The 71,150-nt window shown below is 50.0% G+C and overlaps 2 protein-coding genes across 2 annotated transcripts; both read left to right on the top strand.

Annotated features, from left to right (window-relative positions):
* The first annotated feature begins 29,859 nt into the window (after nucleotides 1-29,859).
* On the top strand, nucleotides 29,860-34,831 carry LOC147979481 (uncharacterized). Its single transcript, XM_087515231.1, has 10 exons — nucleotides 29,860-29,881; nucleotides 30,064-30,137; nucleotides 30,212-30,231; nucleotides 30,374-30,455; nucleotides 30,835-30,900; nucleotides 31,001-31,063; nucleotides 32,061-33,952; nucleotides 34,031-34,127; nucleotides 34,210-34,738; nucleotides 34,821-34,831. Exons 1-10 carry the CDS (start codon nucleotides 29,860-29,862, stop codon nucleotides 34,829-34,831), a joined length of 2,856 nt encoding a protein of 951 aa, XP_087371357.1.
* A 117-nt stretch (nucleotides 34,832-34,948) lies between these two features.
* Nucleotides 34,949-37,441, top strand: LOC125521815 (uncharacterized). Its single transcript, XM_087516750.1, has 10 exons — nucleotides 34,949-35,134; nucleotides 35,209-35,311; nucleotides 35,402-35,660; nucleotides 35,740-35,944; nucleotides 36,064-36,153; nucleotides 36,236-36,346; nucleotides 36,432-36,785; nucleotides 36,863-37,000; nucleotides 37,074-37,310; nucleotides 37,391-37,441. Exons 1-10 carry the CDS (start codon nucleotides 34,949-34,951, stop codon nucleotides 37,433-37,435), a joined length of 1,728 nt encoding a protein of 575 aa, XP_087372876.1. The 3' UTR covers nucleotides 37,436-37,441.
* Nucleotides 37,442-71,150: the final 33,709 nt, after the last annotated feature.

The following is a 71,150-nucleotide window of genomic DNA, read 5'->3' as shown; positions in this document are numbered from 1 at the left end:
TGTTCATCCTCAGTCCAAGAGGCAATCCACCACACACACTGGAGTAGGGTATTACACCACAACGCTGGCCCGAACGAGTATAAATCTTCTGCCTCATGTTCTTTGGGTTCGTCGAGCTAGGCCGTGAGATCGTAGAGTGTGCGAGCTAGAGAGGGGGAGAGATCTTTGTGCGCATGTCAGGACCCCGATTCCAAGTCACGTCGATCTAGCCGGTAACACCTCATATCACTTTGCGGCCTCACACACGGTATCCCCACGGGTGTCGCCTTACCATGGCCCGGGACCGTTTGTGCCTTTTGGCTCACGTATATGACAGTGTCTCTAGCTTTCATATGACAGAGAACCCAGGCCGACATGGCTAGTCGTGAACCCAAAGCGGCACAGACCTATGGGGACAGGCATACATGAATCACATCAAACATGTCGGTCATTAGCGTGTGAATCCGGGCTGTAGCACTGGGCTAACAGGACTCCAGGGAACCCGGGCTGTAGCAGGCTAGGCAGGACTCCGGAAGTCAGCGCGTGACATTTCCCCGAAGGGACAGACATAGGAATGAAGTGAAACACATGCCGGCCAGTCAAGTGTCCTGAGCAGTAGTGCTGGGCTAGCAGGACTCCGGTGAACCGGGCTGTAGCGGACTACTATGGCTCAAGGAGCACTAGACTACATTTCCCCATAAGAGAGGCTGCCAAGGATAAACAACTAGATTGTTAGATCCCACACATACCAAGCATTTCAATCATACACACAATATGCTCGATATGTGCAAATACAACATGGCATCACAACAAAACTCTACAACTCAAGTACTTTATTTAAAGGCTCTAGAGAGCCATACATAACATGTTCATACAGGTAGGGGTCACATCACCCGACACTCAAGTCATACAAGCATACAAGCACATGCGGAAGCAAATAGTCTGAGTACAAACACTAGAAAGAAAGAAGGCTTGTCGAAGCCTGTCTATCTACATAGGGCCCTCCATGGCCAGGATCACCACCTGGGTGGAAAGTTACTCATCGACGTCGAGGTCTACATAAAACCCATCGGAGGGGGCGGTATTGTCGTCTGAAAACAGTAATTAAAGCAAACATGAGTACAAAGGTACTCAGCAAGTCTTACAACAGAACCTACTATACAAGCTCATTCTCAAGAAGGTGGTGGAGTTATTGCAGCAAGCCAACTTTGACTCCTGGCTAAGCTATCCTACGAGAGACCACTGGTAAAACAGTTTTCGCACACGAGTCCACTAATCACCAACACAATACTCCACCAGGGATCCTCCCATGTCATCCTACGAGAGGGCCATCCTCGGTACTCACACTTATCTTGAGTCTTTTAGTAGTAACCATTAACTTGTCTATGAACTGTAAAGGCAACCAAGTAGTCCTTTATCGCGGACACGGCTATTCGAATAGTTTTATACCCTGCAGGGGTGTACTTCGTCACACATGTTTCCACCACTTAGTGTCTGCACACGACATGTGCTCGGCAGACTTCAAGCGAAAGCCGGTGTAGGTGTAGACCACGACCTGACTAACCGCACAAGTCTCTAGTCCAGGTTTATCACCTATTCGGGTTCCATCCGCAAGGAAATCCGGCCGGGGTGTCCTCAACGGCCCCAAACGATGTGTACAGGGTCTCAAGATGCCAAACGGGCGTCCGGCATACCCGAGCACAGTGTATCTACCGCATCATAGCCCACCACTAGGGTCAGCGCTACGCACGGCCGCCAACACATAACCTACAAACACCAGAAACTAGTTGCAACTCCTGGACAGAGGACGAGAGGGGTCAATAAGTCGAGCGGGGTCATATTTCAGGGCCCAACGTGTGGTAGTAGCTGAATCTTAAATCACGCATACAGAACTCAGTTCTTATGGACGGCCTCAATGAAACAAGCCACCATGTACTCCTACATGGCCTCTCATCGATACCTTTACCAAAACATGTTCAACACATCACTCACATTACCGACATAATCATTTCACTCTAGCCCATCACCCAGATGAACCAGACCTGATACAACTCTAAGCATAGCAGGCATAGCAAGGTAGGAAATACATGCATGGCTCAATCAACTCCTACACATGCTAGTGGGTTTCATCTAGTTACTGTGGCAATGATAGGTCATGCAGAGGATAAGGGTTCAACTACCGCAGCACACAGTAGTTTGAAACGTTGTTGACTTAATGTAGTAAGTGAGAGCAGAAGTAAGAACATGGGATTGTATTGATATGATCAATGGGGCTGCTTGCCTGATGGAGTGGTAGTAGGGTACTGCCCTTCAGTTGGATACTCGGAAATATCCTTGGAGGCAGAACCTACCACGAAAGACACCACAGAACACATTCAACACATGGCAATATGCAACAATATGATGCATGCTATGACATGGCAATATGAGGTATCCCGCCTAATGCAATGTGAAACAAGTTGAAATGGGTCCATTTGAATCAAAGATTCAAATGGAAGCTTTAGTTCTTATGCATTGTAAGTGTATTAGCTTGTTTCACCTAAACAACAAGGTTAAAGTGTTTTGTCATGCATGAAACCATTACAGATGGAAAGATTGAATTTTTCTGATCATTTTTCATATATAATTTGTTTGATTTGGAGCTATGGTTGATTTTTCTATGATTTTTAGAAGTTTTGGCTATTTTCTGGAATTTCCTATATAAGAATAAATCAAGAAAATAAATAACTGTGTCAGCACTGCGTCACTGTGACGTCAGCGGGTCCAAGGCGCCCGCCCAGGTCAAACCTGACTGGTGGCCCCCATCTGTCAGTGTCTCAGCTAACTAACAGAGTTAGTTAGCGTTTAGTTAGACTAAACTAGGTTAGTTAGGCCCTGGGCCCACATGTCAGTGAGAGAGAGTTAGTTAACGAGGTCATTAACCTCTAACAGAGTGATTAGCACTAATTAAAAACTAATCTTGTTTAGTTAGGAGCCGGCCCCACATGTCAGTGACTCAGGCGGGGTCAAACTGGGGTCAACTCGGGGTCAAACAGGGTCAATCTCGCTGGTGTTTAGCCGCCAGCGAGGCCAAACGCGGTGGTGCAGGTGCGGGTTTCATCTACAAGGCACCGTTCGAGGCGCCGTTGGGTTCTACGGGCAACTGGGAACGAGCCGCGGCATGTGGTGCTAGTGGTTGGGCTCGGGGTCGCCGGAGATGACGCCGGCGACGAGTTTGGCGGCGGCCGGAGCTCGGGTGAGCTCGGACTCGTCGCTAGGGGGCACGGAGAGGCACGTGGGTTAGTGCATTGGGTTCCTAGGGGTGCGGTAGGGTTAGTGGTTAAGGTGGCGTGGCCGTTGGGTGGCCGGAACCTCGTCGGCAACGAGCTCCGCGGCGGCGCGTGCGGGTGAGCTACGTGCAGTCGCTATGGGGCTCTAGAGAGAGAACGGAAAGGGTGGGGAGGTTCAGTGGCTCACGGCGGTTGTAGGGGAGCGAATGGCGAGCTCGAGGAAGAGCCGGAGCGAGCAGGGCGGCAAGGGGGATCTCCGGCGACGGCGGATAGGAACGAGCTCGGTGCAGTGTCTCCGGGGTGAGCGAGCGCTCGGGGATGGGTCGAGGCGAAGCAGTGGACGACGGCAGAGCTTTTTGGCACGGCGAGGCGACGAGTGGACGACGGTGGCCGCAGCTTTCACGACGGCGCGGACGCGGCTGCGTCGGCCACGACGTCGGGGGAGCGAGGGAGAGAGCAGGGGGGAGTGTGAGGTGTCCAGGGGGTCGGGGGCACGACGTGGAGGTCGTCCAACCTATCCAGCGGCGAAGTGGCAAGCAGGAGGTGGCGCTCGGCGGTGCACGCACGTCAGGCACGCGCCCGTGTCCCTCCTCTGCCTACTGGCAGAGGTAGGCGGTGACTGGCACGGGCCAGCACAGTGCTGGGTGGGCTGCGCCAGTTAAGTCCAGGTAACTCTCTCCCTCTCTTATTTGTTTCTGTTTTTATAAATTTTCTATTATTTCTGTAACTTTAGGGCTTTAATAAAAATGCCAGGGCATTTGCAAAAATCATAAAATTCATCATGGCTACTACTTAGAATATATCCAACAATAAACATTATAGTTTATGATTATTTGAGAATTTAAAATATTTTATAGCATTTAAATGCCCAAATGCAAATACTATATGGATTAATCCAATGACCTTAAGCTGTCCTAGAAAAATGTGCACCATTTTTGTCAAAGGTTTTAACCCAAAACAAAAAGGGTGGGCTTTTTAGAAGGGCATTTCAGGTTCATTGAAAAGTTTTTTAGTAAACCCTAGTTGTTCCAGGGGGGGTGCTGGGGGTTCTATCATCCCCATTTCATATTTTTGGGAAAATTTAAACATGATGCAATCACTCTAATGCATGAACTAGCTAGGGTGTGACAACTCACCCCCACTCAAAAGAATCTCGTCCCGAGATTTAGGATTGGTTGGGAAGAAGGTGGGGTACTTGAGTCGAAGACGATCCTCCCTTTCCCAAGTGGCTTCCTATTCGGAATGGTGTGACCATTGAACCTTGAGAAACTTGATGTTATGGAGTCGAGTGGTACGCTCGGCTTGATCAAGGATACGAACGGGATATTCCCGATATGAGAGATTATCTTGTAGATCAAGCGTTTCGTGGTCCATAGCACGGATAGGATCCGCGAAGCAACGCCTGAGTTGAGAAACATGGAAGACATCGTGAACTCTCGAAAGATGCGGATGTAGTTCCAATTGGTAGGCAACTTCTCCTCGTTTGGCAAGAATGCGAAAGGGTCCTATGTAACGAGGAGCCAATTTGCCTTTGATACCGAAACGATGGGTTCCCTTTAACGGAGTAACCCGAAGGTAAGCCTTCTCACCGACTTCATAAGTCATGAGCTTATGTTTACGATCATATTGGCTCTTTTGACGAGATTGGGCTGTTTTCAATTTATCACGAATAACGCGAACCTGCTCTTCTGCTTCCTGAATCATATCCGGGCCAAAGAGTTGTCTTTCCCCGGTTTCTGACGAGTTAAGAGGTGTTCGACATTTTCGTACGTAGAGAACTTCGAAAGGAGCTTTGCCCAAGCTAGCTTGATAACTGTTGTTATAAGCAAACTCCGTGAATGGAAGGCATTTCTCCCAATCCATTCCAAATGAGATGATAGAAGCTCGGAGCATATCTTCCAGAATTTGATTGACTCGCTCTACTTGACCACTTGATTGGGGATGGAAGGCGGTGCTAAAAGAGAGACGAGTTCCCATAGCATTTTGGAAACTTTCCCAAAATCGGGAGGTGAAGAGACTCCCACGGTCTGAGTTAATTTCCAATGGGACACCATGAAGAGACACTATTCGGGAGATGTATAATTCAGCTAGCTGGCTAGGAGTGATACTCTCACGAACAGGTAGAAAGTGGGCCACCTTGGAAAGACGGTCGATCACGACGAAGATGGCACTATTCCCTCTCTTGGTCTTGGGAAACCCAGTAATGAAATCCATACTGATTTTATCCCATTTCCACTTAGTAATAGCCAAAGGTTGAAGGGTGCCAGCAGGCCGTTGATGCTCTGCTTTAACGCAACGACAGACGTTGCAACTAGCAATGTATTGAGCAATTTCTCTCTTCATCCTAGTCCACCATAACCTCTGGCGTAGGTCTTGATACATTTTAGTACTACCGGGATGAATGGTGAGAGGGGATTCATGAGCTTCCTTAAGAATCAACTGGCGTAGATGTTGTTTCTTGGGAACCACCAAGCGGTTCTCAAAGAAAACAACACCTCGCTCATCCACGGAAAAACATTTAGCAACTCCGCTAGCAATGTTTTCCTTAATCCGGGATATGCCCTTATCACGCTTCTGGGCAGCTATTATTTGATCCGTAAGGTTAGGCTTCGACACTAGGGTGGATAGGAATCCTTGAGGAACTATGTGAAGGTTAAGCTTACGAAATTCCTCGTAGAGAAGTGGTTGATTTTGTTGTAACTTTAGGTTGTTACAATAAGATTTACGACTTAGCGCATCGGCCATGACATTGGCCTTGCCCGGGGTGTAAGTTATTCCTAAGTCGTAATCCGAGATCAACTCGACCCAATGTCTTTGCCTGAGATTCAAATCTGGTTGGGTGAAGATATATTTCAGACTTTGGTGATCGGTGAAGATCTCGCAACGATTACCGAGAAGGTAATGTCACCACGTTTTAAGTGCATGGACTACAGCTGCAAGCTCTAGATCATGTCTGGGGTAATTTTCCTCATGTGGATGTAATTGCCGTGAGGCATAGGCAATTACCTGACGATCTTGCATGAGTATGCAACCTAGTCCTTATCGCGAGGCGTCGCAATAGATAATAAAGTCCTTGGAGAAATCTGGTGGTACCAGTACGGGAGCAGATGTCAGGCGTCTTTTCAGTTCTTGAAAGCTGAACTCGCACTGTGGGGTCCACTCGAACTTTTTATCTTTCTTGAGGAGTTTAGTTAGAGGTTTAGCAACCTTGGAGAAATTCTCGACGAAGCGACGACAATAACTCGCTAAGCCAAGGAAGCTCCGAACTTGCTTGACCGTCTCAGGTGGATTCCAATCAAGGACGGCTTGAACTCACTCGGGATTGACAGCAATACCCTTACCAGAGATTACATGGCCTAGATAGGTCACTTCTGGCAACCAAAATTCACACTTGGAGAATTTGGCATAAAGACGATGCTCTCAAAGTTTCGTCAATACTAGCCTTAGATGTTCGGCATGTTCCTCCTCACTCTTGGAGTAGATGAGTATATCATCGAGGTATACCACGACGAATTTATCCAAATACTCCATGAAGACTAAGTTCATTAACCGAGAGAAGGTGGCTGGGGCATTGGTTAAACCGAAGAACATGATGTTGTACTCGTATTGGCCATAACGAGTAACAAAGGCCGTTTTGGGAATGTCCCCGTTTCTGATTTTGATTTGATGGTAACCCAACCTCAAATCCATCTTGGAAAAGACTGAGGATCCAGCGAGCTGATCATACAGATCGTTGATCCTAGGAAGCGGATACTTGTTCTTGATAGTGACCAAGTTGACAGGTTGGTAATCTACAACCATCCGATCCGTTCCATCCTTCTTCTCGACGAAGAGGATGGGGCAAGCCCAAGGGGAGGAACTAGGATGGATGAAACCCTTTTTCAAGGATTCATCGAGTTGGTTCTTAAGCTCGACTAGTTCTAAGGGTGCCATCTTATAGGGTCTTCTAGAAATTGGAACGGTTCCTGGAACAAGGTCTATCACAAACTCGACATCCCTGTCAGGTGGAACACCTGGCAGTTCTTTTGGAAAGACATCCAGAAAGTCTCGGACTACCGGAATATCTTCAAGGTCTGGAAGGGGGTTGGCATTTAGGGAGTAAAGCTGGTGCTTGGCCACTCGAGTTAAGACATTGACTGTCTTGCCCGATGGGTGAGTAAGTTGAACGGTTCTAGTGGCACAATCAATCTTAGCATAATGAGCTGACATCCACTCCATACCCAAGATGATGTTTATGTCCGAGGACTTGAGAGCAATTAAGGATGCAAGGAAGACAAGTCTATCGACAAGAATTTCATTCCCATGGCTTACTCTAGAGGTTTGCCATCTAGAGCCAGGGGTTTGAATTTCCATGGTAGTGGGCATGTCACAGAATGTCGTGTTATGCAATCGAGCATAGCTCTCAGATATGAATGAATGAGATGCTCCAGTATCGAAAAGAACAGATGCCGGATGGCAATTAACAAGGAGCGTACCAAGGACGACGTTAGGATCCTCATGAGCCTCCTCAGCTGAGACATAGTTGACATGGCCACGTGCAGTGGTGGCTGGCTTGGCGTAGAATGTCTTTCCCGCTGGCTTACCACGGCCAACGGACTTTCCAGACTGATTGGGGTTGTTGTTCTGGGGACACTCTTGACTGTAGTGACCCAGCTCTCCACACTTGAAACATGTCACAACATTGGGGCGTGGAGCAGCATTAGCAGCGGGGCCACCATAGGGCTGAGACGGTGCAAACTGCTGGTTGGGGCGAGGCACCTCAAAGGATGGCCTCGAAATGAACCTGGGTGGCAGTGCCGTGCTTGGAATCCACACCCGGCTCTTCTGAGATCCAGAGCCGGATGAAGAACCAAAATCACAAGAGTGCTTGCGTGAGGCGTCATAGTCAGACTGGCCTGTCTCAGCACTAATGGCTTTATTGACCAACTTCTGAAAGGGGGTGCACTCGTGCAGACGAAGATCGCGGCGAAGCTCAGGGCTAAGTCCCTTGCGGAACCTTGCCTGCTTCTTAGCGTCGGTGGATACCTCTTCAGGAGCATATCGTGCCAGATTCCCAAATTCACGACTATATGCATCCACAGTCAGTCTTCCTTGGGTGAAATTGCAGAACTCTTCCCTCTTACGATCTATGAGACCTTCTGGGATGTGATGCTCACGGAAAGCCTCACTGAATTCAGCGCAAGTAGTGATTTGGCCGACCGGGCGCATAGCCTCAAAGTTTTCGCACCAAAGGCTAGCAGGGCCTTTGAGGTGATAGGCAGCATAGGTAACCTTATCCGCTTCGGCTACGTTGGCAGAACGTAGCTTGTGGGTGATGCTGGGGAGCCAGTCATCTGCGTCGAGGGGCTCGACGGAATGATTAAACTTTGGTGGCTACAACTTGATAAAGTCATTGATTAACACCAAGTCATTTTGCTGATGGCATGCAGTGTTCTGCTCAATCCGCTCCAGCAAGCGGTTAGTCTCTCGCTTGTTTCTTTCCGCCTCCAGCATAACTTCGGCCAGAGAAGGCGGGTGAGGCAGATTTTCACCCCTAGCTGCACTGGCTTCCCCCTGCCCCGGGGCAGCAGGGTTGATGCGGGTGTTGACCATCCTAGGAAAAACAAGACAACGGTTTAGATAAGGATGGCACAAACTTGGCAAGGAAGTGCAGAATGTAATGGATAACATGGAATGCTAAGATGTTCATTGCACGACATGGTAATATAGAAACTGCCATATATATACCATTGGTCATACACACCGTACATAGTTTAGTACAAGCCCAGGCTAGAGTACAACTACGGTGAAAGACATTACATCTCATCGGAGGCATTCCAAACTCCTATACATTATTTTTCTACACCTCTGGAGCGTGATACACACCAAGTTGTATCCCACGGTCACGCAGGACTGTGGAGATTACAACTATTACAGTACTAGTGAAACTACTAGTAGCTCAGACGGCTCCATGGTAATCCTCATAAAAGTCACCACCAAAGCCTGGAAGTGGAACATGATCATCTAGGAACAGACGGTCCTGCGGAGCCTGCAGACCATAGGGACTCGGATGTGGCCTTGGTCCCACAGACGGTGGTAGATGGGGACCATGAGGAGGGGTGATGCCTCCTACATCACGCCACTCCATACAATCTGGCAATCCAGACCGCACAGGGTACAAGTCCCTCAGGTCCATGTATCCTGCCTGTACCGCAGGTGCAAACCGAGTCAAAGTGGCCCAGTGATCAGCAGAGAGTTGAAAAGCTCCATACGCAAGGCCCGATTTTCGCGGTCCTTATCCTCGAGCATCTCGGCAGTGGTGCGGAGTAGTGACTCCTCATGTGTAGAGTCATAGTACAAAGCCTGATAGTCCCCCTGTGCTCCAGGAAGTGATGCTGGCATGTAGCGGAAATCGTTGTTCTGAAGCAAGGCAGTCCTGGCTCGAATGATAGTCATCATTGAGTAAGCTGCATCCTGCACAGACATCTCAATAGTGACCCCAAGTCCATAGGAACAGTGAAGGGGCTCAGTGGCTCCAGGATAAGAGGGATATATCCTGACAGTACAAAGGTACTGGCTCTGGTTGAAGTCTCGGAACTGCTCCTCGACGGTATATTCCGGATACCACTGATAGCCTGACTCGACCATCACTTGAACCAACATGGCCGTGTGGCCGGGCACATCGAGGCACCGTGTGAGATGAACCTCTTGGTTCTGGGAACGGGTGGCCATCTGAAAGCACAGAATAATGCAAAGGCATTAGAATTTTCTAGGGGAAATCGGACAGCATAACGGCTGTAAATGCTTAGAAAAAGATTTGAGACATCCATAACGGTTTGCAATACCACTCAACAACATCGTATCAAGGTTCTAATTCAACTGACAACAAACTAAAAGTAGTAGAAACTGAATTGAGGCTTGTAACAACAATCCTATAAGCTACTACGGATTAGTAACACGTGAACCTGATAGAAAGAAGAGAGCCTAGTCCTTAACCCACGTTGAATGAGAAGAGAATGACTCAGATTAGAGGGCATAAGGTAAAGGAGTAAAAGAGCCTTACGTTCCCTCCCACAATCAATTCCCCTACATATAACTAAAGCATTTCTAGACTCGACATCGACCAGTTTGGCTCAACGAACCTACAGGCAGTCCGGCTCTGATGCCAACGCTGTCAGGACCCCGATTCCAAGTCACGTCGATCTAGCCGGTAACACCTCATATCACTTTGCGGCCTCACGCACGGTATCCCCACGGGTGTCGCCTTACCATGGCCTGGGACCGTTTGCGCCTTTTGGCTCACGTATATGACAGTGTCGCTAGCATCCATATGACAGAGAACACGGGCCGACATGGCTAGTCATGAACCCAAAGCGGCACAGACCTAAGGGGACAGGCATACATGAATCACATCGAACATGTCGGTCATCAGCGTGTGAATCCGGGCTGTAGCACTGGGCTAACAGGACTCCGGGGAACCCGGGCTGTAGCAGGCTACGCAGGACTCCGGAAGTCACCGCGGGACATTTCCCCGAAGGGACAGACATAGGAACGAAGTGAAACACATGCCGGCCAGTCAAGTGTCCTGAGCAGTAGTGCTGGGCTAGCAGGACTCTGGTGAACCGGGCTTTAGCGGACTACTATGGCTCAAGGAGCACTAGACTACATTTCGCCATAAGAGAGGCTGCCAAGGATAAACAACTAGATTGTCGGATCCCACACATACCAAGCATTTCAATCCTACACACAATATGCTCGATATGTGCAAATACAACATGGCATCACAACAAAACTCTACAACTCAAGTACTTTATTTAAAGGCTCGAGAGAGCCATAAATAACATGTTCATACAGGTAGGGGTCACAAGACCCGACACTCAAGTCATAAAAGCAAACAAGCACATGCGGAAGCAAATAGTCTGAGTACAGACACTAGAAAGAAAGAAGGCTTGTCGAAGCTTGTCTATCTACATAGGGCCCTCCATGGCCAGGATCACCACCTGGGTGATAAGTTACTCATCGACGTCGAGGTCTACATAAAACCCATCGGAGGGGGCGGTGTTGTCGTCTGAAAACAGTAATTAAAGCAAACATGAGTACAAAGGTACTCAGCAAGTCTTACAATAGAACCTACTATACATGCTCATTCTCAAGAAGGTGGTGGAGTTATTGCAGCAAGCCAGTTTTGACTCTTGGCTAAGCTATCCTACGAGACACCACTGGTAAAATAGTTTTCGCACACGGGTCCACTAATCACCAACACAATACTCCACCGGGGATCCTCCCTCGTCATCCTACGAGAGGGCCATCCTCGGTACTCACACTTATCTTGAGTCTTTTAGTAGTAACCATTAACTTGTCTATGAACTGTATAGGAAACCAAGTAGCCCTTTACCGCGGACACGGCTATTCGAATAGTTTTATAACCTGCAAGGGTGTACTTCGTCACACATGTTTCCACCACTTAGCATCTGCACATGACATGTGCTCGGCAGACTTCAAGCGAAAGCCGACGAGGGTGTAGACCACGACCTGACTAACCGTAAAAGTCTCTAGTCCAGGTTTATCGCCTATTCGGGTTCCATCCGAAAGGAAATCCGGCCGGGGTGTCCTCAACGGCCCCAAACGATGTGTACAGGGTCCCGAGACACCAAACGGGCATCCGACATAACCGGCCACAGTGTATCTACCGCATCATAGCCCACCCCTAGGGTCAGCGCTACGCACGGCCGCCAACACATAACCTACAAACACCAGAAACTAGTTGCAACTCCTGGACAGAGGACGAGAAGGGTCAATAAGTCGAGCGGGGTCATATTTCAGGTCCAATGTGTGGTAGTACTTGAATCTTAAATCACGCATACATAACTTAGTTCTTATGGACGGCCTCAATGAAACAACCCACCATCTACTCCTACATGGCCTCTCACCGATACCTTTACGAAAACATGTTCAACACATCCCTCACATTACCGACATAATCATTTCACTCTAGCCCATCACCCAGATGAACCAGACCTGACACAACTCTAAGCATAGCAGGCATAGCAAGGTAGGAAACACATACATGGCTCAATCAACTCCTACACATGCTAGTGGGTTTCATCTAGTTACAATGGCAATGACAGGTCATGCAGAGGATAAGGGTTCAACTACCGCAGCACACAGTAGTTTGAAACATTGTTGACTTAATGAAGTAAGTGAGAGCAGAAGCGAGAACATGGGATTGTATTGATATGATCAATGGGGCTGCTTGCCTGATGGAGTGGTAGTAGGGTACTGCCCTTCAGCTGGATACTCGGAAATATCCTCGGAGGCAGAACCTACCACGAAAGACACCACAGAACACATTCATCACATGGAAATATGCAACAATATGATGCATGCTATGACATGGCAATATGAGGTATCCCGCCTAATGCAATGTGAAACAAGTTGAAATGGGTCCATTTGAATCCAAGATTCAAATGGAAGCTTAAGTTCTTATGCATTATAAGTATATTATCTTGTTTCACCTAAACAACAAGGTTAAAGTGTTTTGTCATGCATGAAATCATTACAGATGGAAAGATTGAATTTTTTTGATCATTTTTCATATATAGTTTGTTTGATTTGGAGCTATGGTTGATTTTCTATGATTTTTAGAAGTTTTGGCTATTTTCTAGAATTTCCTATATAAGAATAAATCTAGAAAATAAATAACTGCGTTAGCACTGCGTCACTGTGACGTCAGCGGGTCAAAGGCACCAGCCCAGGTCAAACCCGACTGGTGGGCCCCATCTGTCAGTGTCTCAGCTAACTAACAGAGTTAGTTAGCGTTTAGTTAGCACTAAACTAGGTTAGTTAGGTCCTGGGCCCACATGTCAGTGAGAGAGAGTTAGTTAACGAGGTCATTAACCTCTAACAGAGTGATTAGCACTAATTAAAAACCGATCTAGTTTAGTTAGGAGCCGGTCCCACATGTCAGTGACTCTGGTGGGGTCAAACTGGGTTCAACCCGTGGTCAAACCGGGTCAATCTCGCTGGCGTTTAGCCGCCGGTGAGGCCAAACGCGGCGGTGCAGCTGCGGGTTTCATCTATAGGGCACCGTTCGAGGTGCCGTTGGGTTCTACGGGCAGCTGGGAACGAGCTGCGGCGGGTTGTGCTAGTGGTTGGGCTCGGGGTCGCCGGAGATGATGCCGGTGACGAGTTTGGCGGCGGCTGGAGCTCGGGTGAGCTCGGACTCATCGCTAGGGGGCACGGAGAGGCGCGTGGGTTAGTGCGTTGGGTTCCTGGGGGTGCGTTAGGGTTAGTGGTCAAGGCGGCGCGGCCGTTGGGTGGCCGGAACCTCGTCGGCGACGAGCTCTGCGGTGGCGCATGCGGGTGAGATACGTGTAGTCGCTACGAGGCTCGAGAGAGAGAACGGAGAGGGTGGGGAGGTTCAGTGGCTCATGGCGGTTGCAGGGGAGCGAACGGCGAGCTCAGGGAAGAGCCGGAGCGAGTAGGGCGGCGAGGGGGATCTCCGGCGACGACGGATCGGAACGAGCTCGGTGCAGTGTCTCCGGGGCGAGCGAGCGCTCGGGGATGGGTCGAGGCGAAGCAGTGGACGACGGCGGAGCTTTTTGGCACGGCGAGGCGACGAGTGGACGGCGGTGGCGGCAGCTTCATGATGGCGCGGGCGCGGTCGCGTCGGCCATGGCATCGGGGGAGCGTGGGAGAGAGCAGGGGGGACTGTGAGGTGTCCTGGGGGTCGGGGGCGCGACGTGGAGGTCGTCCAACCCGTCCAGCGGCAAAGCGGCAAGCAGGAGGTGGCGCTCGACGGTGCGCGTGTGTCGGGCACGCGCCCGTGTCCCTCCTCTGCCTACTGGCAGAGGTAGGTGATGACTGGCACGGGCCAGAAAAGTGCTGGGCCGGCCAGTGGGCTGGGTGGGCGGCGCCAGGTAAGTCCAGGTAACTCTCTCCCTCTCTTATTTGTTTCTGTCTTTATAAATTTTCTATTATTTCTGTAACTTTAGGGCTTTAATAAAAATACCAGGGCATTTCCAAAAATCATAAAAGTCATCATGGCTACTGCTTAGAATATATCCAACAGTAAACATTTTAGTTTATGATTATTTGAGCATTTAAACTATTTTATAGCATTTAAATGCCCAAACGCAAATACTATATGGATTAAGCCAATGACCTTAAGCTGTCCTAGAAAAATGTGCACCATTTTTGTCAAAGGTTTTAACCCAAAACAAAAAGTGTGGGCTTTTTAGAAGGGCATTTCAGGTTCATTGAAAAGTTTTTTTAGTAAACCCTAGTTGTTCCAGGGGGGTGTTGGGGGTTCTATCATCCCCATTTCATCTTTCTGGGAAAATTTAAACATGATGCAATCACTCTAATGCATGAACTAGCTAGGGTGTGACAGCGCACCCCAGTGTTCGAACCTCAAGGGTTTTGCCGGAACCCAAAATCCGACATTTGGCGCGCCTGGTAGGGGGGCGTCGAAGCTTTACCCCCCCCCCCCCCCCCGACGGCCTCGCCTCTCCAACTGACTCTCATGGACGCCGCCTCTTCTCCGACTGGATCGACGGGCGTCCTCCGCAGCACCGTGGGGCTCCGGGCCTTCACCCCCGCCTTGCGGCGGGTGCAGTGGCCGCACAAGTTCAAGCCGGAGATGCCGCCCCATTACGATGGTGCAGCGGATCCGGCAACCTTCTTGCTGGCATACGACGAGGCCGTCTTGGAGGCCGGGGGCGACGGTAAGGTCAGGGCTGCGTGACCTCCTGGGAAGAGCTGCGTGACCTCTTCATCGCACGCTTCGGAGGACCAGCACCCCCTGCCGTCACGGCTCTCCTCGGTGGCTTGCAGGCGCCGCCCACGGATCGTCACGCCAAGCCGTTCTTTCGCCAGATCAGTGCCGTCTCCACGCGGTAGGGGCTCCCCCAGGTTGGGCGGCGCCCAAGGCCGACCTGATCTTCAACTCGGGGGATCACCCAGTCACCACCGTCGGCTTGGGCGTACTTCCAATGCTTTGCACACCCACCATCTACGGCGTAGCCGTTACCAAGACCCTCATCGACGGCGGCACCGGCCTCAACGTGCTCTCCGTGGAGGCTTTCAGCCTCCTTCACGTACCACTCGAGCGGCTCCGTCCCAGGAAGCCTTTTTCTGGGATCGGCGGCAGCTCCTCTGACCCCCTGGGGCAGATCCGTCTCCCAGTGACTTTCGACACACGCGACAACTACCGCACCGAGCTGATCGACTTCGACATCGCCTGCTTAGGCTTGCCGTACAACACCATCCTCGGGTACCCGGCGCTGGCCCAGTTCATGGCAGCTACCCCTCCTGCCTACAACCTCATGAAGCTGCCAGGAAGTAAGGAAGTCCTCACCGTGGTCGGAGACACCAAGGAAGCCATGGCGGCCCTCAAGCTCGCCTTCAAGGCCATGACGGCAGCTTGCCCGACCGAGAAGGCAGTGTCTAGAACCAAGGGGGCTGCGCCGACCAAGAAGAAGCAGCTGTTCACTTAGGGTCAAGCTATGACGAAGTAGATACCGGTCGACAAGGATGGGGCCTCTGGCGCCACCTTTACCATAGGTGTCGACCTCGCCCCAGATCAAGAAAAATAGTTGGTGGACTTCTTGCGGGCGAATCGGGAAGTATTCGCCTGGGAACCCAAGCAGCTGGCTGGGGTCCCGAGAAGAGTGATCGAGCATCATCTGAGGGTATGCCCCAATGTGCGCCCTATGAAGAAGAGGGTAGGGCGGCAATCCACGAAGAAGTAGTCCTTCATTGTTCAGGAAACCCGCAAGCTGGAAGCAACGGGTGTCTGTCAGATTTTGGGTTCCGGCAGACCCTTGAGGTTCCAACACTGGGGTGCACGCGGAGATTTCGCCTCCTACCTACCTGCACCCCTCCGCCATGCTAGGATCTAAAACTACAGAAAGAACAACACAAGAGACACAGGGTTTATACTGGGTCGGGCCACCGTTGTGGTGTAATACCCTACTCTAGTGTGTGGTGTGGTGGATTGCCTCTTGGGCCGATGATGATGGACAATACAAGGAAGAACAGCCTCACGAGGGTCTATTCTTGGCTGGGGCGATGAACTGCTCAGAGGAGTTCAGTCACCTTTCTCTCTCTCTCTCTCTCTCTCTCTCTCTCTCTCGATCCCAGCTTGCTTCTGGGTTGGCCGATTCTCGATCCCCCTACCCTGGGGGTGGCTAGTCCTATTTATAGAGGCCCTGGTCCTCTTCCCAAATATTGAGCGGGAAGGGAGCCAACAATGGCGGGCTAATTTGAAAGGGGGACAGCAAGTATTAGCTATCCTGACAAAAGTAGTCTTCGCCTGCGAAAAGCTCTGGTGATGACGCCGTCTTGGGCTCTACGGTGACCTCCGTCTCGTAGTCCTCCTAGTCTTGGTCTCGTTGCATCGAAATGGCAACCTTTTCCTGATGCCTCGGTACTCCGCGGCTGCGCTTGCCCCCTTTGCACCAAAGAGGAAAGGAGGACGCTGCGCGGGCTGGCACCCGCCTGGCGCCCTGAGTCGTCATGGCTTGCGTCACGGGCACCTCGTGAGGTACACCGCCTTGATCTCTCTGCCTCCTTGTGAGCCAGCCTGACGAGGCCGTGCCTGAGGAAGCTCCGCGCTGTCCGCCCCGCGAGGCTTGGCCCCTCGCGAGGGTCTCGGGTTTGTGTTGGTGAAGACGGGTCGTGCTGGGCCCCCCTTTGAGCCATGCCGCAGGCCGCAGGCAGGCAAGTCTGGGGACCCCCGTTCCCAGAACACCGACAGTAGCCCCCGGGCCCAAGGCGCGCCCAGACTTGGCCGTGCAGGGAGGCAAAAGGGCAAGAGCGAAGCGCCGCGGGCCCTAACAGCCTGCGGCCTTGGGCGCCGCATGGCGGTTGACTGGACGTGGGCGCCTTAGCAACCGCGCGAGTTGATAAAGGAGTGGCATCCGCCTAGGCCCTGCTTCTTGCTTTCCCCGGTTGCTGCTCAGATCCCCTTTCTTGCGCCTCTCCTTCCTTCCTCCGAAATTTCCAGATCTGCTCTGACCGTGCGACCTAGGGAGCCATGGCGCCTCGTCAGCCCCCGGCCATAGCTTGGTACTCGTCTGCCCTGGACTCGCCGAACGTGTCGGAGGCGAAACTTGCCCGGGTGCGCCGGATGGCGACGGCGTGGGGCATCGACGGGGCGAAGGTGTTCAAGGCCGGCTCCGCCAGCCCTGAGGGTCAAAGGAGCACCTTCTATCCGCTCTTCGTAAGTGCCATTGTTGCTGACCTGGTGCCTCCCCTCTCCGAATTCTTCTTCTCTGTCCTCCGCGATTATAAGCTACAGGCTCTGAATCTCCATCCCAACTCCGTCCTTCTCCTGGCAATCTTTGCTTATTATTGTGAGGCTCATGTTGGGGTGCAGCCCTTAGTGGCCTTACTGCGCCACTACTTCTACCTCCGGACCTCTCGTGTGACTGCTTCCGCGTGTGCGAGCTTCGTCGCGTACGGCGGCACCATTGCCATCTCGAACTCTGGGAAGAGGATTGAGGGCTTCAGGAGAAAGTGGATCTTGGTGGATGCTGGGCGCATCCACCCTCGGCTGATCCTGCCCACGGAGCAGCCCACGAGATCCAGCAACTGGGGTCGAGCGGAGCTCGCGGATCCCCGTGCGAAGATGGTGTTGGAGAAGATGGAAGCGGATCTGAGGCCGACCGACATGGCGGCGGCGAAGCTGGCCGGCGCGTCGCTGCTGAGGGAGTTCCTGGAGCACCGCCTGTCTCCGCTTCGGCAGTACTCACTTCCAATGTGGAGGCCCCGTCCGAGCCCCGCGGCCTTGGCCGACGGAGACCTGGATGCGGTTCTCCAATCTCTGGTCGGGGGCAATGTGCCAAGGCTGGAGGGCGCTCCTACGCCCTTGTTCCTCCGCAACGACTGGGAGCGGGTGGTGAAGTCCATGCCCGTCTTCAACGGGGATGGGCCCGTGCCCCTGGAAGCTCCCGAGGGACCGGTGGATGTGCCCTCCGACGACTCCAGCGAGGAGGAGGGAGGGGAGCGGGGAAATGGGCCTGACTCCGAGGCGACTGACGGAGAGTCGAGGGCTCCCCTCCCCCAGCGCAGGTCCCGCGTTCTCCGCGTCTCTCCGAACGATGACGACGAGGATGACGACGAAGACGACGACGAGCAGGACGGCGGGAGCTCGCCCCCGATCCCGAAGAAGGACAGGACCGGGCTGATCTCCCGAGGGTCTCCCCCGGCCCCGGGGCGAACCATAGATGCACCTTCTGCCTCCAAGCTTCCCGAGGTTGACCCTTCCAGCCGGCTTTCAGGCTTCAAATTTGGCCGGAGGCTGCTTGAGCTCACTGGCGACGACCCGTAAGCATTCGATTCTTGTCTTTATCTCTTGCTCTGCTTCTGAGGCTTGACGTCCGCATCTTTTGGATAGGTTGGCGCCCGCAGCAAAGAAGCCGAAGGGGGCTCCCGAGGTTCCATCCATGGCGGTGCTTCTGCCTGTGAAGGAGGGTGACCACGACGCACAGGCTTCTCCTGCCCGGTCGTCCTCACGAGGTTTGGCTAAGCCGGCTAGGGCGAGCTCAACCCCCACGGCCCAAGTGGCTCCCGAGGTGCTCTTGCCTGCCGTCGCCACTTCAGCTGTCGGGGCGCGGCAGACTCCGCCTCAGGATGCCGCGGCTACGCTGCCGCCTTCTCCTCCTACTCCACCGGCCGCTGTCTCTCCGACTGCTTCTGCCGTTCTTGATCGTGCTGTTGCTGAGCTGGACCGACTGCGTCAGGATCTTCTTGGCGCAGACCCCCGCTTGGTGGCCGGGCGCTTGGAGCTGGCTTCAGGATGGGTTCACTCCGATGCCTCGATTCAGGCGGCGCTTGTCTAGGCTTCGACGACATGTGACGAGGAGAAGCAGGCCGTCCTGGAGGCGAAGGCTTCTCGTGATGCAGCCCTGGGGGAGGTGGTCGACGTGCGTGGTCACTGCAAGGCGCTGGAGGACGAGCTCCAAGGCCTGCGGGATCAGCTCGTGAAAGAGGTCCGCCTTCGCCAAGAGCAGGAAGAAGGCGTGAAGGCTCGCGAGGCGGCCGTCGAGGGCCGGGAGGCCAAGCTCAGGAAGCGCCGCGACCGCCTAGGCGCGCTGGAGCAGGAGTTGGGGGCGAGGAAGGCCAAGCTAGACGACGAGGCCCTGTTTCTTGCCGAGGACCGCGTGGCCTTCACAGAGATGGAGGCGAGGGCTCGCTCCTCACTGAGGACGCTTCACAACAGCGGCCTGGAGAGCCCACTGGCTGGCCCCGAGGACGGCCCCGCCAAGCTGCTTCCCTTCCTGGTTCATGCTCTTGAAGATGTCGCCCTCTGCCTTGGCCCCACGGCCGAGGCCGAGGCGCGTGTCCTGTCTTCTGCAGCACTGACGCGGGTCCTCACCCACATCTACCTTTGCGATCCCTGTGTCGACCTCGACGACCTGCTGGAGCCAGTGAGTGGTGAGCGTGCCGCTGCCGCTGCCGAGGCCATGAAGGGTCGCGCGGAGGCTCTACTGGGGAAGTTCCGGGCCTTCAGCACCAAGCCGGAGCAAGGCACTGCCGATCCCGCTGCTCCATGAGGCGAACCCGATCCGCGCTGCTCCACCGCCGATAAGTGACTCCGTCGCGGCTCCTGTCCTGCTTTTAGTTCCTGCACATGTATCATGCCTTAGGGAGGCGTTTAAACTTGCGTTGGGCATCGAGATAACAATGTGGACTGTAATATTTTCTTTTGAATTCCTTAAAATTTGCGCTTTTACCTTCCTACTTGCTTATGTTCTACACCGGCAGAGCTCGGCCCCGCGCGTACCTCACCCAGCAATAGTCCTGACTGAAAACCAGGATGGGACCAAGGAGTGAGGGGCTATGTGACAAGTTAGGCTCCTGAGTCGCGATGCTCAGGAGTCCCCCTTGGCGCACGAACAACAAGTAGGGAGGTATGATGTGGGTGGATCCACCATTCTACGTCTGCAGAGGCCGGCCCCGCGCGTACCTCACCCAGCAATGGTCCCGAACGGAAACCAGGACCGGGCCACGGAGTGAGGGGCTACGCAACCAGTTAGGCTCCTGAGTCACGATGCTCGGGAGTCCCCCTTGATGCATGAACAACAAGTAGGGAGGTGTGATGCGGGTGGATCTACCGTTCTACGTCTGCAGAGCCCGGCCCCGCGCGTACCTCACCCAGCAATGGTCCCGACCGGAAACTAGGACGGGGCCACGGAGTGAGGGGCTACGTGAATAGTTAGGCTCCTGAGTCGTGATGCTCAGGAGTCCCCCTTGATGCTCAAAGGCCTTCGTACCTTGGCTCCGCTCGGGGAGAGCCGCGCGACGAACCAGGCCCGGGGGGACCTGGCTGGGCGACGTGCGTCTGGGTGTGACCCAGGCGCAGCCCCCATGCCCAGCCCCCTCGCACGGCACTCCCGAGGGGAGGCGTTACGACGAGGCTAGACACTGAGCTCTGGGATACCTGAGGTTGATGCAGCCCGGGGGCCACCCTCAGTTGTTTATCACCAGCGCGGAGCATAGTGCTACCGTATGTGTATGGGCATAGCCGCTCCTCGGCAGTGTCATCAGCCAGCGCGGAGCATGGTGCTTCCACTGGTACGTGGGAGGGGGCCCCCCTCCGGGAGGAGCCCCCGGGGCGCGTACAGCCCCGCCCTGACACGTGGCTGGCACGGTAGGGCCTGGTGAGGTGTGTCTGGGCACCCGTGAGCCAGCGCAGGACTCACGGGGCCCTACCTCTAGGCGGGTTGCGCCTAGCACTAGGCCTTATCTTGTGATGTGTCCCTGCAAATTTGGTTAGATGTCGGCACTCTACGTCCCCGGGTCCCGGCCCTCGAGCTGGTCTCAGCCGTCGCTGTTATGCCAGGTTGCGATGCCATGGACAAGGCCAGAGGGTGAGGGCTGGAGAGCCAGTAAGAGCCCTGAGTCGTGATGCTCAGGTACCCCCCCTTTAACGTGCAAGTGGTCGGCATGGAGGAGAAGAGGTGCCGTGGACCGGCATCAAATAATCGAGCATGGTGGTTCTAGCGCATAACCGGAAATAAATGCAAATGGGATACGTGTCGCTGGGCCTGGCCCGAGCGGCTTGGGGATGATGCAGCCCGGGTGGCGCCCCCAACAAGGTAAGCTATCAACATGGAATAAAGGGGATACGCGCCGCAGGGACGGACCCACGCGGCCTGGGAATAATGCAGCCCTGGGGGCGCTCCCAGTCGGAAGTGAAACTTGAAAGATGTCACCTGATGACGCTGAAGACGAAGGGGTGTTGGTGTAGCAGACTCGGTGGCTGCGGAAGCCGATCCTCATGAGCCCCCAGGCCCAGGAGCCTCGGGAGGCTCCGGAGGCGCTGACGGCTCCTCGCGGGCCATCTCCACCCCTGCCAGGGCAGCGGAACGCCTGGCCTCTCGTGCCTCCGTGATGCCCCTCATGAGGCGCTGGTAGGCGTCAGCCGTGTTCGGCAAGCCGTAAGGCATGCGAACGTAGCTGTGGGGTGGGCCTTCGCAGCACCCCACTCGCGAGGGCCAGAGGCACTCCAGAGAGGCGACTCGGTTGAGCCCTAGTATGTCGATGCAGACGCGCAGCCCACCATCCTCGCCTGGATGGGGAGCCACTGCTGGCAGGCGGCGGTCGCCTTTCATGACTCTTGACTCCTGTAGCTCCTGAATGGCCTTGCTGACGAACTCCTGAGGGTCTGGATCTCCTTGCCTTGCTCCTTCTTGAGGGAAACGTGCTTCCAAACACGCCTCCATGTGGTGCCCAAGCGCCTCCCTCGTGACCGTAGCTAGGTCGGTGGCCCTCCAGGGGAGAGCCCCCGAGCCCTGCCTGAGGAGGGCGCCGGGCGCGCTTTCCTATGCGATGGAGGGAGGTTCCCCCTGGGCAGGCGCAGGCCCAGAGGGGCCTGCCCCCTGAGTGGTCGGGCCGGACGATGTCTTCTTCTTCTTGGGGGCGGTCTCGGGAGGCCTCCTGCTTCCGCGATCCGGGTCTTCCAGTGACGCGGCCTGAAAGGCTCGTTCCAGGGAACACACCGCGTCCTTCTCTTCATAGGGCACCATGATGACTACGCCGCTTCCTGGCATCTTGAGGACGTTGTAGCCGTGGTGAGTTACGGCCATGAACTTGGCCAGCGCTGGGTACCCAAGGATGGCGTTGTACGGTAGGCGAATGTGGGCGACGTCGAAGTCGATGAGCTCGGTGCGGTAGTTGTCACGTGCCCCGAAGGTGACAGGGAGGCGGACCTGCCCAATCGGGACCGTGGAGCCGTCGGTGATACCGGAGAAAGTCTTGGTTGGCTGAAGCTGGCTGTAGGGCACTTGGAGGTTGTTGAACGTCTCCACGGACAGGACGTTGAGCCCTGCCCCTCCATCGATGAGGGTCTTGGTGACCACCACGTTGCTGATGATTGGGGAACAAAGCATCGGGAGGACTCCGGCTGTAGCCGCACTCTTGAGGTGATCTGCAGAGCTGAACATGATGGCGCACGCCAACCACCTGAGGGGGCGCGTGGCTTCGAGCCTGGGGAGGACTGCATTCACTTCACGGGCGAACTGCTTGAAGATGCGCTGAGAGGCGGGGGCTTGTGCTCCGCCCAAGATGTAGGCGATTGCGCGCGGCTCCTGGAAGCCTCCAGCCTCCTTGTCCTAGTGGCGGTCCTCGTTTCTCCTTAGCTGCGACGGCAGCGGTGGGAGGCCTGCATTGCCTTGCGGGCGATCCTCGCGAGGCTGATCCCTCCAGTCTCCCTCGCGAGGCTGATCCCTCCATCCTCTCTCGCGAGGCGGGTCTTGCCAGCGATCCTCGCGAGGTTGGTCGCGCCACCCTTGGCGCGGGCCACGGTCTTCCCAGCGTCCTGCGTTTCTTCCTCCTCCTCAGCCGTAGCCCCGGTCACTGCGGTCAGGGCGACGGCCGATCCTTCCTTCTCGCATGGCTCGGGGTTCTTGACATTCGTTGGTGTTGTGAGTGTGGAGGTTGTGGTACACACAGTACCGGCTGCACTTGGAAGGTTTGGGCTGATCTCTGCCCCGCTTGGTGTCTGGTTCCACCGCGAGCACGGCACCCCCCTTGCGCTTCACATCCTTGGCCTCGAGCTTCTTCTCTTCTGGGTCTGCTGTAGGCAGCTCGAGGAGGGAGAGACGCCCTTCCTCAGCCCTGGCGCACTTGTTTGCCAAGTTGAACAGCTCCAAGGAAGTGCACAGGTCTTCATGCATCGCCAGCTCCTCCTTCATCTTGACATCGCGCACGCCGTCGGAGAAGGCCGAGATGATGGCCTCCTCAGTCACCTTGGGAATCTTGAGGTGTGCATTGTTGAAGCGCTGGATGTACTTCTGCAGGGTTTCCCCGGGCTGTTGCTTGATGTGGCGCATGTCGCTCACGGCGGGTGGCCGGTCGCGAGTGCCTTGGAAGTTGGCGATGAAGCGGGTGCGCATCTCATCCCAGGAGGAGATTGTGCCTGGCGCCAGGTTCAGGAGCCAGGTGCGGGCCCCGTCCTTGAGTGCCATGGGAAACCAGTTCGCCATGACCTTCTCGTCTCCGTTGGCAGCTTCGATGCCCTGCTCGTAGAGCTGGAGGAACTCTGCAGGGTCAGCCGTGCCGTCGTAGCGATGAGGCAAGTCTGGCTTGAACTTGCCGGGCCACGCGACGCTGCGTAGCTCGGTGGTGAAGGCGCGGCAGCCTGCTGTGGCCACGGGAGGCCTCGGGTGACGGGGAGCTTGGTCTTGCATGTCCCCACGCGCTGCAGCTAGGAGCAGTGCGGGGTCTTGATGCGCGGGAGCAGGAGCATGGTCGCGACGTGCTGGAGCAGGGAGCGCCCGGGCAGCTTCTTGCGGGCGAGAGACTTCTTGGCAGCTCTGCTCTTGCCGCGCTGGCACCTGACGGAGCGGGTTCCACCCAGGGGCACGGCGCCTTGGGGCCATGGCGTCTTCTTGAGGAGGAGGCGGCCGGGGCGCCGCCTGAGCCTCGTCGCCCGTGCGGGGTGGGGTGCGGTGCAGTGGAACGGACGGCGCAGGAGAGCCCCCTGCGGCGCGGACGAGCCCGGCGACGCGGTCGAGCCATTCTTCGTAGGCGTCGTCGACGGGACGGTAGCGTAGGAGCTCGTTCGCCGCGATGAGCGCAGCTCGAGCCTCCATGCATGCGCGGAGCGCGCGGGACATAGAACCAGCTGGGGTGAGCGAGGGAGTTTCGATGCGGCTGTCTTGCCGCACGGACGGATGCTGGGATGATGCTTGCCGCTCGTCCCCCGCCGGGCCGATGGCGGCGTTGACGGCAGGTGACGGGGAACGACGTGGATGCCCGCCGACGGGGGCCGTCTGGGCGACGCGGGAAGCGAGTGCGGCCCGCTGCTCGGCGCGGGCCCGACGAGCGTCAGACATGGGCGTCATGGTCGGAGGAGAACGGGGCGGTGGAAGACGAATTCCGGCGCACCCCTACCTGGCGCGCCAAATGTCGGATTTCGGGTTCCGGCAGACCCTTGAGGTTCAAACACTGGGGTGCGCGTGGAGATTTCGCCGCCTACCTACCTGCACCCCTCCGCCATGCTAGGATCTAAAACTACGGAAAGAACAACACAAGAGACACAGGGTTTATACTGGTTCGGGCCACCGTTATGGTGTAATACCCTACTCCAGTGTGTGGTGTGGTGGATTGCCTCTTGGGCTGATGATGATGAACAATACAAGGAAGAACAGCCTCGCGAGGGTCTGTTCTTGGCTGGGGCGATGAACTACTCGGAGGAGTTTAGTCACCTTTCTCTCTCTCTCTCTCTCTCTCTCTCTCTCTACTTTCGATCCCAGCTTGTTTCTGGGTTCGCCGATTCTCGATCCCCCCTACCCTGGGGGTGGCTAGTCCTATTTATAGAGGTGCTGGTCCTCTTCCCAAATATTGAGCGGGAAGGGAGCCAACAATGGAGGGCTAATTTTAAAGGGGGACAGCAAGTATCAGCTATCCTGACAAAAGTAGTCTTCGCCTGCGAAAAGCTCTGGTGATGACGCCGTCTTGGGCTCCACGGCGACTCCGTCTCATACTCCGCGGCTATGCTTGCCCCCTTTGCACCAAAGAGGAAAGGAGGACGCTGCGCGGGCTGGCACCCGCCTGGCGCCCTGAGTCGTCATGGCTTGCGTCACGAGCACCTCGTGAGGTACCCCACATTGATCTCTCTGCCTCCTCGTGAGCCAGCCTAACGAGGCCGTGCCTAAGGAAGATCCACATCGTCCGCCCCGCGAGGCTTGGCCCCTCGCGAGGGTCTTGGGTTTGTGTTGGTGAAGACGGGTCGTGCTGGGCCCCCCTTTGAGCCACGCCGCAGGCCGCAGGCAGGCAAGTCTGGGGACCCCCGTTCCCAGAACGCCGACAGTGTCATTCGCGAAGTCCGGTACCCAGAGTGGCTGGCGAATCCGGTCGTCGTGCCGAAGAAAGGAGGGAAGGAGCGCATGTGTGTCGACTTCACCAACCTCAACAAGGCTTGCCCTCAAGACCCGTTCCCACTGCCGGGCATCAACCAGATTGTCGATTCCACTGCCGAGTGCGATCTGCTATGTTTCCTGGATGCGTTGTCAGGTTACCACTAGATCAAGATGGTAGTGGAAGATGAGGAGAAAACAACTTTCCTGACCCCATGCAGGGTGTACTGCTACACTTACATGCCATTCGGACTGCGTAATGCAGGAGCAACCTTCCAGCGACTCATGCACATCGCCTTGGGGCAGCAGCTCGGAAGAAACGCTGAGGCCTACGTCGATGACATTGTGGTGAAGTCTCGGGAGGCAAGAACTCTGATTTAGGACCCACAGGAGACCTTCATGAGCCTACGCCCGGTGGACCTGCGGCTCAACCTGGAGAAGTGCGTGTTTTGTGTCCCTTCAGGCAAGCTGCTGGGCTTCCTCGTGTCTCACAGGGGGATCGAGGCCAACCCAGAGAAGGTCAAGGCAATCGAAGACATGAGCCCACCACAAAACCTCAAGGAGATGCAGAAGCTTACAGGCAGCGTGACTTTGTTGGGGCGCTTCATCTCCATGTTAGGGAAGCGCGCATTGCCGTTCTTCAAGCTGATGAAAAGAAGGGTCCATTCGAGTGGACCCCCGAGGCCGATTTGGCATTTCAAGACCTCAAGAGATATTTGACCAGCCCACAGGTGATGGTGGCGCCTTGTCCTCGTGAGCCCTTGGTACTCTACCTATCTGCCACACCCCACTCCGCCAGCGCGGTGCTGGTGGCCCTCAGGGAGGGGCCCGAGGTCAAGGACCCGGAGTCTCCAAGTTGGATAAGGTAGCTCAGCACCAAGGCAATGCTCCTGAGATAGCGGCTACCCTGACAGGTCATCAGGCCCCAGTAGCTAGAAACCCGTAGGAAACACCTCATTCCCCGGGAGCCAAAAACTCCGTCAGCTCCCCCAACCTTGTGGAGCACCCAGTGTACTTCCTCAGCACGGTCCTATGAGATGCGAGGGCACGATACCCCTTGCATCAGAAGCTCTTGCTCGTGCTCCTGGTGGCCTCGCGCAAGCTGCGCCACTACTTCCAAGGCCACCCCATCAAGGTCGTTTTTCAGCTTACCTATTGGAGAGAGTGCTCAGAAGCCCCAATGCTGCAGGAAGGGTCGCCGAATGGAACATCGAGCTGCAAGCATTCGACCTGGAGTTCAGCACAACCAGTGTAACACCCCGGACACACCCGCCGGTGGTCGTTACTCCTGGCGGGATCTAGACTGGCCCCACAGATCAATACTAGTCTTTTCTGCACACTTTGTCCTCACTCGTGCGCACCTGGGAGCAACTTCCTGGTCGATCACCCATCCTGACACTACTCCAAGCTGAGCACGCTTAACTTTGGAGTTCTGTCTGAATGGGCTCCTGGAAAAGAAGGAATTCCTTATTGATATGAGTAGACTATCATCCCTAATAAGCCAGGCCATCACATACACCCCCACTCAAAGGAACAGATGTCCTCGTAAGGCCACAGGAACGTTCCCTCTTGGCACATACGTCTGTGCATCCAGTCCGGTAGATGTACCATGCCGTGTGCCATGATGGGTCACAAACGTCATGAACAACATGACCGCGCACCTGTCCCCAAACATCTGTGTAACCGCGAGGGTCGGCTCTGATACCAACTTGTAACACCCACGATGCGGCTATATCTCCCACGTGTCGGAGCACGACTTAGAGGCATAATCGCATAGTAGGAATGTCGCAAGAAGGGTAATCTTTACACATCTCATGTACTGAATAAGAAAGGGATAAAGAGTTGGCTTACAATCGCCACTTCACACAATACATAAATATAACATTACATCATCCAGAATACAATCAAGGTCCGACTATGGAACCATATAAGAAAGACAATCCCCAACTGGGCTCCTCTACTGATCGTCCGGAAAGGAAACATAGTAATGTCCTGAATCCTCGTTAAACTCCCACTTGAGTTCGGTAGTGTCCCCTGCACTGGCATCACCGGCACCTGCATCTGGTTCTGGATGTAATCTGCGAGTCACAGGGACTTAGCAATCTCACACCCTCGCGATCAATACTATTTAAGCTTAAAGGTAGGAAAGATGGAGCTGCAGCAAGCACTAGCATATATGGTGGCTAACTTACGCAAATGATAGCAAGAAGAGAAGCAAAGCTCGGTTGAGAAACTAATAGAGATCAAGATGTGATCCTAAAGCTACTTACGTAAAAGCATAACACGAGACCGTGTTCTTTTCCCGGACTCCGTCGAAAAGAGAACATCACGGCTACACACGCGGTTGATTCATTTTAATTAAGTTTAGTTTCGAGTTTTCTACAACCGGATATTAACAAATTCCCATCTGCCCATAACCGCGGGCACGGCTTTCAAAAGTTCAAAACCCTGCAGGGGTGTCCCAACTTAGCCCATCACAAGCTCTCACGGTCAACAAAGGATATTCCTTCTCCCAGGAAGACCTGATCAGACTCGGAATCCCGGTTACAAGACATCTCGACAATGGTAAAACAAGACCAGCAAAGCCGCCCGGATGTGCCGACAAATCCCGATAGGAGCTGCACATATCTCGTTCTCAGGGCACACCGGATGAGCCAGACGTCGGGTTGGCATAGACCCTGGTTTCCCAGGGCGTGCCAGACATCGCTCAGGTTGGACCAACACTTAGAGAAGCATTGGCCCGGGGGTTTAAAATAAAGATGACCCTTGAGTCCGCGAAACCCAAGGGAAAAAGGCTTAGGTGGCAAATGGTAAAACCAAGGTTGGGCCTTGCTGGAGGAGTTTTATTCAAGGCGAACTGTCAAGGGGTTCCCATTATAACCCAACCGCGTAAGGAACGCAAAATCAAGGAACATAACACCGGTATGATGGAAACTAGGGCGGCAAGTGTGGAACAAAACACTAGGCATAAGGCCGATCCTTCCACCCTTTACCAAGTATATAGATGCATTAAGGTAAACAAGATATAATAATGATATCCCAACAATATCCATGTTCCAACATGGAACAAACTCCATCTTCACCTGCAACTAGCAACACTATAAGAGGGGATGAGCAAAGCGGTAACATAGCCAAACAACGGTTTGCTAGGACAAGGTGGGTTAGAGGTTTGACATGTCAATATGGGAGGCATGATATAGCAAGAGGTAGGTATCACGACATAGCAATAGAGCGAGCAACTAGCAAGCAAAGATAGAAGTGATTTCGAGGGTATGGTCATCTTGCCTGCAAAGTTCTCCGAGTTGACGAAAGCTTGATCCTCGTAAGCGTACTCAACGGGTTCCTCGATCACGAACTCGTCTCCCGGCTCTACCCAAGGCAAGAACATAAGCAAAAGACCAACAATCAATCACGATGCAATGCGCAAGCAACATGACGCAAAACATGGCATGATCACTACACCATGCACCAGAATTCCCTACCGTTGTGTGTTGGGAAAAAGTCACTATTGCCGACCCATGGTTGGCCATGAAAGTTTCTAACAGACTGTGGGTCGGGAAAATTATTTACGGTGACACATCGTCGGTCGGGAATGATAAAACATATACCATCGAACTGTCGGTCGGGAATTCCCTTATGGCCCACGGACCATCGGTCGGCAAATAACCCCGACCAACAGTCAGATGCTAAATGGGCCTCGCGCGCGAACGGCCAAATTTTAGCGCGAAGTCTGGCCCAGCCCGCGAGATGTTTTTTTTTTCAAATCACTTCAATCCCTACGAGCAGCCAAATCCCTAACATTTCCCCCCAGCCACGCCGCCAAATCCCTAGATCCCAGCCATTCCACCGCTGCCCCACGCCTCCCTCCGGTCGTTCCCCAGGCCGTCCCATGACATCCGCTACGCCGTCCTGCCCGCCCTGCGCTGTCCTGCCAGCCCCGCGCCGTCCTGCCTCTGTTGCGCCGCCCCGCGCCGTCCTAACTGCCCTGCGCCGCCCCGCGCCGTCCCGTGCCCATCCATCTCCGCCCTGCGCCGCTCTGCACCGTCATGCCCATCCATCTCCGCCCCGCGCCATCCTGCCCGTCCATCGGCGCCCCATGCAGTTCCGTCCTGCCCGTCCATCGGCGCCCCGCGCTCGTCTGTCCGAGTGGCTGCTTCAACTTGTAACCGGGCAGCGTGCGTCTGAGGTACAGCTCCTCTCTCTCTCTCTGTCTCTCCCCTAGAGGCATGTTGGAGCTCTGGCAGTGGGGATCTTCCGTAGAACGCATGTGGCGGGGACAACTCCGAGGTTCTTCTGAGGAAATGATGATACTAACTCTGCAGCTTCATGTGGAGGCCGAACTGGATCTGTACATATGATTTGAGAACAATGTTTCATTACCGTTAGTTGTGTAAGTACACACGTTTGTCCTGACATTAAAAAAGAAGGAACAGATGCATTTTACATGGTTTATGCCTGAATTGTTACAGGTTCAATGAGCAGGGATCACTCATTAAGTCTAGCAAGTTTCTACATTGTCCTTAGTGTTGTTCAGCATGATCTCGTAAGAGATTTTATATTCAACATCATGGGCTAAAACAAAATTCTGTATACTGAACAACTTTTTACCTTTCATAGGAAGTGGTTTCTCTGACTTGGTGAGATAAGCATCGAGGCTAGATTCTTGTATTTCCTCTTAAGGAAGTTTAGCATCTGAACTGGGGGAGACCTCACGCAGTGTGGATTTTCATCTCTCTGTACATGCGACCTGACTTCATCTCTCTTTTGTTTCTGTTGCAGGTTGCATAGAGAACCATTGTTGGTACCATTGAGCAGAGGAAGAAGAGTAGCAGAATCATTGGTACTTAGTGACCAGCTTGTGGTATTTGATTGTACCTAGCATCATATTTGCCTGAACCAAACACCACCTTAGTGCACAAGGTGTGTGTGGAGTGTCCACTGCTTATTTTTCTTTTAGTATATGATTAGTTGATGGAGTGCTTTTAGTCTGGCTGTTTGATTCAGAAATTATGTGAATAACTGAAATTGTAGATAGATTAGGAGTTAGTGGCTAACAAACAGATATTATTTATGAAATTGGTGAGCTTAATATCTTGTTGGTATTTTGTCACAAATGTGGCTCCAAGATTTATTGAAGTTGTTATCTTAGTATGTTCCTAGCATAACCCAGCCAATGTTGCGTGTGAACATGAATTGAAGGTTTTGCTTAGGCTTCGGCTCTTATGCATTTTTTCCTTCAGGAGGCTACACCGTGGGAGCTCATCTTTAAGAGATCATCCACCGACGTGCTTACTGCATCCACTCAAGTGAGTTCCTCTGCCCCACTCAAGTCTAGAGGCCCTCCATGTGTGTGGATGCCATGAATATGTAGAGATACCTCCTTATGTTTGGCACTGATTTTTTTAGTGTGTAATCTGGTTGGTTATTAGGATTCTTGCTACCAACGACTCATCTTCCAGCAGCGGCGCAGTAATCCCCTTCCGTGCTTGTCACGACATCCTTCACTAGTTGGTGAGTCAACCATATCTTTGGTCTGTTTATTTATGGTGGTATCTACCTTTGCTATGTGTACTACCATTGAATTGGTTCTATGATTCTTACTTTCTTTTCCGAGCCATTTTATTTATAGTACTTCAAGTAATTCCTTGCATTCTTTGGTTGTGATATCATCTGTTCAGGATTTAGTGTGTATTTGTAGTGACCAAGTGTGAAGCTAGCTACCATGGATAGAAGTTGGATGGATGCGCCTAGGTATAACGCAGCATATATGTTTTAAATTTCTTAGATGCTGAAACTATATATAACACACTACACATGTACACTTGCATGTAGGCATACAGAGAAGTACTTACAAGGGCTCGCCAAATTCCTAGGCTTTGCATTTAATAAATCATCGGTCGAGAATAAAATCTTATGTCCTTGCAAAAACTGTGTGAACTCATACTGGAGAGAAGAGTCTGAAGTCCGTGAGCACCTGGTATGCGAGGGATTTGTAGATGGCTACAAACAGTGGATGTTTCATGGAGAACGTGTCTCTTCTTCTTCCATTCCTCCAAATCTAGATGAGGGTGACGATAGGGATGAGGGCGATGATATATCTGATTTGCTACGAGACCTTGCTGCTGGTTTGGATAAAGGGGGGGATCTTGAAGATGATTGTGGTTTAGATCAGGATGACTCTTTTCTAGAATCTCTCCACAAACTTGAAGCTGATTCTAGACAAGAGCTATATCTAGGCTGTAAGAATTTCTCAAAGCTTCGTTTCCTAGTGAGACTTCTTCACACCAAACTGCTTGGAGGGTGGTCTGATAGAAGTTTTGATCTGCTGTTAGATCTACTAAAAGATGCTTACCCTCAGTCCGCAATACCCCAAAACTCCAATGAAGCTAAAAAACTAGTCAAATGCCTAGGACTTGGGTATGTTAATATCCATGCATGTGAAAATGATTGCATTCTATTTTGGAAGAACAATGCCAATGCCAATTCATGCCCAGAATGTAAGGCTTCAAGATGGAAATCTGAAAGGAAGAGTGCAGATGGGAAACGTGTCCACAAGGTTCCTAAGAAGGTTCTTCGTTACTTCCCAATAAAGAAGAGGCTTCAAAGGTTGTTTGTGTGTTCCAGAACTGCGGCTCTCACAAGATGGCATGCAGAAGAGCGCACACAAGATGGCTTGATTAGGCATCCTAAAGATTCCCTCCTTTGGAAAGATTTTGATGAAAAAAATAAAGATTTTGCAAAAGACAGCAGAAATCTTAAGCTTGTAGTATGTGCCGATGGTTTTAATCCATTTAGATCCATGAATCTCAGCTATAGCATTTGGCCAGTATTATTGATTCCTTATAACTTTCCACCCTGGATGATTATGAAGCAATCAAATTTCATCCTATCACTGTTGATTCCTGGCAGAAATTCACCTGGTAGTGATATTGATGTCTATCTTGAGCCACTAGTTGATGATATGGTAGATATGTTTCTTGATGGTGTTAGGACCTATGATGCTTCAACCGGAGAGTATTTTCAGTTGCATGCTGCCATAATATGCACAATTACGGATAAACCGGGTCTTGGGTCTTTGGTTGCCTGTGCTTCCTCTGGAGAAGGAGCTTGCCCTGAATGCCACTCTCAATTATGTTCTCTTAGGCTAAAAAATGGTAGCAAGACTTGCTATATGGGGCATCGTAGGTTCTTACGTGCAGATCACCCCTTGAGGTATGATACACGCACATTTGGTGACATAGAACGTGGGACAGCAACCATTCCACTTTCCGGTAGGCAAATCTTAGAGCTGACAGAAAATATGCAAACCAAGTTTGGGAAGGATCCTATAACGAAGAAGCCTAGAACTAAGAAACGCAAGAAAGGGGATCCGCTAATCATTTGGAAAAGAAAGTCTATTTGGTTTAAACTACCATATTGGAAGGATTTGAAGATGCATCATAACTTTGATATCATGCACATAGAAAAAAATGTGTGTGAGAACATAGTTAACACTTTGTTGGCAGTCAATGGAAAAACCAAGGATAATATTAATTCTCGATATGACCTTCAAGCACTCAATATTAGAAAGGATCTTCAACCTATTGATCTTGATGATGATGAAGTTTTTTTTCCTCCGGCACCTTACACAACGGAATCTGATCAGCAGAGGACATTTTGCAAAGTATTTAAAAATGCCATGTTTCCTAATGGTTATGCATCTGATATACACCGTAATGTGCATGTTAAGGACAAAAAGATAACTGGGCTAAAGAGCCATGACAACCATGTCCTTTTGCAAGACTTGCTGCCACTTGCAGTGAGAAGAACATTACCAGAAAGAGTGAGTGCGGTACTGATTCGTGTGAGCAGATTTTTCAAGCGAATGTACTCACAGGTTATTCGCATAAGTGACATGCAAAGGTTGCATGATGAAATAGCTGAGACCTTGAGCCTTCTTGAGGCCATATTCCTCCCATCATTTTTTGATATTATGGTGCATTTGATGGTTCATCTTCCAGCACAAGCAATGATAGCTGGTCCAGTACATTTTCGCAGCATGTGGGCCGTAGAGAGGTATATAGGAAAGCTCAAGGGACATGTCCACACCAGAAGTCATGTGGAAGGATCAATTGCAGAGGGCTATTTGTTTGATGAGAGCTTGACATTTTGCTCACACTATTTGGATGATGAGAGTCGGTTGAATCGAGCTAGGAATGATGGAGGTTTGGATATGGAAGTTGATGATACAACTCCTTTCTTCCACAACATTGGTCGAGGGCTGGCTGGCAAGTGCATGGTGATGTTAGATAACAAAACTTGGCTGCAAGCCCACAGATACGTCTTGTTCAATTATGACAACATAGAACCATACCTAGAGTAAGATATCCCTACTATGTATTGCTGTTAGGTTATTTCTCTCCTCCTTGCCAATTAATAAATATAACCTATATGCAGCAAACATATGGATTACCTTTCTTCTATTGTTGTTCGAAGTCACCGAGAAGTCAAGTGTGTGCATTACGAGACCTTTCATGAGTGGTTTAAATTGCACGTAAGTGGGCATGTGACTGTCAACCTATAAGACATATAATTCCATCCCATTGTAGAGTAACAATAGCATTTCATAATCACAGGTGGCAGAAATGGGCGATGAAGCACCTCATGAGATAAAAATATTAGCTAAAGAGCCAAACTTGGTTGCTATGAAGTATAGTAGCTACACTATAAATGGGACAGACTTTCATACACAATCATATGATGAGGGCCGGTCATTCCAGAGTATTGGAGTAGCTCTTGTTGCACAAACCACATCCTTTGCAAAAGGAAAAGGTGACAATATTAGTGTAAGAAACAAGACCTATTATGGCATTATAAAGGAAATTCTTGAGTTGAATTATCAACATGAAGGGAAAGTAGTGTTGTTCAGATGTGACTGGGTTGATAATCGTGTAGAAGATGAATGGGTGCAAACTGATCAGTTTGGAATCACTTCTGTGAATTTCAAGCATTTGTTCAATACCGGTGAGAAAATATCAGACGAGCCCTTCATATTAGCCACACAAGCAACTCAAGTTTACTATGTTGAAGATCCCATTGATGCTGAGTGGTCTACTGTTGTTGTTCCATCATTATATGACATAGAAGAATCTAAAGATGACAATGGTAATGTTTTATGTGTGACGTTACCTGATCCGTGTACTGCTATAAGTGTGAGTGTTGCCGATGGATGCATTGGTTCTGCTAGGACAGATATAGATGGACTAGTTCTTAAAACAAGTGATATTGAAAAAAAAGTAAGTGTTGTGTATAATCCTCTAATGTTTTGTATTTTCAGCGATGTACTCACATAGTGTGTCTTTTGCAGGAGGAAAAATGGCAAGCACAAACGGAAGAGCTAAAGATGGTGGGGTCACGGAGGAACAACTGAAAGCGGTAGAGGAACTACTGAGAAGCAAGACCATTGAAGAGAATGATAAACGGCTAGCAGCGGTACGAGCAACAAGAGCTTCTATGCAGGAAGATATGGAAGCGAACCAAGCCCCCAAAAAGAAAAGAAAGGTATGTAGCCTTGAAGATGTTCTACCTGAAGGAAGCAAATGTAGCTTGCAACACTAAACTATATATCTATGCAGGCACCCTCCAGCGCACCTATAAGCGCGAATGAAGGACGTGTTTTGAGGTCTAGGGTATCAAAAGATCAAGATCATGTAGATCCTGAGCATCAGCCTTCCAAAGGTATTTGTAGTGGGTTATACTTGCTCATATTGTAGCCTAATGTCACTTGCTAGAATTGTTGTATGACTATGTTAATTTTCTTGCATGAAGAGATTACTTGTGAGCTTGATGATGAAGGTAGTCAAAAGAAAGGTGGAAGAAAAATTACTCGAAAGGCTAACATATATGCAAGGCTGAATCAACCCAAAATCCATATTCCACTTAATGGGAATGGCCAGCCTGTTGGGCCAGATGCAACTGAATTTGCCAATTTCATTGGTACTTTGGTGAGGAAGCATATATCACCTGCAGAGTTAGATTGGCGAGATGTTGATGTAGACAAAAAATTGTTAGTGTGGGAGACCTTGAAGGTATAAATGAGCATAATTTATAACTTACTCTTTTTTAATGCTATCTAACTGAGTATTCTGCTTTCTTTCATTCTAATTGGCATTTTATGAGCTCGACTCAACCGCCTTGAGCTTTGTTCTCAACACTTCACACATAAAATGGAAGGATTGGAAGTCAGATTTAAAGAGGTACAAGTTTGATGCTGCGCTGACTGATGCACAACTTATGAAAAGACGTGATAGCAGAATTAGTGAAGCTGATTGGAAGACCCTTATTACTTATTGGAGATCTTCGGCATTTGAAGTAAGTCATCCTGCTAAATCAAAACTGTAGTCATCCTGTTGGACATAGATAAACAAATATGCACCATACATCTGGCAGCAAACAATACATGTGATAAATCTCATTTACTTGTCTTGTAGTCTCGTAGTGCTATCGCCAAAAAGAATCGTGCCAATGCAGTGCCTCATACATCTGGCAGCAAGAGTCATGCCCGTGTTGCCAATGAAATGGTAAACGCAATTACCCCAATTAAAAAGATATGCCACTGTGTTTTAATGACTAATGCATAGTGAAATAAATAAATGATTGTAGGCTGTCAAACTTGGGCATGATCCTCGAAGAGATGAAGTTTATATCGAAACACATACATGCAAGAAAGGGGAAAGGAAAGGGAATTATGTGCCGCAGGCAGCAGCAACAATTGTGAGTCCCTTTTGCCACGTTTTTTCAGTATTAGACAGAACTTGTACAAGTAGAATTTACATAGCAAGTACATATCATTTTGCAGAAGGAACTCATAGAGAAAGGTGAACAACACCCTGAATGGAAGGAAAAAAACATTAAAGAAGGTGATCTGTTTGCACATGTATGTGGAATGAAGGAGCCCGGGGGTCGTGTCCGTGTGTTAGGTCTAGGGCCAACACCTCAAGATTTGGGCACACCGGGTACACGGGGTAAATTGAGCACAAGAGTTCTAGTTGAAATGGAAGGGCGTCGAGAAGCTGAAAATCGCTTTAACATGCTGGAGGGGCATGTGCTACAAATGCAGGAACAGATGAACCGAATGGAATTGATGTTAGCTTCACAAGGAGGGCATAATCTGGAAACTCCTAGCTCGCAGCACGGTTCCAATTCTCGACAAGTAATGAACTATTTCCACATCTTTTCATTGCATCAATAATCCATCTTCCATGCACTAACTCTATTTCTGTTTGATAGAACTCAAGAGCTGAAGCTGAGGATAATAACGATGGTGAAGAAGATGATGAACAGGATGATGAAGAACCCTTTGTTCGTAGAAGAGTTGTTGCAAAGCCCCCTTCAAGAAGCTCATCAGCCTATGAAGATGAAAGCCTTGTAATCTTCTCATCCTTACCTATATGTTGAAATTTTATTTTGTTTCATGTTTCTAAAATAATCATTGATTCAGATTGGTATGGATGTGCTTCTATATGCATGGACTGGTCCTGAAACTCCTGTTGCTAAGGCAACAATTATCTCAGTTGACCCAGACACTATTGTGGGCGGAGAGCCCCTTGGACTAGGAACTTATGAGGTTCTTGTCAATGTTGCGATCAGAAGGGATGCTACTTTGCCTTTTGAAGATGAAGGTTTACAAATTATCGCTGATGCTGTCACAAGGTCCATTGCATGGCCATCTAGCAAGGTAATCACCAACATTGTGTGTTTTGTCCACTTATCTCGAATTGTTTGATGTGTGATACTGACTCATGATCACTTTGCTAGATGAAACCCTACAAACCTGGGGCATGTTCCTCGTCCCGCCGCTAAGGTATATTTGAATCATGAGCTAGTATTTATTTTTTGAGCTACAAAACCAGGGATCGAAATGAACTTAACCAGACCCTTGTATCTTCTTCTTCCTCATGATAGTTGTTATCTAGCTCTGTACATTGAGCAGTAACGATCAATGCCTGCCTAGTTCATTGCCACTTATTAATGTACAGTTCATAGCTTACATGGTTTAGTAGAAATACAAGGAAATAATAATGTGATGCAAAAGTTGCTCTCATGTCCATGCTATTGTTTACAAGAGTAATTGTCCGAACATGCTAATTTTTTGCCTTATGTCCAGATGATGGAAATACAACTTAATTATGTGGGATGAACCTCCGCAGGTATAATTTCTTCCCAATCCCCCATCGCTTTCTGTTCTAGTCCTGTGCTTGCTGCCGTCGCTGATCTAGATACTCATTTCTCTGCTCCAAGTTCAGTTATCTATCTGTGCTGGGCTGGTTCAGGTTGATTCAGTTTGATGCTTTTGCTTGTTGCGTCGGCATCAGGCTATGAGTTGTTATGCGCGATCTAATTATCCGATGCTTGCATACATTTCATGTCATGGTGTCACAGAGTAGATATGATGAGGAACAGAGTAGAAGCTAGAGTTCTGTTTCTTGTGCTAGGCTGGTTCAGTTGGCTTGAGTTTCATTTTTTCGCTCATCGTATCGTGTAGGCATCGAGCTACGGATTGCACCATGGGACCTAACTATTCAGTACTTGCATACATGTCATCGTGTTACATCCTAGCTAGAAATGATGAGGAACAGAGTATAAGCTAGAGTTTTCCTTCCGTGGGATGGGAGCAATAGCGTGGGCTTGGCAGTAAGAGCCGTCTATGCCTGCCTTGTGTAGAGCGTCCCTGGTAGCTAGGTTAGAAAAGTAGATCACATACTTGCTGTGCATAATTGGTTACTGGCTTGGCGCCAAGCGCTAGATGGCCAGATGGCCGTTGGCGCGCGAAAAGTTCACCGTTTCGCGCTCCAGCTCGTCCCTGCTGCTGCTTTATATTGCAAAATAGTACCAGGTGTTGCTCCGAGTACACTTCTATATTGCTCATATTTCCTGAAATATACTTCATGGTCACGTTGCATCGAGGCTTTATGATGTCCAACACAGCAAAGATCTAATTAACACATGTTGTGGCATTGTTCTGAACTTGAGCTATTTTTTGTAACACTAAAATCCCATAGTTTTTTACTGCCAATTGCCCTAGATGCTTTATACAATTATTGTTTTTGCCATTGTCTCTGAATGCATGCTCACCATTACATTTTTATCCTTTGTAGAAAAGACATACAAAAGGAGCAGGAAGGAACTAGGAAGATGTCAGTTTGCATCAGCTAGAGATTTTCTGTAATGGAGCAAAAACAATGTGTCTTTTAGGTCTCATTTTGTAAACCTATATGTCATCTTGTCACCTGGGTATTTTGTGTAATGGAGCAAACAATGAATATTGGAGATGCATCTATCATTTTGTAAACCTGTTGGGTGATTCGGTCGTTGAACCGTAAATGTTTCCTTTATTTGTGAGAAGTAATTAATTTGTTATCCTTCTTTGGTCATGATTTAATATTTTCGGAGTACATGCAAGTTCTGTAACTTGACTAATATCATATTACAATGAGATATGCAACTTGATTTTGGTTGACATTGTATTGAAAGGCAGATGGGAAATCAAGGGTACGCGCTGTCAAATTGTTGGTTGGCAAAACAAAACAGCATCCTATTGTTGGTCGGCAAAGGCTCATGCTAGGACCAACGGAAAGTCGGTCGGCAAAAAAGACACCATCGCACAGTTGGTCAGGAAAGGTTCAGGATAGGGGCAGCAGAAAGTCAGTCGGCAAAGACAGTACTGTCAAACGGTCAGTCGGGAAAGCTTCAAGAGCAACACCAGCTGAAAATCGGTCGGGAAAGATTCCGGGGTAGGCCATCAGAAAGTCGGTCGGCAATTCGGTTTATAGGCGTCCAACAGTCGGTCGGGAAAGACATGTCGGTCGGGAAAAGGTTTTCCCGTCTGGACTTACCCCAACAGACGCTGTCGGTCGGCAATACTTTTTCCCGACCGACTGTGTGTCGGCAGACGCTGTTTTTCCGACCAACCTGTTTGTTGGGGATGTGGTGCTGTGGTGTAGTGGATATGCGGGATGTGATATGCAATGCATATGCGTGCTTCGGAAGGGAAAGAATGAACGAGGCATCAACTTGGAAAACCAAGTGTGCCACTGGAAAGATGAGATGATTTCGGTCGAAATCGATATAAAGATCACCAGATTCGGATGCACGGTTTCCAAATGGCGAACAACACAAGAATGGCACTATTCTACGATTAACAACACGATGCCATCTAGAATGCAACAAGAAACTAAGCTACTACACTCCAACATAGCAACAAAGCACATGGAAGTGATCTACTCAAGATGCTTGACAAAAGATGAACATTGAGCTACGGCTAAATCACACAAGAGCAGGTTCAAACAAGCATGGCAAAAAGTGCAAAAGATATCAGCATCGCAGACTTAGTGAAAATACTAACATGTCAGGAATTAACATCATGGAGCAATGTTTAGAGCAAGCAAACAACATGCTACAGGATCAGATCATAGCAATACAAGCCATGGCATGAATCTACTCAAAACATATCACAAAAGTTCCTTACTGACCATAAGCCAAAAAGGATCAGAAGATATGATGACACCCATGTAAACATAGCGAGTTTCGTTAACAGATTCAGACTTAGCAGAAAACTGGGCATGGCATAAACAGAATTATGAAGGCATGTTTGAGAGCTCGGTTAACTCATCACAAAGCATTGCATGACAAACTAAGCATACTACCAGCAAGAAGACATGTTCATGAAGCTAACCAAGGCAAGAACAAGTTTATAGCATGCATGGATCAACTACAATAACCTTGGCAAAATTGATTAACATGTAAACAATCTGCCAGGAACATTTTATAACATAAGTAGAGCAAGATTAAGTCACGCCTCCCAAACATTTCATGCATGCAAAACGGATCTACGGATGCGGAGTTATGGCATGTTGAACAGGGCTTGAAAATGTTGCATGGAAAAGACTTGGAGAAAAACCACCTCCCGAATTTCTTAGATCTAGGGTTCTCTTGGCGCAGATGTCGAGGCACGCCGGAGTTGTTTGCTGGAGAAGACGAGGCGGCGGCCGGAGTAGTGGAGGAAGACACCGGCGAGCTCGGGGCGACGAGATCTGGACGGATCCGGCGCGGCGCGGTGCGGTGCCGACCGGTGAGGCGGCGGCGGATGCGCGGGCTGGGGGGCCGGCCGCGGGCCTGGCGGGCCAGCGGCGTGCATGGTGGCCGGGTGCCACGTGGCAGCATTTGACTGGTGCAGGCACGGCGGCGGGTTTTGTCTGGTGGCGGCGGACGTGTCCGGCGGCGCGGAGGGGAATTTTAGGGTTTTGGAGTGCGGGATTTTGGGGGGAGGCATCAATTTATAGGTAGAGGGAGCTAGGAGAGTCCAAATGAGGTGCGGTTTTTGGCCACGCGGTCGTGATCGAATGGCTGAGAGGATGGAGGGGGTTTGTATGGGTTATTGGGCCACTTTGGAGGGGTGTTGGGCTGCAACACGCATGAGGCCTTTACGGTTCCCCTGTTAACCGTTGGAGTATCAAACGAACTCCAAATGGCACGAAACTTGACAGGCGGTCTACCGGTGGTGTACCAAGGCCGCTTGGCAAATCTCGGTCCATTTCGAGAATGTGTAACACCCGCACACGAAAAGAGACAAAAGGGGGCGCCGGAGGACGTAGGAGTGTCGGATTGGAAAACGGACAACGTGGAAAATGCTCGAATGCATGAGACGAACACGTATGCAAATGAGATGCACATGATGACATGGACAAAATGCAAAACAAAGACAAGAACCCAACCACGAATCTCATAACTTATAGCCGAAAATGGCAAGAGTCGGAGTACAAATATGGTAAGTTACACCCGGGGTGTTACAACACTCCACCACTACTAAAGGATCTCGTCCCGAGATCTAGGACTAAAAAAACTCTGGATATTCAGAACGGAGGTGGTCCTCGCGTTCCCAGGTGGATTCTCGGTCGGAATGATGTGACGACTTCACTTTCAGGAATTTGATAGACTTGTTGCGAGTCTTGCGCTCGGTTTCTTCAAGAATAGCAACGGGATGCTCATGATAAGACATGTCTTCTTGGAGATCAATCTCTTCGAAGTTGATGGTGCGGTCAGGAGTCTTGAAACACTTGCGAAGCTGAGACACGTGAAACACGTCATGCACATTTGCAAAGTTGGACAGAAGCTCAAGTTGATAGGCGAGATCGCCTCTTTTGCCAATGATCTTGAAAGGACCCACGTATCTAGGGGCAAGCTTCCCTTTGATACCGAAGCGACGAGTACCTTTCATTGGAGAGACGCGGAGGTAGACATGGTCTCCGATATCGAAAGCCAAGTCACGTTGTTTGCTATCATAGTAACTCTTCTGGCGCGATTGCGCGGCTTTGAGATTTTCACGAATGACTTTGCACATTTCTTCAGCCTCTATGATCAAGTCATTTCCAAGAAGTTGGCGTTCACGAGTCTCTGACCAGTTAAGAGGAGTATGGCACTTCCTGCCATAGAGAATCTCGAATGGGGCCTTGCCCGAACTCGCTTGGAAGCTGTTGTTGTAGGAGAACTCGGCATATGGAAGACAATCTTCCCACTTCATACCGAAAGAAATGACACAAGCCCTGAGCATATCTTTAAGAATTTGATTGAATCGCTCGACTTGGCCACTGGTTTGAGGATGAAAAGCTGTGCTGAAAGGAATGTCGGTGCCCATGGCCTTCTGAAAAGAATCCCAAAACCTGGAGGTGAAGATGCTGCCATGATCTGAAGATATCAACTATGGAATGTCGTGCAAGGAGACAATCCTGGAGGTATATAGCTCTGCGAACTGAGCTGTTGTGATAGATTCTTTGATAGGAAGAAATGAGCCACTTTAGTGAGCTTGTCGATGACAACAAAGATAGCATCATTGCCACGCTTGGACTTGGGAAATCTAGTCACGAAGTCCATCTCAATATGATCAAACTTCCATTCTGGAATGGCAAGAGGTTGTAGGAGACCAGCTGGTCGTTGGTGTTCTGCTTTCACTCTTCTGCAGACATCACATTCGTTCACGAACTGAGAAATTTCTTGCTTCATTTGTGTCCACCAATACGACTGCTTGAGGTCATGGTACATCTTTGTACTTCCAGGATGAATGGATAGGAGGGAATTGTGAGCCTCGTTCATAATGACTTTACGTAGATCACCCTTAGGAACCACAATTCGATCCTCGAAGAATAGAGTATCTTTGTCATCAAAGTGATAGCACTTGTACTTGGGTTGGCTCTTGGCAATCCCATTTTTCACCTTCTTCACCATTGCATCAAGAAGTTGTGCCTCACGAATTTGATCTTCCAAAGTAGGAGAGACTTGGAGGTTGGAAAGAAAACCTTGAGGAACAACTTGGAGAATAAGCTTGAGGAAAGCTTCACAAAGGTCCGGTTGGAAGGGCTTGAGAATTAGACTGTTGCAGTAAGCCTTCCTACTCAAAGCATCTGCAATGACATTGGCCAAATGTCGGATTTCGGGTTCCGGCAGACCCTTGAGGTTCGAACACTGGGGTGCGCGCGGAGATTTCGCCTTCTACCTACCCGCACCCTTCCACCTTGCTAAGATCTAAGCTATGGAAAGAACAACACAAGAGACACAGGGTTTATACTGGTTCGGGCCACCATTGTGGTGTAATACCCTACTCCAGTGTGTGGTGTGGTGGATTTCCACTTGGGCTGATGATGATGAGCAATACAAGGAAGAACAACCTCGCGAGGGTCTGTTCTTGGCTGGGGGGATGCCCTGCTAGGAGGAGTTCAGTCACCCTTCTCTCACTTCTCGATTCTCTCTCTGATTTCCATCATAGCTAGTTTCTCTCTTGGCTTCTAGATTCTCCCTTCTTGATTCCGATCCTCCTACCCTGGGGGTGGCTAGTCCTATTTATAGGAAAAAGCCCTGGGCCTCTTCCCAAATATTGAGCGGGAAGGGCGCCAACAATTGGCCATTTTGAAGGGGAACACCTAGTACACTTATCCTGACTAAAGTTGGTCCTCGCCTGCCAAAGACTCTGGTGGTGACGCTGGCTTGCGCTCCACAATGACTTCCTCCCTGCCGTTGGACTGGTCTTGGTCTCGTTGCACCGAAATAGGTGCCTTTGCTTGATGCTCTCGCCTGCGCTTGCTCCCTTTGCACCAAAGACGAAAGGAGGACACTGTGCGGGCTGGCGCCCGCCTGGCACCCTTGGTCGTCATGGCTTGTGTCACGGGCACCTCGTGAGGTACCCCGCCTTGATCTCTCCGCCTCCTCGCGAGCCAGCCTGATGAGGCCGTGCCTGAGGAAGCTCCGTGTCGTCCGCCTCGTGTGGCTTGGCCCCTCGCGAGGGTCTTGGGTCTGTGTTGATGAAGATGGGCCGTGCTGGGCCCCCCTGTGAGCCACGCCGCAGGCCGGAGGCAGGCAAGTCTGGGGACCCCCGTTCCCAAAACACCGACAGCCTTGCCTGGAGTATATTCAATACTCGGATTATACTCTTGAATCATTTTGACCCAAAGAGTCTTCCTGAGGTTGAGGTTGGGTTGAGTGAAGATGTACTTGAGGCTCTTATGATTAGTGAAGATGTCCACTTTCCTTCCCAACAAGAGATGTCTCCATGTTAACAGAGCCTGGACGACTGCCGCCAACTCGAGGTCATGAGTGGGGTAGTTCTTCTCGTTGGGCTTCAACTGGTGAGAGGTATAGGCCACAAATTTCTTCTCTTGCATTAACACATCACCGAAACCTTGTAGGGAGGCATCACAGAAAACTTCGAATGGTTTGGATTCATCAGGAGGAGTCAGAAGTGGAGCTGTGACTAACTTCTCTTTTAAGGTGTTGAAAGCGACGCCACATTTAGGCGTCCAGACATACTTCACATGCTTCCGGAGGAGGTTGGAAAGAGGCTTTGCAATATTAGAGAAATTCTCAACGAATCTTCGACAGTAGCTTGCAAGCCCAAGGAAACTGCGGAGCTACTTGACATTCTGAGGCGGTTCCCAATTCACAATTGCAGACACCTTCTCAGGATTAATAGCTATGCCCTTGGCGGAGATGATATGCCCAAGGTAGAGAACCTCATCGAGCCAAAACTCGCACTTTGAAAACTTCGCATAGAACTGATGTTCTCTGAGTTTGTCCAGCACCAATCTCAAATGCTTGGCATGATCCTCCTTGTTCTTGGAAAAGACCAAAATATCATCGAGATACACCAAGACGAAATCATTTGTGTAAGGGTTGAAGATGAAGTTCATCATGCGAGAGAATGCTGGAGGAGCATTGACAAGGCCGAAAGACATGACAATGTATTCATAAGAACCATAGCTTGTTCTGAATGGTGTCTTGGGGATATCTTGTTCACGAATGCGAATCTGATGATAGCCCATACGGAGGTCAAGCTTGGAGAATACTTGGGCACCTTTGAGTTGTTCAAATAGCTCATTGATGTTGCGAAGTGGGTACTTGTTCTTTATGGTCTTCTTGTTCAATGGACGGTAGTCGACGCAGAGTCGGTCCGTGCGATCCTTCTTCTTGACAAAAAGAACACCACAACCCCATGGAGAAGAACTTGGTCGGATCAGACCCATATGCTCTTGTACATCGAGTTGTTTCTTCAGCTCCTTCAACTCTTCTGGTCCAAGCTTGTAAGGAAGTTTGCAAACAGGTTCCGTGCCAGGCTCAAGATCGATGACGAATTCAACTGGCCGGTGAGGAGGCATTCCTGGAAGCTCTTCTATAAAGACGTCTTGATATTCACAAACGACTGGAATCTGAGAGATGGCATTCAACTCGCCCTTCTCATTGAGAGAAAACAGTCGAATGGTATCATCACGAGAGACATAGATGATCACATCCTCAAATGAGTGTGTTAATTGAATATGCCTGGCAGCATAATCAAGCTGAGCCTTATGCTTAGAAAGCCAATCCATGCCGAGAATTAGATCAATATCCGAGTTACCAAGAACAATTGGAGAGGACAGAAATTTATAGTCGCCCATCTTGATAGAAACATTTGGAACCATAGAGCCTGCGTTCATGAATTTACCCGGAGAGACAACTGATAACTGCCTAGGCAAATCTTGGAAAAGCAACTCATGCTTAGATGCAAATGGTCTTGAAATGAAACAATGCGATGCACCAGTATCAAAAAGGACTTTTGCGGGAATATCATTAACAGGAAGGTTACCCATGATCACTTCTGAAGAGTCCTCTGCCTGAGCTGCGTTCATCATGTTAACCTTTGCAGACTTAGGATTATGCTTGACCACTGCATTGCTGGCAGATCTCACAGGACGATTAGGCGGAAGGCGCCTCTGGTTGAAGCATTTGTTCTCATAGTGCCCTTTCTGCTGACACTTGTTGCAAGTAACCTCTGAGACCGGACGGTGATAAGGAGCACTTGACCTTGGAGCATGCGACTGCGGTTTATTATGATAGCCTGGATTGGGTGGGTGGGAAGATCCATTGCCACCTTTACTCTTCTGATGGTAAGGCTGAAGGAACGGAGGAGGAGGAGGAGGCAACCAGAACTTCTGTTGCTTATCTGCCACTTGAGATGAAGAAGACGATTGAGTTGCATCCCTAACTCTCTTCTTAGAAGCATCGCACTTGAGCAGAGCGGCTTCTTGCTTTAGTGCCATGTTGTAGAAGTCATCATACTTGGTCGGCTCAAAAAGCACGAGAGCTAGTTGCAGATCTTCTCTGAGGCCACCTCTAAATTGATAAATCATGCTCTTCTCATCAGGGATTTCTTGTTTGGCGAAGCGAGCGAACCTCTGAGACAGGATGTTGTATTGGTAAACAGAGATGTTGCCTTGCTTGAGATTGCGGAACTCCTCGCGCTTACTCTCAACAACACTTTGAGGAATGTGGTGAGCTTTAAAGTCTTGGCGGAAATCATCCTAGGTAAACACACGACCTCCTCTAGAATATTTGTATTGTTGATACCAGTTAGCAGCTTGGTCTTTGAGTTGGAACGAAGCAAAGTTGACAAAGTCCTCAGGCTTGACGTTGCTACACTCAAAATGTTTGCAGATATCCACGAGCTAATTGTCAGTGTTTGTGGCCTCGACACAGTTACTAAAGGACTTCGACTAGTTTGCGAGGAACTGATTGAGGGTAGCAAACTGAGCTTGATTGTTGCCTTGGCCTTGATTTCCTTGGTTGCGCTCTTGCAAGAGTTGCAAAAGCATCTGCGTGTTGGCGTTGGTGGCGGCCATGACAGCTTGCCATGCCTCCGGAGGTGGAGGTGGTGGCGGAGGTTCCGGATTCTGACGCGTTGGAGGAGCCATCCTGAAGAGGTTGACATCCATTAGCATCTTGAAAGACATATATTCAATCTGAATCAATGGATCGAAATTGTAACATATAGTCTTAACATTCGAACAAGAATGAACGAATGAATTCCAAAGTAAATGATCACACTTCCATAAGGTTGAGAAGCCACTTGGATAAAGGTAGATGCTTAAATCAACAAGGTACGGATATGGACAAATAATTGGTACAGAACTTTCTGGTTATGCAATCAGGTGTTGGGGATACAGGGGAAGCATAATATCTCACTCAAAACTAGCAAATCCTACATCCAGCTGTATCCATCCTTCAACACATAACCAAGAAACCTTCGGAAATCATTTACCTCACCCTTCGAAAAGCATCCGTTATACGAGTTATGGCAATACTCCCGAACTCCCGCCCCAGTACTGGGTGGCGTCGATGTTATCTCACCAACAACTGCATAAAAGAGATTTTCGATGTCGGTGAACTCATGTATTCTAGAACTACAACGATAAAATTGTGACGACAACACCTCGGAGCTCAATTCCCTGGGACACTGCCACAACCCTTAAATGTCAGGAGGCACCTGTCGTGGTTCTATGTCTGACAGTAATGTAGGGGGTAAGTATGGAGAGGCAAGATCTTAGCTATGGAGAATTTGTAAGCACACAAGGTTTACGAGTTCAGGCCCTTCTCGGAGGAAGTAATAGCCCTACGTCTCGGAGCCCGGAGGCGGTCGACTGGATTATGCGTGTATGGTTTACAGGGGTGCGAACCCTTTACACTGAGGAGGGGTGGATTATATAGAGTTCGCCGGATCCCTCCGGCCCTCAGTTATACAGGGTTTTAAATACATTAAGGTCGGGCGTTACTGGTAACGCCCTTAATAAAGTGCTATGATGATCATAAAAGCTACTTAATAACCGACCGTTAGCGTGCAGAGTGCCTTTAGGTCTCTTGGCCGTCGAGTGGTTTGGTCTTGGTCGAGTGATCGCTTCTTGGTCGAGTGTCTCCGAGTCTGTCGAGTGGAACACTTCCAAGTCGATTGAAAGGTGATTTCTTCTAGAGATGTCCTTGGGTAGGGCAGTTTGGACAGGTCCATGACCCTACCCTAGGTACATAGCTTCATCATTAGCCCCCGAATGGATCGAGGTTTGAGTGGGGAAGGAGTTGAGAATTTCCCCGACTCATTTTTCATGCCATGAGCATATCTGGTTTCAGATCGATGAACCTGAGTGATGACAGCAACTTCCTTTTTAGTCGCCTTGATCCATTCTTAGTTTTTTGTCGAGTGAATTTCTTTACTTGAAAGGCTCCGAGTGACGGTGCGGAGGAGATCTTCGGTCTGACAAGTTGTTCTGCTGCCCGCAGATTTCGCGGGATCCGAATTTTGGGAAGCGCGCGGGACAGGAGAGGCCGCAGTAATCGGATGGGATAGAGCAGAGCCGCCTCGATCACCGTGCCACCTTTTTCGCCACGTATCGCACGCGCGATTATTACAGGATTTGACAGGGCCGCCCGGGCCTACCAGTGAGCCACTCGGAACCGGCCTCATATAAGGCGTCGGATCGGGGTCTCTCGAACAGTGCGTCTCCATTATCTCTTCTCCTCATCACGCTCCCTCGCCGCGCTCGCTCTCGCCCCAGCGCCACCGCTCCGTACGCGTCTCACCGGCAACGATGAGGAAGGAGAAAACGGTGGCTCTGGAGCGGGCAAAGAAGGCGACGGCGAGGTCAAAGGGGAAGGCGACTAGTCGGGGCGGATCCTCCTCGCGAACCGGCCTGCCGAAGGGCTGGATCAAGGGCGACTGGATCCGCTCAACGATCACACAAGAAGACCTCGACGACCTAGTCGAAGGAGGGCTGATCCCCTATGAATCGGCGCGACTTCCAGGGAAGGAATCCGAGCCGCAACCTCGGGAGGGTGAGCGTGTTCTCCTTGCCACCCACATCGACCGTGGATTTTCCTTGCCTCCTCACCCTTTCTTTCAAGGATTTCTGAACTTCTTTGGGGCACAACTCCACCACTTCACTCCCAACACGATCGTTTATCTCGCCGCTTTCGTTTCTTTGTGTGAGAATTTCCTGGGTTGTCGGCCTCACTGGGGCCTCTTCAAGCACATTTTAACTTGCGATTCCCAGACGGTGAAAAAGGCTAATCCGAGTGACGAGAGGACTCAAGTGATTCAGATGTGTGGGGGTCTTGTTGTTCAGATGAGAGGGAAAAGTTCCTTTCCGGCCATGATTCTTCCCGATTCAGTTCGCGGATGGCAGTCGACCTGGTTTTACTACAAAGACCAGTCGATGCCAGGGCAGTCGACTAGCCTTCCTCCTTTCACCATGGACCGAGTGAGGAAACCCTCCCCTTTAAAGGTGCTCCCGGAGGAGAAGGCGCAGGTGAGGGTGCTGGTAGAGCGAGTGGTCCAGCTTATCCGTGACGGGGTCACCGGTATGGATCTCTTGGAGGTCTTCCTTCAGCGGCGCATCCAGCCTCTTCAAGCCCGAGACCATCTGATGTGGATGTATTCGGGTCTTGAAGACTCCACTCGGATTCACCCGGAGGAGGTCGATGACGACACAGTCGAGAAGTGGCTGTCGGGCATGACCGGAAACAAGGACAACCCCAGGGGAGCCAGGAGAGTTCCTCCATTCGACCAGTCTCACATACCAGAGAAGGTATGATTCTGAGCTTTTATTTGTAATCTGAATTCACTCGCGCAGCTGCCTATACTGAGTCGACTGACTTTGTTCTCCCTGCTTTCTTTCAGGCCATTATTGAAATGTATTGAATGCCCAATGGAGAGCAGGAGCAGGACCCGGAAGGGGAGGCGAGCAGCAGAGACAGTGGCAAATGGGATTCTGACGGTGGAGGGGACGAAGAAAGCGACAATCCAAGTGACGAAGAAGAAGTCGAGTCGCCTCCTCGCAGGGAGAGGCGGTCCCAACTTGACCAAGAACGACCGAGCGCCCGTGAAAAGGCGATTGCTCAAGCTGGTCAGTCTTCAAAGCGTCCTCGGACCTCTTCGCCAACTCCGATTGAAAAAGCGTCAAAGCATCCCAAAGTCGCAGAGCCGAAGCTTCGGAAGGCATTGCCGAAGATTAAGATTGACATCCCCGTCGCTTATGCGTGAGTGTTTCCTTTTATCTTCACTCGACGCCCTGTGCTGTTTGTTTTTCTTGTCTTAACCGGACGAACTTTGGAGCTAGCAGCGCTGCTACTTCCAGGACCTCAGCTTACAGGGAGGATGATGAGGTGATGGAGGATGCGGTCACTTCTAATCTGGGTATGATTTCTGCCATTCCGTCTTTATTTTGGTCGATTCAACTGCAGTGTGTACCATTGGGTGATGCGATTTTGTCGATTGAACTTTGAACAGCCCCTAACATTATTGACCTCCCTGATGATGATGATGAAGAGCCCGAGAGGCCTTTGACGAGGAAAAATAGGCAAGCTCCTGCGAGCGAGGTGCCACAATCGACGCCGAGGGCAGAGCCAGTCGTTTAGGACGCTGGTGATGCCAATCGGGGTTCTGTGACCTTCGCCTTGCCATTGTCGAGTGCCTTGCCTTCCTCGTCGACTGCTCAGGCCCCTGTCGACCCGCCTTCAGTTTTTGCGACCCATCATGTCCCAGAGGACGAAGTGAATGCTGCCAAGGAAGCCATACGCCAGGCGGGCATTATGATGGAGAAGATGAAGACGGTGCGGGATGCCAGCCAGGCCTCCTACGATGCCAGCTCGGCTCTCCAGAGCAACGTTCAGGTTAGTTGGTCGCCGCTTGTTCTGTTAGGATATGCTATCTGAAGACTCTTTTCGAAAATCTTTGCATCTGTACACCCACTGGGTGCGTCGATTGAATTTTTGAACTAGTGGGGCACGCTGAGTGCACCCACTGGGTGTAGTCCCCGAGACTATGGTGGACTGCTGGCAGTCGACTGTAGTCTTTGTATTTTGTCGAGTGTAAACTGAACTAGTAGTTTGTCTCTTCCACTTGATCTGGTCGAGTGGGATCAGAACCGGTGGGGGCACGCCAAGTGCACCCACTGGGTGTAGTCCCCGAGACCACGGTCGAGTGCTGGCAGTCGACTGTGGTCTGAGTTCTACTTTCTCTCCACTTTATTTTTTACTACCTGCACTCGACTCCGGCGGGCCGGTCGAGTGGGATCAGAACCGGTGGGGGCACACAAAGTGCACCCAATGGGTGTAGTCCCCGAGACTATGGTGGACTGCGGGCAGTTGACCATAGTCTTAGTACTTATTGTCTTTGTCGTTTTTCGCTGTAAAATAACTTCTCCCCTTTGATTTCAGAAATCTTGTGATCTTGGAGCTCGCTTTGCTGACTTGGAGAAACAGCAGATTCAACTGAACCTTGACTTGGAGCTGGCCAAGACAGAGCTGCAAAAGGTCAAGGACGACGCCACTGGTAAGACGAGTTTGTCGACTGGTCTGTCTTAGGCTTGGGTACCCTTCCGCTCTTTCTAAATCAATCATCATTTCTTTGCAGAAAAACTGAGAGAAGCTCTGGTGAAGAAGGATCAGGATTTGGCTGCTGCTCGAAAGGAGGCTGACGACAGGACCGCTCTGGCTGAACAGAAACAGGCTTCGGTCGGCCAGTTCGAAGAAGAGAATACCAAGCTGAAATCTGCTCTGAACGAAGCCAACAAGGAGTGCTCGTGCTGGAAGAAGGAGAACCTCAACCTATGCGAGAAGATGGAAGGCATCGCTTGCAGGAGGGACGATCTGGAGAGCTATTTGAGGAGCTTTGCCAAGAAGTTGTTCATCAAGCTTGAAGGTGCACATTTTCTTCCGACTGATTTTTTTGTGTCGACTCAGCGTATGAAAATTGACTTATCCTTGGATCGTGAATGTAGAGTTTTGCCAGGACATCGAGGAGGAGACTGGGCGGATTGAACCAGGTTTGGTTCCAATCAATTCTCCCGTGAAAGATGAAACTGCCATGAATCTGCTCCGACTGGAATCCCGCATCGACGGTGTCGTGGACTACTTGGCTCGACTGAAGGTCGCCATGTCACGGATCGACCCGGCACTTTGGCCAGAGGCCACGCTCCAAAATGATCTTGAGTCCCTGATGACTCGACTTAACGAAATCCCTGACCGAGTGCAGGAGTGGAAGAAGTCTTCTACCCGGTGTGGCGCTGATGTGGCTCTGTCTTTGGTTCACGTCCATTGCAAGGAGGTGCGACAAGATAAGCTGGCAGCAATCAAGGTTGCCAACACCCAGAAGCATGACTTCCGATCTTTTATGGAGACTTTCATCGCTGCAGCCACTCGGATCGCCGACGGCGTCAACTTAGACGAGTTCGTCAAGCCTGCTAGTCCTCCTCCCGCGGAGTGAACAAACTTTTATGCCTCACCTTAAATTTGCCTCGGAATGCCGAGTGGTTTTTGTAACCGTTAAACTCTTTCGGGCTGCATGCCCGAGCACTTCGATCTGTGGTCCAGAACCTTTAGGATTTATCCGAACTTGGTTTATCGTTGAATATCTTCATGAATCCCCTGCCGAGTGAACTCGTTCTTCATTCGAGACAACTTTTGTATTTGTAGCGCGGCTCCGAAGGAGAAGGAAGCAGTCGACCTGTGCCTCGTTGCCCTTGTGGGTCGGCGAAGCTCCTCAAGAGAAGGTGGCAGTAGTCCTGCACCTCGTCATCCTTGCGGAGTGGGATGGAACGCACGTTGTATTTGTGGCGAAGCTCTCCAAGGGAAGGTGGCAGTCGACCCGCACCTCATTACTGTAGAGCGGGATGGAGCGCACATTGTATTTGTGGCGAAGCTCCCCAAGAGAAGGTGGCAGTAGTCCTGCACCTCATCATCCTTGAGGATTGAGATGTGTTTCGTACTTAGGCGAGTACTGGACTGCAGCTAAGCCCCTGAGTGGGAGGTTTCCTCTCCACTCGATAGGATTTTTTCAAATTTAGGCGAGTGCCGGACTGCAGCCAAGTCTCCGAGTGAGAGAACTTAGGCGAGTACTGCACTGCAGCTAAGCCCCCGAGTGGGAGGGTTGCTCTCCACTCGGTAGGATTTTTTCAAACTTAGGCGAGTGCCGGACTACAGCTAAGTCTCCGAGTGAGAAAACTTAGGCGAGTACTGGACTGCAGCTAAGCCCCCGAGTGGGAGGATCGCTCTCCACTCGGTAGGATTTTTTCAAACTTAGGCGAGTGCCGGACTGCAGCTAAGTCTCCAAGTGAGAGAACTTAGGTGAGTACTGGACTGCAGCTAAGCCCCCGAGTGGGAGGATTGCTCTCCACTCGGTAGGATTTTTTCAAACTTAGGCGAGTTCCGGACTACAGCTAGGTCTCCGAGTGAGAAAACTTAGGCGAGTACTGGACTGCAGCTAAGCCCCCGAGTGGGAGGATTGCTCTCCACTTGGTAGGATTTTTTCAAACTTAGGCGAGTACTGGACTGCAGCTAAGCCCCCGAGTGGGAGGACTTAGGTGAGTACTGGACTGTAGCTAAGCCCCCGAGTGGGAGGATTGCTCTCCACTCGGTAGGATTTTTTCAAACTTAGGTGAGCACTGGACTGCATCTAAGCCCCCGAGTGGGAGGACTTAGGTGAGTACTGGACTACAGCTAAGCCCCCGAGTGGGAGGATTGCTCTCCACTCGGTAGGATTTTTTCAAACTTAGGCGAGTACTGGACTGCAGCTAAGCCCCCGAGTGGGAGGACTTAGGTGAGTACTGGACTACAGCTAAGCCCCCGAGTGGGAGGACTTAGGTGAGTACTGGACTGCAGCTAAGCCTCGAGTGGGAGGATTTCTCTCCACTCGGTAGAATTTTTTCAAACTTAGGCGAGTGCTGGACTGCAGCTAAGTCTCCGAGTGAGAGGACTTAGGCGAGTACTGGACTGTAGCTAAGCCCCTGAGTGGGAGGGTTGCTCTCCACTCGGTAGGATTTTTCAAACTTAGGCGAGTGTCGGACTGCAACTAATTCTCCGAGTGAGAGAACTTAGGCGAGTACTGGACTGAAGCTAAGCCCCCGAGTGGGAGGGTTGCTCTCCACTCGGTAGGATTTTTAAATACTTAGGCGAAACAGGTTCGCAGCTAAGCCTCGAGTGGGAGGCTGGCTCACCACTCGGTAGGAAATTATTTTTACAAACTTAGGCGAAGCGGATTCGCAGCTAAGCCACCCACTGGGGGATTTCTTACGCAAACAAAGACAATAACAATCACTGGGAAAATTATAATGCTCTTGTCTTTGATAAATAAACTATAGGAGTTTTTTCTTATTACATCTCATCCGAGTGAGAATTCAAGTATAAAAGGGGCGGAGTAGCTCCGCATTCCAGGCTCGTGGCTCATCAATCTGGCGATCGACATTATAGAGGTGATAAGCTCCATTGTGGAGGACTCTAGTGACTATGAAGGGGCCTTCACAAGTAGGAGCGAGTTTGTGTGGTTTCTGCTGATCCACTCGGAGGACTAAGTCTCCTTCTTGGAAGGCTCGACTCTTCACATTTCTGGCATGGAATCGACGCAAGTCTTGCTGATAAATGGTCGATCGGATCAAGGCCATTTCTCTTTCTTCTTCTAGGAGGTCGACTGCGTCCTGCCGGGCTTGTTCTGCTTCTTCTTCAGAGTAGAGCTTGACTCGAGGGGCGTTGTGCAGCATGTCACTCGGCAAGACTGCTTCGGCTCCGTAGACCAGAAAGAATGGGGTTCTTCCGGTCGATCGGTTCGGGGTCATCCTCAATCCCCAAAGAACTGATGGAAGCTCATCAACCCATGCACCTGCTGCGTGCTTCAGATCACGCATCAATCGAGGTTTCAGTCCTTTGAGAATTAGGCCGTTTGCTCTTTCCTCCTGTCCATTCGACTGAGGGTGAGCGACCGAAGCATAGTCGACTCGTGTGCCTTGAGAGGCGCAAAAGGCCCTGAATTTGTCAGAATCGAAGTTTGACCCATTGTCAGTGATGATGCTGTGCGGAACTCCATATCTGAATATCAACTCTCTGATGAAACTGATAGCAGTGCAAGCATCAAGATTCTTGATAGGCTTAGCTTCAATCCATTTGGTGAACTTGTCGACTGCTACTAGCACATGAGTGAAGCCGCTCCTGCCCGTTTTCAGTGGCCCAACCATGTCCAACCCCCAAACAGCGAAGGGCCAGACGAGTGGAATGGTTTTCAGAGCTGACGCGGGCTTGTGCAACATATTGGAGTAATACTGACATCCTTCACATTTGTCGACTATCTCTTTTGCCATTTCATTGGCCCTTGGCCAGTAAAATCCTGCTCGGTATGCTTTAGCCACAATGGTCCGAGAGGACGCATGATGACCACAGGTCCCCGAGTGGATATCGTCAAGGATCATCTGACCTTCTTCTGGTGTTATACACTTCTGACTGACTCCAGTCACAATTCTCTATACAATTGTCCCTTTATGACTGTAAAGGCCTTGGATCTACGGACGATCTGTCGAGCCTCTTCTTCATCCTCTGGGAGTTCTTTCCTTAGGATGTACGCCATGTACGGTACTATCCAGTCGGGAGTGATGACCAAGACTTCCATGATCAGGTCGACCACAGCTGGAACTTTTACTTCAGTCGGATCCGTGGCACTTTTTGGCTGCGGGGCCTCTTCAGTGAAGGGATCCTCCTGAACTGATGGTGTGTGGATGTGTTCCAAAAACACATTGCTGGGAATGGCTTCTCTTTTGGAACCTATTTTTGCCAAATCATCAGCTGCTTGATTTTTCAGTCGGGGTATGTGCTGAAGATCTAATCCCTCGAATTTCTTTTCCAGCTTTCTCACTGCATTGCAAGAACCAGTCATGGCTGGACTTCTGATGTCCCATTCCTTCATCACGTGATTAACCACCAAATCTGAGTCGCCATAGACCATGAGGCGGCGGACGCCGAGTGAAATGGCCATGCGCAACCCGTATAAAAGTGCTTCATATTCCGCCTCGTTATTGGAGGAATCAAAGTGGATTTGAAGAACATATCTGAGCTTATCTCCTCGGGGGGAGACCAACACCACCCCGGCACCGGAACCATTCAGCATTTTGGAACCATTGAAGAACATGGTCCAATGCTCCGAGTGAACCTGAGTCGGCAGTTGCTGTTCAATCCACTCGGCGACGAAATCTGCTATTGCCTGGGACTTGATAGCTTTCTTTGCCTCGAACTTGATATCTAGAGGAAGGAGTTCAATCGCCCATTTTGCTACCCGACCAGTTGCATCTCTGTTATGCAGGATCTCTGACAATGGAGCGTCGCTGACGACTGTAATGGAATGATCAGAGAAGTAGTGAGCAACTTTCTTTGTGGTCATATAAATCCCATATACAAGCTTCTAATAAGGAGGATATCTTTGCTACGACGGGGTCAAAACTTCAGAAATATAATATACTGGGTGCTGAACTTTGAAGGCTTTTCCTTCTTCTTCCCGCTCGACCGTAAGTACTGTACTGACGACTTTTCCCGTGGCTGCGATGTAAAGCAGCAAAGGCTCCTTGCTGATTGGGGCAACAAGCACTGGCTGGGTGGAGAGCAGAGCTTTGAGCTCTGCAAACGCTGTATCAGCTTCGGGAGTCCACTCGAACTTGTCGGACTTCTTCATCAATCGGTAAAGAGGCAATTCCTTTTCACCGAGACGAGATATGAATCAACGTAAAGCGGCCAAGCAACCAGTAAGCTTCTGGACATCGTGCACTCGCACAGGACTTTTCATTCGGAGTATAGTACCGACTTTTTCTGGATTGGCGTCGATTCCCCGTTCGGAAACGAGAAAACCGAGTAATTTTCCGCCAGGAACTCCGAATGTGCACTTTGATTGATTAATGTAACACCCCGGATATAACTTCCCAATTTGTACTCGAACTCTTGCCGTTTCCGGCATTAAGTTATATTTATTTCTTCGGGTTCGGCTCTTTGTCGTGTGTGTTGTTTTCGTTGTCATGCATCTCATATCATGTCATCATGTGCATTGCATTTGCATACGTGTTCATCTCATGCATTCGAGCATTTTCCCCGTTGTCCGTTTTGCATTCCGGCGCTTCGTTCTCCTCCGGTGGTCATTTCTAGCTTTCTTTCGTGTGTGGGGATTAAACATTTCCGGATTGGACCGAGACTTGTCAAGCGGCCTTGGTTTACTACCGGTAGACCGCCTGTCAAGTTTCGTACCATTTGGACTTCGTTTGATACTCCAACGGTTAACCGAGGGACCGAAAAGGCCTCATGTGTGTTGCAGCCCAACACCCCTCGATTTTGTCCCAAAACCCACCAAACTCTGCTCCATCATCTAGAGCGTTCGATCACGATCACGTGGCCGAAAACCGCACCTCATTTGGACTCTCCTAACTCCCCCTATGCCTATATATACACACCCCTCGAAAAATTCGCGGATCCCCTTCCTCTAACCCTAAAAAAATCCCTCTCCGCCGCCGCCGGACGTGTCCGGACGGAGCCGGACAATGTCCGGATTCCGCCGCCGCCAACCGGAGACTGCCACGTGTCCCTGTACCGCGCCCACCGCCGCGCGGCCCAGGGAGCCCGGAGCCGGCCCCCGCGGCCCAGCGACCTCCGCCGCCCGCGCCCGACCTCCGACGCCCGCGCTCGCCTCCACCTCCAGCGACCGAACGCCGAGGCGCCGCCACCTTCTCCAACTCCGGCGCGCCCCGCCGCCGCTCGCCGCCTCCTCCGCCTCGCCCGGAGACGCCGGCCGCCGCTCGCCGCCTCCTCCGCCTCGCCCGTCGTCACCGGCCACCGAGGCCGACCCAGGAGCACCTCGCCGCCGTTCGTCCCGCTCCGGCCGCCATCGTCGTCGCCAACTCCGGCGGGAGCGCCGCCGCCTCGAAGTCCGTGCGTGCCCAGATCTGGATCCACTGCTACAGTAAACCATAGCGAGGGTTGACTTTTTCCTCTCTCCGTTAATTTTTATGCTATCTTTGACCTGTGATATCTCCGCATCCATAGCTCCGATTTGGACATATAGCATATCAGAATGTTCGTCTTAGAGAGTACATCATTTCATTCCATTGCATCATTTTCATTTGAGTTCATATTGATGCCCGAAATGCTGTTAGAAGAGGGCTTCGTGAGTTAATTGTCAGATCTGCTAGTTCATCTTAGACTTTTGTCATTTTTGCCATGATTAATGTGTGCATGATATGCCCATGAGTCCTACATATGTTTTGTTAAGGGTTTTGTCATCTTTCCAGAGGTGCAACCCATGTATTTTTGTGATGTGTGTGGTGCCTAATGCAAGCTTGCAAAGTGAGGCACCCGGTAACTCTGTTTTCAGGGACTTAGTAATTTCACTAAATCCTGGGATTGTTTAGTTCATGATGCCATATGTTCATGCTGTTTCCTAGTGATCCGTGCCTCTTTTGAGGATGATCAGTAAAGGAGTTTTGTTAATATTGTAGTGCTATATCCATCCATGTCTTTGCTTGCAACTATGGAGCACCCTAGCTTGAGTCAATCAAGCTCTACTTTTGCTTCGTTGTGAATCTGGGCAGTTTGTCAACTCGTTTGCAATTTTGCCGGTGATGTTGTAGTTGATCCGTGCATGCTATGCCATTGTTCTTGCCATGCCTAGCTTGCATTTTGTGCCTTCTTAATGGATGTATGCTTGCCTTGCCATGACTTTCACCGTAGTGAGTGCATCGAGCTCGTTTACATGCCTTCGTGAGTTATGTCTCAGCATGTCTCAGTTTTCACTAAAAGTCTGAAAACTGATTATGTTTTAGCTATGTTCGTGTGCTTGTTAGTATATTTTCGGATCCGTTTTGGCTCAAGGTCACTAAGGGACTTTTGTTAAGATTGTTGAGTAGCTCCATGCCATGTCTTACTTTGTCATGTTCAGGTCCTGTAGCATGTTGTTTTGTTGCTCCGAAGAGAGTTATATGATCTGAAATTTCAGACAAGTGTTAATTTCACTAAGTCTGAGATCTGTTGTCCATTTGCGTTTTTGCCATGCTTGTTTGAACCTGTTAATGGATGAATTGGCCGTGGCTCAGTGCTAGACTTTTGTTAAGCATCTTGAATGCTTCCTGCCATGTATTTTGTTGCCATGTTTGAGTGCCGTAGCATGTTCATCTCATTGCATTTAGATGACTACTTGCTGTAAATTGCAGACTGGTGTCATCTTTGAATCGCTTGCCATTTCCAAACCGTAACTCCGATTCCGACGTTATTTATATCGTTTTCAAGCGATTTCATCTCATCTTTCCAGTGGCACACTTGGTTTTCCAAGTTGAGGCCAGGTTCATGCATTTCCTGTCATATCTTGCATTTTGCATTCCGCATCGCATCCCGCATAGCATATCATCATTGCCTCATATGGATTGATCTTTGCACGTGGTTGATTGTATCCTTGTTGCTTGTTTGTCTTGTTTGGGTAGAGCCGGGAGACGAGTTCGCTAACGAGGAGCCCGTTGAGTTTGTTTTCGAGGGTCCAGTCAACTCTGACAGCTTTGTAGGCAAGATGATCATACCCTCAAAATCACAACTATCTTTCCTATGCTAGTTTGCTCGCTCTTTGCTATGCCAACGCTTCGATGCCTACCTTTTGCTTGTCAGCCTCCCAAATTTCCATGTCAAACCTCTAACCCACCATGTCCTAGCAAATCCTTGATTGGCTATGTTACCGCTTTGCTCAGCCCCTCTTATAGCGTTGCTAGTTGCAGGTGAAGATTGGAGGCCGTTCCTTGTTGGAACATTTATTTACTTGTTGGGATATCATTATATTGCTATGTTACCTTAATGCATCTATATACTTGGTAAAGGGTGGAAGGCTCGGCCTCTCTCCTAGTGTTTTGTTCCACTCTTGCCGCCCTAGTTTCCATCATATCGGTGTTATGTTCCCGGATTTTTGCGTTCCTTACGCGGTTGGGTTATAATGGGAACCCCTTGATAGTTCGCCTTGATTAAAGCTTTTCCAGCAATGCCCAACCTTGGTTTTACCATTTGCCACCTAGCCTTTTCCTTCCCTTGGGTTCTGCAGACTCAAGGGTCATCTTTATTTTAACCCCCCCCCCGGGCCAGTGCTCCTCTGAGTGTTGGTCCGAACTGTCAGCCGCCGGTGGCTACCAGGGGCAACTCTGGGCTGGCCTACCGGAAGTTTGGACAATCTGAGTGTGCCCTGAGAAAGAGATATGTGTAGGTCCTATCGGGATTTGTCGGCACATTCGGGCGGTGGTGCTGGTTTTGTTTTAACCTGTCAAAATGTCTTGTTGTACCGGGATACCGAGTCTGATCGGAATGTCTCGGGTGGAGGTCTATTCCTTCGTTGACCGTGAGAGCTTTTCATGGGCTAAGTTGTGACTCCCCTGCAGGGATTGAACTTTCGAAAGCCGTGCCCGCGGTTATGGGCATATGGGAATTTGTTAATGTCCGGTTGTAGATAACTTGAAACTTAATTTAATTAAAATGAATCAACCGTGTGTGTTACCGTGATGGCCCCTTCTCGGCGGAGTCCGGGAAGTGGACACGGTGTTGGAGTTATGTTTGCGCAGGTTGCTCTCTCTAGATTCTCGCTCACACTTTGCCTCCTCTTCTCGCTCTCTTTTGCGATAAAGTTAGCCACCATATATGCTAGTCGCTTGCTGCAGCTCCACATATATCTGCCTTACCCCCTCCTATAAGCCTAAATAGTCTTGATCGCGAGGGTGTGAGATTGCTGAGTCCCTGTGGCTCACAGATTCCTATTACACCAGATGCAGGTCCAGGTGATTCCGCTCCAGGTGATGCATACGAGCTCAGGTGGGAGTTCGACGAGGACTCTCAGCGATACTATGTGTCCTTTCCTGATGATCAGTAGTGGTGCCCAGTTGGGGGTGATTGGGACCGTGTCGCATGTTGGGTTTTCTTCTATTTTGGCGCCGTAGTCGGGCCATGAGTGTTTGGATGATGTATGTTACTTATGTACTTTGATTGACGTGGCGAGTGTAAGCCAACTATGTATCTCCCTTTTTGTTAACTATATTACATGGGATGTTGTGATGATTGCCTAACTTGCGACATTGCTTTCAATGCGGTTATGTCTCTAAGTCGTGCCTCGACACGTGGGAGCTATAGCCGCATCGAGGGCATTACAAGTTGGTAATCAGAGCCTTCCCCGACCTTAGGCGCCCCATTGCTTGATCGTTTTTAGCAGCCGAGTTGTGTCTAGAAAAATGTTTTGAGTCATTTAGGAATTATATATCGGAGAGCTTAGGAATTCTTTTTACTTCCCAGCCTCCTCATCGCTCTAGTAAGGCATCCTGACGTAGAGTTTTGACTCTTCTCTTCTCAAATTTCACAAAAAAAATTTTAGGATCACGCGGGTATCTTGGAATCGTTCCGATGGTTTTATGATGAGAACATTGTCTTGGTGCCTCCTGTCAGGGGTTTAGTGGAAGTGTCCCGGGGAGTTGAGCTCTGAGGTGTTGTCATCATAATTTTATCGTTGCAATTCTGGAATACCTGAGATATTTTCACCGACATCGAAAATCTCTTTTATGCAGTTCGTTGGTGAGATAACCTCGACGCCACCCAGTACTGGGGCGGGAGTTCGGGAGTATCGCCATAACTTGTATAACAGATGCTTTTCGAAGGTTGAGGTAGATGGTTTCCGAAGTTTTCTTGGTTATGTGTTGAAGGATGGATACAGCTGGATGTAGGATTTGCTAGATTTGGGTAAGATATTATGCTTCCCCTGTATCCCCAACACCTGATTGCATAACCGGAAAGGTTCGGGAGTTTCATAGGTGGGAATTCTTGTAGCTCTACTTCTTCTTCCACGGATATTGGTTTGAGATTGGGATTTCTTACCAATTATTCGTTCTTTAGCCGTACCTTGTTGATTTACTTCTTCTACCTAATTCTACGTGGCTTCGCAATTTATGGATATGTGACCATTTCAAGAGGAATGCATTCGTTCATTTTGTTAGGATGTGAAGACTTTATGTTGCAATTTTCATTCCGTTGGTTTCAGCTTCATTTATCTGTCTATGTGCTAATGGTGGTCAACCTCTTCAGGATGGCTCCCGCTAAGAGCACCAGTCAGAATCAAAATCAAGATCCGCCACCACCTCCACCTCCTCCGGAGGCATGGCAAGCTGTGATGGCCGCAACCAATGCAAACAAACAGTTGATCATGCAAATTCTCCAAGAGCGCAATCAAGGCAGTCAAGGGAATCAAAGCAGCAATCAGAATCATTTTGCTACACTAAACCAGTTCCTTGCTAACGGGCCAAAGACTTTCAGTAATTGTGTTGAGGCACCGATGCTGATGATTGGCTTGTGGATCTGTGCAAGCATTTCGAGTGCAGTAACGTCAGGCCTGAGGACTTTGTTAAGTTTGCTTCCTTCCAACTCAAAGATCAAGCTGCAGAATGGTTCCAGCAGTACAAGGATTCCAGAGGTGGACGTCTGATCACTTGGGATGATTTCCGTCAAGATTTCTGAGCTCATCACATTCCTCAAAGTGTGGTTGAAGTAAGCATCAGGAATTCCGCAACTTGAAGCAAGGCTCTTTGTCTGTCTATGACTACAACAAGTTGTTTTAGAAGCTTGCCCGCTTTGCCAAGCAGGACGTACCTGATGAGAAGAGCATGATATACCAGTTCAGGGGTGGTCTCAGAGAAGAAATTCAGCTCGCTCTTGTCCTCTTTGAGCCGTTGAGATACGATGAGTTCTACAACATGGCACTGAAGCAAGAGGCTGCTCAGTTGAGCTGCGATGCTTCCAAGAAGCGAGTCAGAGATGCTACTCCTTCTTCCTCTACTCAAGTGGCCAAGCAGCAGAAGTATTGGCTTCCTCCTCCTCCGTTCTGTCAGCCGTATCAGCAGAAGAGAAAAAGTGGCAGTGGTTCTTCCCACCCACCCAACCCTGGCTTTCAGAACAAGTCTTCATCTCAACCTCCAAGATCGAGTCCTCCGTACCACCGTCCGCTTTCAGAGGTCACGTGCAACAAGTGCCAACAGAAGGGTCACTATGCCAACAAGTGTTTCAACCAGAGGCGTCTTCCTCCTCCTCCTCCTATGAGATCGGCAAGTACAGCTGTGGTCAAGCATAATCCCAAGCATGCCAAGGTCAACTTGATGAATGCAGCTCAGGCAGAGGATTCGTCAGATGTCATCATGGGTAACCTTCCTGTTAACGATGTTCCTGCAAAAGTTCTTTTTAACACTGGTGCATCGCATTGTTTCATCTCGAAGCCTTTTGCATCTAAGCATGAGTTGACTTCCCAAGTTATGCATAGTCCGTTAGCAGTGGTCTCTCCTGGTAAATGTTTGCTCGCTAACCACGAGATTCCGGATATTTCTATCATGATGGGTGATTTCAAGTTTCTGGCTTCTCCAATGGTTCTTGGTAACTCGGATATTGATCTTATTCTCGGGATGGATTGGCCCTCTAAGCACAAGGCTCAGCTTGATTGTGCAGCCAGGCAGATTCAATTGACTCATTCGTCTGAGGATGTTATTGTCTTTGCCGCTCGGGATAATACCATCCATCTGTTTTCTCTCAATGAGAAGGGTGAATTGGATGCCATCTCGCAAATTCCAGTCGTTTGCGAATATCAAGACGTCTTTTCAGAAGAGCTTCTAGGAATGCCTTTGCACCGGCCAGTTGAATTCGTTATTGATCTTGAGCCTGGTACGGTACCTGTGTGCAAACATCCTTACAAGCTCAGACCTAAAGAGTTGAAGGAGCTGAAGAAGCAACTTGATGAGCAAGAGAGAATGGGTCTCATCCGGCCTAGTTCTTCTCCGTGGGGCTGTGGTGTTCTTTTTGTGAAGAAGAAGGATGGATCGGACCGACTTTGTGTTGATTACCGTCCATTGAACAAGAAGACCATCAAGAACAAATACCCACTTCCCAACATCAATGAGCTGTTCGAACAACTCAAAGGTGCTCAAGTATTCTCCAAGCTTGATCTCCGTATGGGTTATCATCAGATTCGAATCCGTGAGCAAGATATTCCCAAGACGGCTTTCAGGACAAGTTTTGGTTCATATGAATACACTGTCATGTCTTTTGGCCTCGTCAATGCCCCTCCGACGTTCTCTCGCATGATGAACTTCATCTTCAATGCCTACACCAATGACTTCGTTTTGGTCTATCTCGACGACATTCTGGTTTTCTCGAAGAACAAGGAAGATCATGCCAAACACTTGCGTTTGGTGCTTGATAAGCTCAGGGAACATCAATTCTATGCCAAGTTCTCCAAGTGTGAATTTTGGCTCGATGAGGTTCTTTATCTTGGTCATATCATCTCTGCCAAGGGCATTGCCGTGAATCCTCAGAAGGTGTCTGCAATTGTGAATTGGGAACCTCCTCAGAACGTGAAGCAACTCCGCAGTTTCCTTGGTCTCGCAAGCTACTACCGAAGATTCGTTGAAAACTTTTCTAAGATCGCGAAGCCTCTCTCAAATCTTCTTCAGAAGCACGTCAAGTACGTTTGGTCTTCGGAGTGTGATATTGCTTTCAACACTTTGAAAGAGAAGTTGATCACTGCTCCAGTTTTGACTCCGCCTGATGAATCCAAACCGTACGAGGTCTTTTGTGATGCCTCTCTCCAAGGTATTGGCGCAATTTTGATGCAAGAGAAGAAAGTTGTTGCTTATACCTCTCGCCAGTTGAAGCCTAATGAGAAGAACTACCCCACTCATGATCTTGAGTTGGCGGCAGTTGTGCATGCTCTGTTGACTTGGAGACATCTTCTATTGGGAAGAAAAGTGGACATTTTCACTGATCACAAGAGTCTCAAGTACATCTTCACTCAGCCTAATTTCAACCTCAGGCAAACTCGATGGGTCGAAATGATTCAAGAGTATAATCCGAGTATCGAGTATACTCCAGGCAAGGCCAATGTGATTGCTGACGCATTGAGTAGGAAAGCATATTGCAACAGTCTGATTCTTAAGCCTTTTCAACCCGAGCTTTGTGAAGCTTTCCGCAAACTTAATCTGCAAGTTGTTCCTCAAGGTTTCCTCGCCAACCTTCAAGTCTCTCCTACCTTGGAAGACCAGATTCGCCAAGCCCAGCTTCTTGATGCTATGGTGAGAAAGGTGAAGATTGGGATTGCCAAGAGTCAACCCAAGTACAAGTGCTACCGCCTTGATGACAAGGACACTCTCTTCTTCGAGGATCGAATTGTTGTACCCAAAGGTGATCTTCGTAAAGTGATCATGAACGAGGCTCACAATTCTCTCCTCTCCATCCACCCTGGGAGTACGAAGATGTATCAGGACCTCAAGCAAGCTTATTGGTGGACTCGAATGAAGCGCGAGATCGCTCAATTCGTGAACGAATGTGATGTCTGCAGAAGAGTGAAGGCAGAACACCAAAGGCCAGCTGGTCGCCTCCAACCTCTTGCCATTCCAGAATGGAAGTTTGACCACATTGAAATGGACTTCGTGACTGGGTTTCCAAAGTCCAAGTGTGGCAATGATGCTATATTCGTTGTCATCGACAAACTCACCAAAGTGGCTCATTTTCTGCCTATCAAAGAGTCAATCACTGCAGCTCAATTGGCGGAACTCTATACCTCTCGAATTGTCTCTCTGCATGGTATTTCTCAAGTGATATCTTCAGACCGTGGCAGCATCTTTACCTCCAAGTTTTGGGATTCGTTTCAGAAGGCCATGGGCACCAACATCCACTTCAGCACAGCTTTCCATCCTCAAACAAGCGGTCAAGTCGAGCGTGTCAACCAGATTCTTGAAGATATGCTCAGAGCTTGTGTGATCTCCTTCGGCATGAAATGGGAGGATTGTCTTCCTTATGCTGAATTCTCCTACAACAACAGTTTTCAAGCAAGTTCGGGCAAGGCCCCATTTGAAATTCTGTATGGCAGGAAGTGCCGTACCCCTCTCAACTGGTTTGAAACCGGTGAACGTCAGCTTTTGGGGAATGACTTAATCACAGAGGCAGAAGATATGTGCAAAGTCATTCGTGATAACCTCAAAGCAGCCCAATCCTGCCAGAAGAGCTACTATGATAGTAAGCACCATGATTTGGCTTTCGAGATCGGAGATCATGTTTACCTTCGCGTCTCTCCTATGAAAGGTACTCGTCGCTTCGGTATCAAAGGGAAGCTTGCCCCTAGATACGTGGGACCTTTCAAGATTGTCAGCAAGAGAGGCGACCTCGCCTATCAACTCGAGCTTCCTTCAAACTTTGCAAATGTTCATGATGTGTTCCATGTCTCTCAGCTTCGAAAGTGCTTCAAGACTCCTGAACGCATAGTCAACTTCGAGGACATTGAGCTCCAAGAAGATCTCTCTTATCGTGAGCACCCAGTTGCTATTCTTGAAGAGATTGAACGCAAGACTCGCAACAAGTCAATCAAATTTCTCAAAGTCAAGTGGTCACACCATTTCGACCGTGAAGCTACCTGGGAACGCGAGGATCACCTCCGTTCTGAGTACCCGGCGTTCTTTCAGTCCTAGATCTCGGGACGAGATCCTTTCGTAGTGGTGGAGTGTTGTAACACACCGGATATAACTTTCCCAATATGTACTCCAACTCTTGCCGTTTCCGGCATTAAGTTATATTTATTTCTTCGGGTTCGGGTCTTTGTCGTGTGTGTTGTTTTCGTTGTCATGCATCTCATATCATGTCATCATGTGCATTGCATTTGCATACGTGTTCATCTCATGCATTCGAGCATTTGCCACGTGTCCCTGTACCGCGCCCGCCGCCGCGCGGCCCGGGGAGCCCGGAGCCGGCCCCCGCGGCCCAGCGACCTCCGCCGCCCGCGCCCGACCTCCGACGCCCGCGATCGCCTCCACCTCCGGCGACCGGACGCCGAGCCGCCGCCGCCTTCTCCAACTCCGGCGCGCCCCGCCGCCGCTCGCCGCCTCGCCCGTCATCGCAGGCCACCGCGGCCGACCCGGGAGCACCTCGCCGCCGTTCGTCCCGCTCCGGCCGCCGTCGTCGTTGCCAACTCCGGCGGGAGTGCCGCCGCCTCGAAGTCCGTGCGTGCCCAGATCTGGATCCACTGCTACAGTAAACCATAGCGAGGGTTGACGTTTTCCTCTCTCCGTTAATTTTTATGCTATCTTTGACCTGTGATATCTCCGCATCCATAGCTCCGATTTGGACATATAGCATATCAGAATGTTCGTCTTAGAGAGTACATCATTTCATTCCATTGCATCATTTTCATTTGAGTTCATATTGATGCCCGAAATGCTGTTAGAAGAGGGCTTCGTGAGTTAATTGTCAGATCTGCTAGTTCATCTTAGACTTTTGTCATTTTTGCCATGATTAATGTGTGCATGATATGCCCATGAGTCCTACATATGTTTTGTTAAGGGTTTTGTCATCTTTCCAGAGGTGCAACCCATGTATTTTTGTGATGTGTGTGGTGCCTAATGCAAGCTTGCAAAGTGAGGCACCCGGTAACTCTGTTTTCAGGGACTTAGTAATTTCACTAAATCCTGGGATTGTTTAGTTCATGATGCCATATGTTCATGCTGTTTCCTAGTGATCCGTGCCTCTTTTGAGGATGATCAGTAAAGGAGTTTTGTTAATATTGTAGTGCTATATCCATCCATGTCTTTGCTTGCAACTATGGAGCACCCTAGCTTGAGTCAATCAAGCTCTACTTTTGCTTCGTTGTGAATCTGGGCAGTTTGTCAACTCGTTTGCAATTTTGCCGGTGATGTTGTAGTTGATCCGTGCATGCTATGCCATTGTTCTTGCCATGCCTAGCTTGCATTTTGTGCCTTCTTAATGGATGTATGCTTGCCTTGCCATGACTTTCACCGTAGTGAGTGCATCGAGCTCGTTTACATGCCTTCGTGAGTTATGTCTCAGCATGTCTCAGTTTTCACTAAAAGTCTGAAAACTGATTATGTTTTAGCTATGTTCGTGTGCTTGTTAGTATATTTTCGGATCCGTTTTGGCTCAAGGTCACTAAGGGACTTTTGTTAAGATTGTTGAGTAGCTCCATGCCATGTCTTACTTTGTCATGTTCAGGTCCTGTAGCATGTTGTTTTGTTGCTCCGAAGAGAGTTATATGATCTGAAATTTCAGACAAGTGTTAATTTCACTAAGTCTGAGATCTGTTGTCCATTTGCGTTTTTGCCATGCTTGTTTGAACCTGTTAATGGATGAATTGGCCGTGGCTCAGTGCTAGACTTTTGTTAAGCATCTTGAATGCTTCCTGCCATGTATTTTGTTGCCATGTTTGAGTGCCGTAGCATGTTCATCTCATTGCATTTAGATGACTACTTGCTGTAAATTGCAGACCGGTGTCATCTTTGAATCGCTTGCCATTTCCAAACCGTAACTCCGATTCCGGCGTTATTTATATCGTTTTGAAGAGATTTCATCTCATCTTTCCAGTGGCACACTTGGTTTTCCAAGTTGAGGCTAGGTTCATGCATTTCCTGTCATATCTTGCATTTTGCATTCCGCATCGCATCCCGCATAGCATATCATCATTGCCTCATATGGATTGATCTTTGCACGTGGTTGATTGTATCCTTGTTGCTTGTTTGTCTTGTTTGGGTAGAGACGGGAGACGAGTTCGCTAACGAGCAGCCCGTTGAGTTTGTTTTCGAGGGTCCAGTCAACTCTGACAGCTTTGCAGGCAAGATGATCATACCCCCGAAATCACTACTATCTTTGCTATGCTAGTTTGCTCGCTCTTTGCTATGCCAATGCTTCGATGCCTACCTTTTGCTTGTCAGCCTCCCAAATTGCCATGTCAAACCTCTAACCCACCATGTCCTAGCAAACCCTTGATTGGCTATGTTACCGCTTTGCTCAGCCCCTCTTATAGCGTTGCTAGTTGCAGGTGAAGATTGGGGGCCGTTCCTTGTTGGAACATTTATTTACTTGTTGGGATATCATTATATTGCTATGTTACCTTAATGCATCTATATACTTGGTAAAGGGTGGAAGGCTCGGCCTCTCGCCTAGTGTTTTGTTCCACTCTTGCCGCCCTAGTTTCCGTCATATCGGTGTTATGTTCCCGGATTTTTGCGTTCCTTACGCGGTTGGGTTATAATGGGAACCCCTTGATAGTTCGCCTTGATTAAACCTTTTCCAGAAATGCCCAACCTTGGTTTTACCATTTGCCACCTAGCCTTTTTCCTTCCCTTGGGTTCTGCAGACTCAAGGGTCATCTTTATTTTAACCACCCAGGGCCAGTGCTCCTCTGAGTGTTGGTCCAAACTGTCAGCCGCCGGTGGCTACCAGGGGCAACTCTGGGCTGGCCTACCGGAAGTTTGGACAATCTGAGTGTGCCCTGAGAAAGAGATATGTGCAGCTCCTATCGGGATTTGTCGGCACATTCGGGCGGTGCTGTTGGTTTTGTTTTAACCTGTCGAAATGTCTTGTTGTACCGGGATACCGAGTCCGATCGGAATGTCTCGGCTGGAGGTCTATTCCTTCGTTGACCATGAGAGCTTGTCATGGGCTAAGTTGGGACTCCCCTGCAGGGATTGAACTTTCGAAAGCCGTGCCCGCGGTTATGGGCAGATGGGAATTTGTTAATGTCCGGTTGTAGATAACTTGAACCTTAATTTAATTAAAATGAATCAAACGTGTGTGTTACTGTGATGGCCCCTTCTCGGCGGAGTCCGGGAAGTGGACACGGTGTTGGAGTTATGTTTGCGTAGGTTGCTCTCTCTAGATTCTCGCTCGCGCTTTGCCTCCTCTTCTCGCTCTCTTTTGCGATTAACTTAGCCACCATATATGCTAGTCGCTTGCTGCAGCTCCACATATATCTGCCTTACCCCCTCCTATAAGCTTAAATAGTCTTGATCGCGAGGGTGTGAGATTGCTGAGTCCCTGTGGCTCACAGATTCCTATTACACCAGATGCAGGTCTAGGTGATTCCGCTCCAGGTGACGCATACGAGCTCAGGTGGGAGTTCGACGAGGACTCTCAGCGATACTATGTGTCCTTTCCTGATGATCAGTAGTGGTGCCCAGTTGGGGGTGATTGGGACCGTGTCGCATGTTGGGTTTTCTTCTATTTTGGCGCCATAGTCGGGCCATGAGTGTTTGGATGGTGTATGTTACTTATGTACTTTGATTGACGTGGCGAGTGTAAGCCTACTATGTATCTCCCTTTTTGTTAAATATATTACATGGGATGTTGTGATGATTGCCTAACTTGCGACATTGCTTTCAATGCGGTTATGTCTCTAAGTCGTGCCTCGACACGTGGGAGCTATAGCCGCATCGAGGGCGATACAATTAAGCTTGATATCATACCTCCTGAGGTTGGCAAAGGTTTCAGCAAGGTCAGCCAGTAGGTCGGAACCCGTCCATGACTTGACCACAATGTATACTTCCACATTCCGACTGATTTGAGTGAGCAAACACTTCTGAATCATCCTCATGAATGTGGATCCGGCATTCTTGAGGCCGAACGGCATGGTAACATAACAAAAGCACCCGAATGGAGTGATGAAACCTGTTTTGATCTCGTCAGGTCCATACAGATGGATCTGATGGTACCCGGAATAGGCGTCTAAAAAAGACAGTCGCTCACATCCCGTAGTCGAATCGACTATCTGATCGATGCAGGGGAGAGGAAAATGATCTTTCGGGCAGGCCCGATTGATATGTTTAAAGTCAATGCACATGCGAAGTGACTTGTCCTTCTTGGGGACCATGACAACGTTGGCGAGCCACTCGGAGTGGTAGATTTCTCGGATGAACTCCGCTGCTAAGAGCCGAGCCACCTCCTCGCCAGTAGCCTTTCTCTTCTGGACGGTGGACCATCGGAGATGTTCCTTGACTGGTTTTACTTTTGAGTCGACTCTTAGGCGGTGCTCAGCTGCTCCCTGGGAACACCCGGCATGTCAGAAGGCTTCCATGCGAAAATGTCCCAGTTCTCATGGAGGAACTGGATGAGCGCTTCTTCCTATTTGGAGTCGAGTGTTGTTGAGGTATGAGTTGGAGCAGCGCTTGGATCGGTCGGGTGGATGTGAGCTGTCTTCATTTCGCCAGACGACTGAAAAGCTGATTCTGTAGCGGGCTTCTTGGCATGCAACAAATCACTCGGGTCTCTAGTCTTCTGTTATTCCTGTAGCTCCACCACTGCCATCTGAGCATCAGTGATCTTTGAACCTTTCCGAAAACATTCTTCTGATTGCCCGTAATAGTGATCACACCTTTGGGGCCAGGCATCTTCAGTTTGAGATACACATAACATGGTCGGGCCATGAAGCGTGCATAAGCCGGCCTGCCCAAAATAGCGTGATAGGCACTCTGGAAGTCTACAACTTCAAACATCAACTTTTCTTTGCGGTAAATCTTGGAATCACCGAAAACCACATCAAGAGCAATCTGGCCGAGTGATTCATCCTTCTTCCCAGGAATGACTCCATGGAAACTCATGTTGCTAGTAT

The sequence above is a fragment of the Triticum urartu genome, chromosome 3A, assembly GCF_056163025.1.
Source record: "Triticum urartu cultivar PI428250 chromosome 3A, HENAU_Tu73, whole genome shotgun sequence".
Lineage (NCBI taxonomy): Eukaryota > Viridiplantae > Streptophyta > Magnoliopsida > Poales > Poaceae > Triticum > Triticum urartu.
Note: the sequence above shows the minus strand (reverse complement) of the source record. Positions and strands in the feature narration are given on the sequence as shown.

What these genes read in the sequence shown, in the direction of transcription:
- LOC125521815 (XM_087516750.1), top strand. Translation starts at nt 34,949, where the DNA reads ATGGCAAGCACAAACGGAAGAGCTAAAGATGGTGGGGTCACGGAGGAA. An exon ending in TTAGTGTGGGAGACCTTGAA is followed by an intron (nt 35,661 to 35,739) that starts GGTATAAATGAG and finishes TTCATTCTAATT; the next exon opens with GGCATTTTATGAGCTCGACT. An exon ending in CCCGTGTTGCCAATGAAATG is followed by an intron (nt 36,154 to 36,235) that starts GTAAACGCAATT and finishes AAATGATTGTAG; the next exon opens with GCTGTCAAACTTGGGCATGA.
- LOC147979481 (XM_087515231.1), top strand. Translation starts at nt 29,860, where the DNA reads ATGTGGCGGGGACAACTCCGAG. An exon ending in GTGGCGGGGACAACTCCGAG is followed by an intron (nt 29,882 to 30,063) that starts GTTCTTCTGAGG and finishes GAATTGTTACAG; the next exon opens with GTTCAATGAGCAGGGATCAC. An exon ending in CATCTTCCAGCAGCGGCGCA is followed by an intron (nt 31,064 to 32,060) that starts GTAATCCCCTTC and finishes CTATTTTGGAAG; the next exon opens with AACAATGCCAATGCCAATTC.